The sequence below is a fragment of the Electrona antarctica genome (genome assembly GCF_951216825.1).
Source record: "Electrona antarctica genome assembly, chromosome: 19".
NCBI classification, from domain to species: domain Eukaryota; kingdom Metazoa; phylum Chordata; class Actinopteri; order Myctophiformes; family Myctophidae; genus Electrona; species Electrona antarctica.
This window is the reverse complement of record NC_136800.1, coordinates 14,734,091-14,796,730: the sequence shown is the minus strand read 5'-3', so window position 1 is coordinate 14,796,730 and position 62,640 is coordinate 14,734,091. Positions and strand designations below refer to the sequence as shown.

At 41.9% G+C, this 62,640-nt stretch overlaps 3 protein-coding genes and 1 long non-coding RNA gene across 12 annotated transcripts in view; 1 reads left to right on the top strand and 3 right to left on the bottom strand.

The window, feature by feature from the left end:
- dpydb (dihydropyrimidine dehydrogenase b) overlaps positions 1 to 6,437 on the bottom strand; it is a 21,885-nt gene extending 15,448 nt beyond the window's left edge. The window contains exons 1-3 of one of the 2 annotated variants that reach the window (XM_079530027.1): positions 6,328 to 6,437; positions 392 to 502; positions 34 to 116 (exon numbers count right to left, since the gene is read on the bottom strand). In XM_079530027.1, the coding sequence (XP_079386153.1) occupies positions 34 to 38 (5 nt within the window). In that variant the 5' untranslated portion in view covers positions 39 to 116; positions 392 to 502; positions 6,328 to 6,437. Of the gene's footprint in view, positions 1 to 33; positions 117 to 391; positions 503 to 5,542; positions 5,683 to 6,327 lie in introns of those variants that run through there. The other variant, XM_079530026.1, reaches the window with a different exon arrangement.
- Positions 6,438 to 13,227: 6,790 nt separating this feature from the next.
- On the bottom strand, positions 13,228 to 21,409 carry LOC306943401 (RWD domain-containing protein 3-like). 2 transcript variants are annotated; one of them, XM_079529704.1, is made up of 5 exons: positions 21,195 to 21,409; positions 17,783 to 18,018; positions 15,731 to 15,952; positions 14,847 to 14,965; positions 13,228 to 14,675 (listed from the first exon to the last, which is right to left on the bottom strand). In XM_079529704.1, the coding sequence occupies exons 1-5, from the start codon at positions 21,277 to 21,279 to the stop codon at positions 14,549 to 14,551; spliced, it is 789 nt and encodes a 262-aa protein (XP_079385830.1). In that variant the 5' UTR covers positions 21,280 to 21,409; the 3' UTR covers positions 13,228 to 14,548. The 2 variants fall into 2 exon arrangements, with proteins under 2 accessions (XP_079385830.1, XP_079385831.1); XM_079529705.1 differs by having other exon boundaries at positions 15,731 to 15,949.
- Positions 21,410 to 21,473: 64 nt separating this feature from the next.
- On the top strand, positions 21,474 to 23,114 carry LOC306943615. The gene is made up of 2 exons (XR_013792431.1): positions 21,474 to 22,145; positions 22,517 to 23,114. It is a non-coding gene; the product is annotated as an uncharacterized lncRNA (long non-coding RNA).
- A 485-nt stretch (positions 23,115 to 23,599) lies between these two features.
- On the bottom strand, positions 23,600 to 62,409 carry LOC306912510 (holocytochrome c-type synthase-like). 7 transcript variants are annotated; one of them, XM_079488789.1, is made up of 10 exons: positions 62,389 to 62,409; positions 62,150 to 62,261; positions 34,022 to 34,150; positions 31,709 to 31,807; positions 30,621 to 30,700; positions 29,787 to 29,897; positions 29,350 to 29,498; positions 28,367 to 28,486; positions 25,865 to 25,951; positions 23,600 to 25,499 (listed from the first exon to the last, which is right to left on the bottom strand). In XM_079488789.1, exons 4-10 carry the CDS (start codon positions 31,800 to 31,802, stop codon positions 25,298 to 25,300), a joined length of 843 nt encoding a protein of 280 aa, XP_079344915.1. In that variant the 5' UTR covers positions 31,803 to 31,807; positions 34,022 to 34,150; positions 62,150 to 62,261; positions 62,389 to 62,409; the 3' UTR covers positions 23,600 to 25,297. The 7 variants fall into 7 exon arrangements, with proteins under 7 accessions (XP_079344915.1, XP_079344918.1, XP_079344920.1 ...); XM_079488792.1 differs by having other exon boundaries at positions 34,027 to 34,150; XM_079488794.1 differs by lacking the exon at positions 34,022 to 34,150.
- Positions 62,410 to 62,640: the final 231 nt, after the last annotated feature.

The following is a 62,640-nucleotide window of genomic DNA, read 5'->3' as shown; positions in this document are numbered from 1 at the left end:
AATACCCATAATGCATCGTGTATTCTCTCTCACCTCATTGCCTCACGCAGCGCTCCCCGTTCACTCAGTGTTGTATGTTTGATGTCATCAAAGTTGTTCTCCAACTTCACACAGGCCTAAAGGAGAGAGAGGACAAGCATTCAGGAGAACATACCAGGAAAACAGAGAGGTAAATGAGATGTAGAGAAGTGGATTGATAGAAAGAGGGACCAGTGAAAAGATTGTACCCCTGTAAATATTTAGAGCGTTACGAGCATTAGATTCTCTCAGTTACAAATAGGTAAATACACTTAGGAATTTAGTATGTGTGTCACGTGTGTGTGTGTCACGTGTGTGTGTGTGTGTGTGTGTGTGTGTGTGTGTGTGTGTGTGTGTGTGTGTTTTGTCTCACATCAGAGCACTTCTCAATATTCCTCTTCCAGTGTTTCTTTTCTCTCTGCTTGGTTGTCGTTGAGAAGGCCTGGGCATGAGTCTTCACACGGGGATTCAGAGCCAGAATGCTCTGTGACAAGTGACAACACATGAGAACCCATCAAAACCACATCAGAGCACACAGTAAAATCTAGTATAAAGTTTGACCATCACACAGTATTATTCACATTACGTTCATTTCAAACCAACCCTAAGCTGTTGCTTCTGATTTATAACTGTTGGAGAGATTATATTGTTATGGACCTCAAGATAAAATAAATTGTAATAAGTCTTTAAGGCGGCTGATAGAATATGTTTTGTCACACTGATGTACCTCTACTACCTCTATTACAGACAGTCTCTGTTTGAATATTTGAGATATATTTAAGAAAGTGAGATTTCAGTTAGTTTTTTATAAAAGACTGCTGGGTCACCGTACCATGTAGTGAACATTCCAGAGTTATGTGAATGAGCTTTGATTTCTCAACAGTGAACTTGAGCAAGGCAAACATAACCTCAGTTGCTCCTGTGGAGCTAATCAGTGACTGTGGTCGCTCTAGCCAGCTCAAACGTGTGTCTGCAATAATGTCAGAGTAATTAAAAGAGTTTTAAAACATTAAACTCATGAATTTACAAAGAAATACATATTGCTATAGTGATTGAGTAACTTGCCTATCTCTTGCCTTATCTCTTGATTACACTATCACACACATACAGTACACACACACACACACACACACACACACACACACACGCACACACACGCACACGCACACGCACACGCACGCACATGCCGTTCTGCTGGCAAAAGGTGAAAGAACATTCTAGGAAAAGTGGTCATGTTTTTGGTTAGAGTGGAGATGATAAGATAATGATTTAGCTGACAGGTCAGTGAGCTAGGGGTTTATGATTTATTTACAAAGTATTACTAGAAAACTTAGTAACATCTTCAACTTTATTCATTAAAATTCACTTAAAAAACACTTCCAAGAAATGCTACTTACTGTAAGATGTTTTATATGAATTATAGTAGGAGCTAATGTAATGGTATTTGATGATCAAGGTTGGGCTCAGTTCAATTTCAACTCAATCCAAATTAGAAGGCTTAGAAGACAAGTTAATTGCATTTTGCACTGACTACAACAGATTTATTTAAAATGTTTTCATCCAACTACTGTATACAGAGTTTGTCAAAATTCTTAATTTCATCATATGCCAAACAATGTATATAATATAAAGCAAGACATCCTGTGTAGGCTATAGGCAACAGAAATGCAAGTTATACAATTTAGGCATTTAGACGCTCTTAGTTTGTCAAGCAAGGGGGCAAGCCTCAGAGCAGCAGAAAGAGCCCATAGTCCCTCCTGTCAACCGGAGGCGGGTGGAACATGAGGGCTGACCTAGACCGTCAGTTGAAGTTCCCACCAGAGTTCTCACCACCAGACTTGCTGGGCAGAAATGCCCAGCAAGTCTTCTCAGTTGTGCTTACATCCATACATTTAGCCTTTGCATACGCCTGTAAGGTCGCTGAGGCTAGGGCAAGTGCTACGGCAAATGCTACGGGCTAAGATGGAGTCTGAAGAGGTGGGTTTTCAGACAATGGCGGAAGATTGGGAGTGAGTCTACAGTTCTAATTTCAATGGGAAGTGCATTTTATAGTTTTGGAGCCAGAAGGGAGAAGAGTTTGGGACGTGTGGAGCATTGTCCCGACGTTTTTAGTGAAGGTACTTCCAGCTTCCCTGCGTTGGCTGATCTGAGCGCGACGGTAGGGTCCGATCAAACTTGCAAGATATGGTCGTGCCATACCTTTGGTTGCTTTGAAGGCCAGCATCAGTTTTGTACTGTGCGGGCAGCGACCGGGAGCCTCTGAAAATAAAACTGAACTGAACTGAACCATGGAGTGCGTAATAGTGCGTAAACAGCTAAACCAACCTATGTCATATAGATAACATGTTTTGGTCATTTGATCTGCAAACACGGACAGACAGTACAGGACATTGTCCATCACCCTGGCCTCCCTCAAAATACATTACACTTATTAACAAGGTTGATAACAAGCAAACCAAGACGTGGGCTGTCAGAGAAGGTCCTGGATGAAAAACAACTGACTGTTATTCATTGCTTTGGAAACTGTCTTTTTGGGGAAGACAAAATGCAGTATACCACTATACCAATCAATAAAATGCAAGGTAACCCGTTTTGCACTTGTTTTTGACATATATAACTATGGTGTTTTTTTCTTCCTTTTTTTAAAAAGATTTTGTTTTGGGGCTATGAAAGCCCCAAAACAAAATCCTTTTAAAAAAGAAAATAAAGGCATGAAGCCTTTATTTATAGGACCTCGGTAGACTGAAAGAAAATGGGGAGAGATGGGGAGTGACACGCATCGGGATCGGGATTCGAAGTTTCGAACCCGCGACACACTGTCAGGCCGGACAGCTACGCCCGCGGTCCGGGCCAAAACTATGGTGTGTTATGCTAAAAGAAAAATCACAATAAATGAAGAAAAGAAAAGGAGTAAACTTTGGCATTTATCAAATACAGTCCACAAGCATCTTGTATTTTTCAATATTATATATCAATATTTTCCCACACCTGGGCATCAAAGGATAAACTAGAAATGCACTCTGTCGAGGTGCCAACTTACACAAGTAGGCCATACATGGCCTAGCAGAGCGCGCAAGTACTGCTACTAACTAATGTCTATTACAACTGCTGTTCTAAATCCTTTAGACCCGTTATTGACCTATACCAACCTTGAAATCACCATTCTTACCCTGACATACAAACATGCATACAGGTACATACCCAGCTGATCACCAAACGTACCTTAGTTAGTCATCAAGAATGGTGGTCCCTTATTGGCTGGTGGACAACACCGACATACGGTGGACAACACTGACATACATACCCAGCCAGTCGCAGTACTTGCGTGCTCTGTTTGCGCAAGTAACACATGCAATTTCATATGCCTTTCAAACGCATGTACTGAAGACTACCAACATTATGAATCACTTACATTACATGTCTACAACCAACCCCTAACAGGTCCCCCCATCGGAACGATCATCAGAGCAGCCATCATGCTGGGTGAAGATGAAACTGAATTTCCGTCATGGGATTAACAAAGATCTCCCACTCCCCTCCACAGATGAGGGGAGGGGATAGTACAATAAAATAAAAAGTGTTGCTTGCCTTAAACCATAGACCAGGAGAATCAAGTAAGTTTGGCTTTGATTGATTGATTGAAAATGTTATTCACAGTATGTAGAATGGGTAATACAAAAACTGTTACGAGGATAAAACCAGAAAAAGCACCAAGACTTGTTTACATCAGGGTCCTCCATTTTCAATTCATCAGAACATTTAAAAACGTACAATTTGTATAACGTACAATGTGCCTGTCATTCACACTCAACTTACAGTACAATAATCATTCCTCAGGGTAGATTGTCTATTTTAGCCTATATCTGGTACTTACATCACAGGTCAGTCAGATCATGTAAATGATTTACAAAATGAATTGCTCTGCCAAATATTATCCCGATGGCCTTTAATGCATGTCACTCCCCCATTTCCTGTCAGCCTACTGTCTATCCCTCCATAAAAATATAAAATAAAGGTGAAAAACATAAACAAATAAAATAAATTATTTGAGACTACATTTTCTGTTAAGAAGGTTCACCATTATTTGACACCTGGTACTTGGTAGAACCTTTATTTTTATTAAGATATTTTTGGGGGCTTTGTTATGCCTTTATTGATAGGTACAGTAGTTTGACAGGAAATGGGGAGAGAGATAGGGGGTGACATGCAGCAAAGGTCGTCGGGATCGGGACTCGAACCTGCGACACCCGCGTCAGGCTGGGTGCACAGGCGGCAAAACCTGCTTTTAGAGCAGTGGTTCCCAAAAGATGTTTAGCCCATGACCCAAAACAGAAATTAGACATTCGCCCGGTGTGCAGATCTACAAGCTCACAACGCGACGCTTCATGTCGCGTTGTGAGCTTGTAGATTTTCAATACTTTTAAAATATTTGTTCTAATTCATTCTATTTTTTCTTCATGAAATTACTGAAAAATCATTGAATTTTGTTTTTAATTGATGAAAAATGCATGCTTTTTTGGAAATGTTTTGAAATAATTCAAAACAAAATGTAGGACCCATAAAAATGGGTCCGCACCCAGTGTTTGGGAAACACTACCCTATAGAGAAGTGGCTAATAATTCCACTCCAATGGAGCCAGATTGCTGGTTCTAGCTTACATTTTTGAGCCAAATGCGAACAAAAATAAAAGCCTGTGTACCTAAGCTAATTCTAGCTGTGTGTAGACTTGGACAAAATGTTGACCCTGCAACACATCATGAATAGTAATTAGCTGGTAGAATAGAGAAGTGGAACTATAGACAGAGCAGGGGTAAAGGTATTGCACATGGTTTTATGTTTTATATTTTCTGCCATGGAACAGTACACTAAATGATCTGGCTCATCAATAGTCAGTAGTGGGAAGTCGGAGGTCAAGAAATTCCAGAGAAAAGAACTTAAAAGGGGGAAAAAAGGGAAAAAAAGCTCTGGACCACTAGCATATTTCTGATAATGCTTGGGCTGGGCTTGCTATAATTAATTAAATCAAGTCCTTAACAGTCATTATTTAATTTCAAACTTTTTCTTCCACACCACGCCTATTCATTCAAATATTTTCTTACATGGATTTATGAAAATGTTTAACATATCTTACAATTAACAAAATAATTAAATGTATTTGCATTTTAAAACATGTTTTCCCATGGACCACCTGCAGGCCTAATTATGCCATGGACTTACAGGGATACGATATTTCACTTTCATTTCAAACATGTTTGAAATATCCCTTTAACATCTCCAAGCAACATGAACATGTCAGAGTAGGTAGATTAAAGCGATGCTGGGCGTTGGTAGAAACTTGGATTCTATCTACTTCGTCAAATTAGGTTTACTCAGTCTACATCAACATACACTGTATTATTTATTATCTTTATATGTTGTCATCATCATGCCACATTTGGAATGCGCAACAAAGTGTTTGATGTGCACACTTTATTAAACTATATAGACATTTATCAGTATTATTAGAAAATAGACACAATTTTACCTCGATGTCAGCAAGGTCTTTACTCAGCATGGTGGTGGTCGGTTCTGATTAAAGTTCCAAAGGACCGTAAACTTCAGTGGCGCAGAAAATTCAGGATTTATAGAGGTCCGAATCACTGTCCGGGACTACTCTGTTCCAGGAAGGGCAAAGGACTGGTCCTTATTAACGATGCAAGACTCGAGGATTAGGAAAACTTTCACATGCATCCAGCCGGAGGTCAGACCGAGCTGATAAGAGTGTTAAGGGGTCGAAGTTCCCTTGGTGGGGGTGTGCAGTCAGGCACATTCCACCGTCCACGTGTAGTGGCAGAAAACAAGGCAGTGTGGTGATAGACTCGTGTAGCCTGACAGGTCACAAGTTTTAATCACGGGAATTACAGACAAATTCAGGGGCGTATAGCTCTGGTCCAGTCCAGTGGTCCATAGCCCTAAATTCCCCTAATTAGTCCATGGGCCAGACCAGAAGTGAGGGACATTTTTGGTGGCAAAATCTCTTTGCTACCATTTTGTTCGTTGGGTCCATAAAAGTACTTTGAGACATGATGGCATTTTCAAAAGAGTAGCTTTAATACTTTTTTGGGACAATCATTGTTTCCCCATTAACTCCCATTATATGCAGAGTAGGATTTTGTGCAGTTTACTGTAGGTGGTATCTATATATACAAGTGAGAAGTTGTACCCAACCCAGGAAAAGTGACCCAAAGTCACACACTGCATACATCACTGACACGTCACTGACACACTGCAACACACTACACTCACACGGCAGTCACGTCACACACTTACCCTCCGCGTCGCTCGGCCGCTATCTCCTCATATCGCGCCGAACGCCGACCCTCCACACCACCCGCGGAACATCACTCATTGCACTGACACCAACGTTGCCTCCCTTCCACACCCACGCCGGCATTGTATCTCTTCACAACAAACAATATCTCCCCAAGCACCCACACCCCCGCACGCACACACTCACATGTTGCCAGGTCTATGAAAACAAGCCCAGAAAAAATGCCATTCAACACGCTACTTACAACTCGCTTACAATTCGCGGACCTGGCAACACTGCATCCCGTGATTCCCCTCTTTTCATTGGCTGCACCGCCAACATTGTTGCCACGTCTATGTAACTCACATGTTGCCAGGTCTATGAAAACAAGCCCAGAAAAAATGCCATTCAACACGCTACTTACAACTCGCTTACAATTCGCGGACCTGGCAACACTGCATCCCGTCATTCCCCTCTTTTCATTGGCTGCACCGCCAACATTGTTGCCACGTCTATGTAAACAAGACCGCAAACCCTGATTTCCTACAGCCTACAGCCTATACTTACACACACTACCACTCGCTTACAATACGTGGACCTGGCAACACTACATCACCCCTTCCCAATGGCTCACAACCCCACCACGTGACCCAGTGGCGGCCGGTCCATAGGGGGCGCTGGTGCGCCGCACCACCATGCACAACCCCTGAATAAAACATGAATAAGAATGACGGAGAAACGACATCTGCAGCCTGTAATTTATTTACAATTAGCAATCCAGAAACGTAAATATTATATAATATAAGGAACCACTAACCAAAGGCAGTGATTAAAAGTTGTATTATGCTGCCACGTTGTATTATGCTGCCATGAAATGTCACATGTTGTTTACGTTGTGTGACGTTTCTGATTGGTTACTGAGTGTCACATGTTGCTGCGCGTTCATGTAGCCCTTGACTCTCAGCACTGAAGAGTAATGCCTTGCGGTCCACATGTCTTCAATACAAACGATAGGAAGCCACTGGGTCGCAAAATGTGTGCGATCAATGTTATTCACACCACAAACCACTTGGGGGCAGCATAAACATCACAACACAGTTTGACATATAGTTTAACACACAGTCAACACAGACGCTAGAAATACATGAATGATGAGCCACATGGAGCCAGGTAAAGATAATAATTCATTTTCATAATGGAACAACAAGACAATGACAAAAAAAAAAATGTAGCCTCAATCTACATGGAAAATGCAGTGACATTAGCCATGTTTGGCAATGCCATGTTTATTTTGTATTTTTAAAAGCCTTCCATTGAATGTGATGATACCTATAGTGCATGTTTTCTTGATATTTTTTATAGCGCCCTCTCTAGGACAAAAGTCACCAGCCGTGATACCTTTCACACTTCCGGAAACACTACCGGAACTTACACAGTACACACACACACACACACACACACGCGTGCACACACACACAGTGTACAGCCTGCCGGAAACCAAACGTAGAAGAAGAAGAACAACAACACAGGTTCTACACTGATTCTAACTTGGACGGAGAGCACCGCGATTACATACACAGTTACAATAATGCAAACACGACCGCGTCGACACCTGGCGTCGTACAATCAGGACGAACCGAGGCGCATATATGGATAAGAACAACAACACTACACGCACGCGCGCGCGCGCACGCGCTGCAGCACAAAATAGCTACATACAACGCGTGTCACTGTGGACTTCTGTATCTGTGGACTTCTGTATCGCAACGCGGGGCAACGCAACTCTGGGATGAGCGGGCCGAAGGCCCGCGAAATTCTAGTATGTTACAATTATGTTTGATTCACACTTATAATTACACACACACACACACACACACACACACACACACAAATGCTATGACATATAAGAGTATGTTATAAAAGTATATAAACATGTAGGCCTATAATAGTAATAAATTAGCATAATTAGCTAATTAATATTAATATTGAGAAGGATCTTACAGTCTAAGTCTGTTTTGATGTCCATAAAATAATGTCTTGTCATAATTAAGTTATGTAACCTTGATGACTTTAATCCTGGGGCAAGCCTTGAAGGAATCAAGCATGTCTGGTCTGGCTACTTTCAAGTCTTCATGCGCAAAACTGAAGCTGAGGATGTCCTGGTCGTGGACACCATGTCAACAGATGACCTGTCACCCTCTTGGGGTTCCTAGCAAGATGTCCCTGAGGGCTTAGCAGTCACTACTTATTGAAATGACCAGTTGCCCTCTGAAAGATCTGAGGAAACAACAGTCCGACCTCCACCACACCCGGATATCCCTATCTGGTCAGCATATAACTCAATCCTGGCATCCGAGAAGCCTTTGACAGAGGTCTTCGTGCTTTGCATTTGAGATGAGATAAGACGAGATGGGATTCAATGTATTGTCAATGTACAGTACAGTACAGCACAGCGAAAAGTATTTTTGCATCTCACCAAAAATACTTTTCGCTGTACTGTACTGTACTGTACTACCTTATGAATGGCAAACACTGATAACAGTCTTGAAGCAGACACAACGGATGTACTGCATGATCACTGGAATACCGATAAGCTTGGACCCAACACCATAGATAGAAGATAGTTGGCTTGATGGAGCCTGGAAATAGGCAAATACAGTATACAGTATATGGCCCTACCACAACAAGGCATACTAGAAGAAAAGAACAAGAATAGTGCTGTAGAAGCACACATGAAAACAGTCCTATTTCCCAACCAGAACGGTTCATGTGCAGAGTCAGTGCAGCTGGTTGAGACTTGAGAGCATGAGCAGCAGGCCATGCTACTACAATAAAATTCTGGAGGAAGATCCCGAAATTGGGGAACTTTACCTTTCTTTTCTCAATGTGCTATGAAACTACGTCCCCTCTGATTCCCCTCTATAAGACAAGAATTCATCAATGTACATTTCATGTTCAATAAGAATCAGATCCCTGTGCCATTGGATGAATAATGCACTTCACATCACAAAGGTCACTGTAGGCCTTGTGGACATAGGAGGAGAGAGCAAGGTCATACTCAAAATGCTGTCCAACCAGAAGAGGACCATATGACTCGTGACACATCACACCACCATATATGGCCATCAGTCCATCACGCCTTGTGACACGATCCATATATGGCCGTCTCAATATATGAAGATCACGACACTGCCCTCATCAAACCCTGGATAGCCATACATGGAGAAGACTGGATCATCACCTAGATCTGCATATGGAGCTTCAAAACTGGAGCTGACCTGTTCTGACATTCCATATGTTGATCCATCCCCACCCGTCCATTTAAACTCTAGACGGGCCTGCCGCAAAGGTATTAGTGCAGCCGCACCCAGCAGCCGGCGAAAACTATAGTTCTCAACAGGCCCGAAAATGAAGGCCCGGCCCTACCTGGGCTCTCATCAAACCCTGTATACACTGCCCCCGCTCACCATTAGATCTCCACATATGGAGCTGACCTGTTCTGACATTCCATATGTTGATCTGTCCTCATAAAACCCTGTACACTCAAGATACGCTCCATATATGGCCAGACCTCACCAAACCCTGTAGACTCAAGACACTGCCCCCGCTGCCACCCTTAGATCTCCATATATGGAGCTGACCCATTCAGATCTGACCTAATGAAGACATTTGGGCTCCTAACTCTTATGGATGACATCTCTTATTCTTATAGGTATGCTGATTTTAGATGTGTGCGTGGGGTGGGGGGGCACCAGCACAAATGGCTGTGCTGGAACTTATGGCCTGCAAGTGTGTACGGACCTGCAAGCTTTCAGATTGCTCCTGCCTTACCAACAAATTAAAGTGCACAGAAATGTGCAAGCTACAAACCTGAAGTGAAACTGATTGATTATGTGATAATGAAGAATATGACGAATACTGAAGAATTGATATTGATATGACAGTGATGATTATGATGATGTTCATTGGTTAAAGTGAGTGAAAGACAGATAATTCTTCATTTTTCCCTCTGTATGACATGTATTATTCAAAAAACAGTTAGGCGATTTTTCATTCTGTGAAAATATGGTTGGTGTCTTTGAAGGCTGATAACTGCAACTAAGCTACCACTTGGGAACTGCTATCATGTTGAAATATTATCTAGGGATATAGACCTTTTAAAAAAAACATGATAGCATTTGCCACCTTGAATGTCCCTCACTAGTAAAAATCCTGGTCTGAGCCCATGGACTAAATTCCCTTGCTGCCTATTCGGTCTGGGCATGCATTGTAAAGTATCGAGCGGTCAGGCCAGAAAAACCCCAGTCCTTCCCTCTTGTCTATTGAGAAAGCAATAAAATACAATGTCAATATTCGACTATAATGAATGTATGTTTTGCATTAGCCTTCACAATGACAACAGGTAGTAGGCCTATAGCCTTTTTTGTACAACATATCAGCTGATAATCACATTACATGAACTAAACAATAGACCAATGCAAATTTTCTTCCTGTTCTGAGCATTTGACATTCCTAAACAAAGTGGGCAAAGTTAGGTATTTTGTTTGTGAATATTACTGAGGCAGCATTGCAGGCATGGGTGCATGCAAACATGTCCTCCTGCACAATACACCAAATAGATCAACCCAGGAGAGAACTCTGTCACATTCTGACCGAGTGTGGGTAGTGTTTGCCAAAAGGCACTGGTTGAATATAGCCTGACACTGGGTTCCCTGTGAGGGGAACCCAGTGTACTCTCTGCTGCCCCATCTGGCGGAGTCAGGTAGGGTTGAATAGACAAAAAACTGGAATATTACTGAAAATTGCCAGAGTCCTTGCTGCAGAGATGACGTACGGTTTAACTTTTTTATTCACCTTGTTACAGAGTGCAGTGATCAAAATTAAACAAAAGCATTTACAAGACTAACTGGATTTGCCGTTGGGTCTCTCCACCTCAACAGTGCTTCCTTTACTGCATGGCAGTGGCACTGTGGCAGTCTCTCTACGTTTAAAGGCTAAGCCCCTCCCACTGGACCATACCAAACCTGAATTGATTCCACAATTGAACCAGTTCATTCTCAATGTCCAGAGACAATATAATTCATAATACACATTTAAAGTCTCACATTTTGTAATATAAACATATTTACATAATTAGAGTACTCAATTTGACATACACAAAACCAATGTTGGTATCTTCCATAATCCCTACACTGGAGCCAACAATCAGTCAATCATCAATTAACACCAACAATCACAATATATAAAGTCAAACGAATATCACTTTGCAACATAAATAATAATTCAAACTTTAACCCTGTGTGTTAAATTCAGTGTCAGGTTGAACTGCCACAAACTTATACAAGATGATAAATAACTGAAATTGGAAGTGAACAGACAAAAATTGGAACCAGAACATCATAAGCTAATTAATTAGAGCGACAGAGAGAGAGAAGTGTGTGTGTGTATGTGTGTGCTTCAATTTAACAAAGGTGCAGACGATCAGAAATCAGCAAAGTGTGATCGATGTTTGCGCTACTGTATGCCATATTGAAGTGGACTTGGCCCCAAACTTTTTTTTCTCCCTGGAAATAAAAACATCTGGGTTGCAACTCGGACGGCGCTGAGTGGGATCAAGCAAACTTGAGCCATGAGAGACATCACTATTAAGCAAGTTAAATCGAGCGAGATGTCGTGTTGAATGTTGCGAAGACGGATGTCACTCACTGGTGAAAGTAAGGGAAAGAAACTTCACAGAAAGGAACTGGTTGGAATAATGTTCCGTGCCCTACATCCTTCCGGGGAAACTCCCCCGCCAGGTGATCAATAAGAAGGGGATAATAATTTAAATAATTAAAACAAATAAAAACAATAACAAACAAACAATATGTCTTAGTATAGTGCATACAAACAAAAACAAAAACACTCATAACAGACACATCATGTATAACATCAACTCACGGTCCAGGACCAAATCATAGAAACAACATTGTGCATGTGATACACATTAGCCTGCCCTATGCACATTCCTTTCCTTGGCGCCGAGCCAAAATACAAAGTAGTAGGCTACAACGTCTAATAGAAAAAGGGGGCCACAACTCACTGAATTTACTTCATTAACGTAACAACGTTTTGAGTCTTCTTCGTCACATGATCGAACCTTGTTACACCAGCGGCCAAGGGGTTTTTCGGGCCAAGGACCTCTTAGTTGAGAGATTCAACCATTTCATAGATAGCGTCATGTTTTACCATTTGTTTACACATGTTAAAGTGTGTATATTCAGGCACTTAAGCACTAAAACCCTGCATACGTAGTAAACTTGACTCTTGGATCTGTACTGTCTGCTCTTTTGTCCCTCCACCAAATCTCTTCACCGACAATAGCAGATCTACAAGTTCACATGTCACACCGAGTGTTGTTAAATTTAACATTAAACAACATGTCATGTCATGTCAGGTTGTTGTCAGTTAGTGAAGACAGGATCTGTTGCTGGACATCAGGCATGTTGAGTTCCTGGAAGACTGCTTCCAACTCTGACAATGACTGGTAGTCTTTCACTATGAAACCTGATGGACTGACAGAGAGGCAGAAAGAGATACATTAAAAACTCCAGTGTTGTTGTACCGTGATTCTGATGTGGATTATATGGCATTTGGAGGTGGCGATTTTCAGTTCTGATTAGTGTTTCAGAATATGAACTGTATCACAGCCACAGCAGACAAAATATATATATAATAATACACACCCATGTCTATAGGGGGAGAAGGAGGGGCTTTCACAGAGAACCTTCATCATCCTCTCCTTACACTTCTTTCCTGAAGAATCTACATCCACCTTCACTGTCTTCAAGAGGTGGCAAAACTCCTATACAGAGACATAGCAGTTAAATTGGGATGAATTCCCATTAATACTAATTTAAAAGTACCACTTGTGCAGTATAATCAACATTCACAACAGCCATGTTTTTAATAATTAAAATTAAAACAAAAGGAAAATGCACAGTCTGTGCACTCAAAATGCCACAATGATAGTTTTTTGTTTGTTTTTCCAGTGCATTCAGGACAAACATGTTTTGACCAAAAACAATGGATTCTTCCTGCAAACTAATGTCTGTATAATGTTTTGAAAGGCACTCCAAAGTCTTCTGTCAAGAGCAAAACAAAACAAATGCATGGCATGTACCAGTAAACAATCAGTATGACACATTGACACTGAAATTACTCAATGCAGTATTTTTTTCATTAATTGGGTCATGTAATTGCATTGCCATTCTAATGTTGCTGTACATGATTCTGCAAACCAATATATACATAATATCACCCGTGAAGTATTTTCAGATTTTGACCACAGTTTGTGCACTACTGGTCAAAGGCACACTAAGCGCCCTATTTTCGCCAGTGCCTTACCCCTTAGCCCTAAACTTCTTTGCCTTTATAAAAAACATTTTAAAATTGTTCAACTAGATGTCTGATCTACAGTACATCGACACATTGTGAGCTTGTAGGTCGTGTTGAATGTTGCGAAGACGGATGTCACTCACTGGTGAAAGTAAGGGAAAGAAACTTCACAGAAAGGAACTGGTTGGAATAATGTTCCGTGCCCTACATCCTTCCGGGGAAACTCCCCCGCCAGGTGATCAATAAGAAGGGGATAATAATTTAAATAATTAAAACAAATAAAAACAATAACAAACAAACAATATGTCTTAGTATAGTGCATACAAACAAAAACAAAAACACTCATAACAGACACATCATGTATAACATCAACTCACGGTCCAGGACCAAATCATAGAAACAACATTGTGCATGTGATACACATTAGCCTGCCCTATGCACATTCCTTTCCTTGGCGCCGAGCCAAAATACAAAGTAGTAGGCTACAACGTCTAATAGAAAAAGGGGGCCACAACTCACTGAATTTACTTCATTAACGTAACAACGTTTTGAGTCTTCTTCGTCACATGATCGAACCTTGTTACACCAGCGGCCAAGGGGTTTTTCGGGCCAAGGACCTCTTAGTTGAGAGATTCAACCATTTCATAGATAGCGTCATGTTTTACCATTTGTTTACACATGTTAAAGTGTGTATATTCAGGCACTTAAGCACTAAAACCCTGCATACGTAGTAAACTTGACTCTTGGATCTGTACTGTCTGCTCTTTTGTCCCTCCACCAAATCTCTTCACCGACAATAGCAGATCTACAAGTTCACATGTCACACCGAGTGTTGTTAAATTTAACATTAAACAACATGTCATGTCATGTCAGGTTGTTGTCAGTTAGTGAAGACAGGATCTGTTGCTGGACATCAGGCATGTTGAGTTCCTGGAAGACTGCTTCCAACTCTGACAATGACTGGTAGTCTTTCACTATGAAACCTGATGGACTGACAGAGAGGCAGAAAGAGATACATTAAAAACTCCAGTGTTGTTGTACCGTGATTCTGATGTGGATTATATGGCATTTGGAGGTGGCGATTTTCAGTTCTGATTAGTGTTTCAGAATATGAACTGTATCACAGCCACAGCAGACAAAATATATATATAATAATACACACCCATGTCTATAGGGGGAGAAGGAGGGGCTTTCACAGAGAACCTTCATCATCCTCTCCTTACACTTCTTTCCTGAAGAATCTACATCCACCTTCACTGTCTTCAAGAGGTGGCAAAACTCCTATACAGAGACATAGCAGTTAAATTGGGATGAATTCCCATTAATACTAATTTAAAAGTACCACTTGTGCAGTATAATCAACATTCACAACAGCCATGTTTTTAATAATTAAAATTAAAACAAAAGGAAAATGCACAGTCTGTGCACTCAAAATGCCACAATGATAGTTTTTTGTTTGTTTTTCCAGTGCATTCAGGACAAACATGTTTTGACCAAAAACAATGGATTCTTCCTGCAAACTAATGTCTGTATAATGTTTTGAAAGGCACTCCAAAGTCTTCTGTCAAGAGCAAAACAAAACAAATGCATGGCATGTACCAGTAAACAATCAGTATGACACATTGACACTGAAATTACTCAATGCAGTATTTTTTTCATTAATTGGGTCATGTAATTGCATTGCCATTCTAATGTTGCTGTACATGATTCTGCAAACCAATATATACATAATATCACCCGTGAAGTATTTTCAGATTTTGACCACAGTTTGTGCACTACTGGTCAAAGGCACACTAAGCGCCCTATTTTCGCCAGTGCCTTACCCCTTAGCCCTAAACTTCTTTGCCTTTATAAAAAACATTTTAAAATTGTTCAACTAGATGTCTGATCTACAGTACATCGACACATTGTGAGCTTGTAGGTCGGCTATTTGAACTATTCAAAAATGTTTTTCAAAATAGTAAAAAAATAGTTAAAGATAAGGGGTAAGGCTCTGACGAACATAGGGACCTATAAATGCCCACCCGGTCTACAGTACCACTGTACCTTGATGTCAGGCCTGGTTCCCTGTAGTATGATAAGTATATGTCGTCCGAGCAGCAACCTCCCAGTCAGCTGCAGCTGTTGACTCCAGCGTTCCAGCAGTTTGACGTAGCGTCCTCTAGAGCGCATGTGGTCCAGGGACAATACTGTTGTCCACTCCTCGCCTCTTCTCTCCTCTATACGCTCCTCCTCCTCTACGCATCCCTCTGTCACCTCCCCAGACTGCTGTAAAAGAGTTTAAATGGTAAATGGTGCATTTATATAGCGGCTTTATCCAAGGCGCTTTACATAGATTGTGCATTACATTCACACACACATTCATACACCGATGGCAGCAGAAACCATGCAAGGTACCAACCAGCACATCAGGAGCAATTAGGGGTTCAGTGTCTTGCTCAAGGACACGTCGACACTAACTCTGGAGAAGCCCGGGTTCGAACTGGCAACCTTGCGGTTACCATCCGGCCACTCTATCCCTGAGCCACCGCCGCCCGTTTACACGCAGACCACCTCGTTTAATTATTATTCTAGGCCTCGACCACTAATCCCGCCTGACATCCTGTTGCGGGTTCGACTCTCGATCCCGACAACCTTTGCTGCGTGTCACTCCCCATCTCTCTCTCCCCATTTCCTGTCAGCTTACTGTACCTATCAAATAAAGGCAGAAAAAGCCCGAAAAAGGCTTTCATGCTTTATTGAATAGTACAGTAAATTGACCAGAAAGAGATGGTAAAGATTTGATACACTTGCGTGCACGTGTATTTACTGGTAGAGCCACCAGGGTGCGCTGAAAGACTGTTTTTCAAAGTTTGTTTTCCCAATATGTGAGGAAATGTTTGACTTGTGTTGTAGTGTTGTTGACCTAATAATAATAATAATAACATAACATTCAACAACATTCCCAAACACATGTTAGGCTCTCTACCTGTGCTCAAATGAGCATGAGGGCACAATCAAAATAAAAAACAAAGATCAGACAGAGTCTGCTCCCTCCATTGGCTCCCGGTCTCTGCCCGCACAGAGTACAAAACTCTGATGCTGGCATTCAAAACAACCAAGGTATGGTACCACCATATCTTGCAAGTATGATCGCACGCTACAAACCTTCTTGAGCGCTCAGATCAGCAGACGCAGGGAAGCTGGAAGTACCTTTGCTAAAAACGCCAGGACAACACTCCACACTTCCCAAACTCTTCTCCCTTCTGGCTCCAAAACTATGGAATGCACTTCCCATTACAATCAGAACTGCAGATTCACTCCCAATCTTCCGCCGCAGTCTGAAAACGCACTTCTTCAGTTCAGACTCCATCTTAGCCCACAGCAATTGCCGTAGTACTTGCCCTGGCCTCGACCTCCTACAGGCGGATGCACAGGCTCAATTTATGTAACTTAAATAGCACTTTATGTAGACATAGCACTCTATACTGTATACACATAGTTTCCTTAGATAGATATTCGACTGTTAGGTTCTTAAGCTTACGTAGGATGACTTTTTTATGTTTTGATGTATTACCATGTTTTTTTGTTCTTGCTTATTGTAAATCGCTCTGGATTAAGAGCGTCTGCTAAATGCCTAAATTGTAAATTGGAATTGTCTGACAGAGCAAAGTTGACAGTGGCTCACGCACGCATGCACAGTCGCACGCACGCACACACACACTGCCAGTTGAGGGGACTAAGCCACAGAATAATAACAGAATGTCTGTCAAACCAAGTCCAGGATAGTAACACTAGCAGAAAGGTTGTCATTTTGAGAGAGAAATGTCCAGCAAATTAATATGAATACATTGTATTGGGGTGGTGGTCTGGTCAGGTGGTTCATGTTGCACTGTCCAAAACATAATGTGACGCGCTGCACATGCCCACCCAAAAAAACAGACATACAAGCAATCAACGCACTGCGTCATGGCTGTCGACAGCTTGTAGATCTGTTCTTTTGGGCACATAGAAGACATGCTTTTCCAGTTTTAACGGGTTAAGGTTAACTGCATCTGGGCAAGTAGATGAAGTATAATAAGTTGTCACTGTAACATTAATGATAGATAGTTATTTTACCTGTAACCAGTCAACCAGCTGATGGATCATTGGTTCCTCAGGTAAGGTGGCGGCTTGTTCCAGAAGTTTCTGTCTGACGTGTTGACAGCGCCCCCTGGATAGGAGTGGAGAGGACACTGAGATGTCAGGAGGGCAGGAAGGGTAGTGGGGGGGCATGCGGAACACCAGGCTCAACTCCACTTCTCTCTCTGCTGCTCCAACTGTTGTATTGATCTGTATCACCAGCCCGTCCTCAGCTAGAAGAAACAAAGCACAACAGTCAATAAGTCCTATTAAACGTCCCATTCAGGCGTGCGCCTCACACCTAGACTTTCAGGCAATTCTGCTAGTTTTGTGTTTGTTTCATGACATCACTTCCAATTTCACTGTTTGTACTGTATCTTGTATGAGCTCTCTCGTCATTGGACTGGTATCCCGACTTGAAAATATAATATATAATTTCTGTTTTGCTAGAGTGACAGGGAGACCTTACTACAAACACTATACTATTACTAAGCAATGATTATTATCCCCCTTTAATCAACAAATTAAAGGGCGTTGACGTTGATTTATGATGATCCACTGCCTTTACTAAAACAAAAAATAAATGTATTGTTTATAAAGCCCACCATGGGTGGGCACCACCCTACAATTGTGAGCTGCTTTCATCCATCCATCCATCCATCCATCTTCAACCGCTTATCCGTAGTCGGGTCGTGGGGGCAACAGCTCCACCAGAGAGCTCCAGACTTCCCGCTCCAGAGCAACATTAGCGACTTCCTCCTGGGGGATCCCGAGACGTTCCAAGGCCAGTGAGTCGATGTAATCCCTCCATCTGCGCCTTGGTCTGCCCCTGGGTCTCCTCCCAGTGGGACGTGCATCGAGGACCTCCCTAGGGAAACGCTCGAGAGGCATCCTAACTAGATGCCCGAACCACCTAAGTTGGCTCCTTTCCAGGCGAAGAAGCAGCGGCTCTACTCCGAGTCTCTCCCGCGTGGCTGAACTTCTCACCCTATCTCTAAGGGAGATGTCAGACACCCGTCGGAGAAAACTCATTTTGGCCACTTGTATTCGCGACCTTATTCTTTCGGTCATGACCCACACTTCATGAGAGTAGGAACGAAGATTGCTCGGTAGACAGAGAGCTTTGCCTTCTGGCTCAACTCTCTTTTCGTCACAGCGACTGCAATACCGCCCCTGCCGCTCCGATTCTCCGGCTGATCTCCTTCTCCGTCCTCCCCTCACTCGTGAACAAGACCCTGAGATACTTAGGGGCGATTCACACTATGGTCCCGGGTGCGCATTCGGGACAACTTGGCAGATGTTGTGGTAATGTGAATGATGCGTACCGTTCCCGGGAGCGGATCGCCTAACCGTCCCCGAGACCGCATGGGGGGGCGGTTCTCTGGACCGTTGAAGTGTATTCAGATACGGATCGTTCCAATGTGAATGCATGCGTACCTAAAGAAGGAAGTGGACTGTTTTTTTTTAAGAACGTGACATGATCTCTAGTCGACGAGCCAAGCGTCAACAAAAAAAAACACAGACGCTGCACGACGCGTAACACCAGCTCATTTCTCAACGCCGCCCGTCTCCTGTTGAATCTGCTATACGCGCAGCACCGCAGTACGCGCTGATCTTGGACTACACGTGGCTCTTGGGCTTTGCTTGGCATAGTTTCCAAAGTAAAACAAAATAATAATAATGCTAAAGTAGAATCTATTAAACTAATATCAAACACGACACTGGAGCACAGAACTGACTGACACAGTGAATAGCAGGCAGGCGCAGGCTGACAGTGAAGTAGTATAACGGCAAAGAGCCAAAAGAGGCAATGCAATGCAGTGTGTCTGGATTTATTGGAGACAATGTCGCAGAGTTGATGGTCAGTGTCCGTGTGCACCAGCCATCAAGCACACCGCCATCTGGAGGATCAAAGTGTGTTATGCAAGTGTACCCGGGTGCGCTGTTGAATCTCAGGCAATGTGAATCATGCCCATCAGGGACCAGGCAACCGTATTCGGAAACGGTTCCAATGAAACGGATTCAGTCCCTCTCAGTGTGAATTGCCTATTAAACTCCTTCACCTGGGGTAATGCCTCATTCCCTACTTGGACTCATAGAGTATATATATAATAGAGACTGAACTGGCGCGAAGCTCCGCCCCCCCAGCTATTCATGTCAGTGGAAGTTGCTCAGTGGCGTTTTGAAGCACCCGGAAGACTGCCGGAAGTCCCTCCCAGGACCTCAACTTTGAGGTCCTGAGTGACGTAGGGCAACTGAGCGCTCAACGTTAAAGCCCAGCTGCACGGGGTTTCCCGGTCATGAATCCACGGGTCCGCCTGTAGTCCCTCCTCCTACCACTAGGACCTAGAGCTTCAACGTTGGAAAGTCTGCCTGCCCCCTTGCTTGGACTGCACAATACACCAGTTTCCTGCTGAGAACCATGTGAGCTGCTTCCTCCTCCGGATAACACTAGGGGCTCCATTTTCGTCACCGCTAAACCCCTTAACCCTAAACTTCTTTGCCTTTTGAATAGTTAAAATGGCCAGTCTACAAGCTCACAATGTGTCAATGTAGATTGGCTAGTTGAACTATTCAAAAATGTTTTTCAAAATAGTAAAAAAAAGGCAAAGAAGTTTAGGGATAATGGGTTTAGCGGTGACAAAAATGGAGCCCTTGGTCACTTACAGTAGGTCAACAGATCAGGGGCTCCTCAAGGTTCCACGCACCAAGCTAAAGTTAAAAGGTGACCGAGCCTTTTCGGTCGCCGCTCCAAATCTGTGGAACAATTCCTACCCTTAATTATTAGGGCTGCATCCTCATTGGACACTTTTAAAAGCAGACTGAAAACACACCTGTTCTGAGTGTTCTCCCAGGCCTTTTAAATCTTACATTGGGGAAATGTTGGACACTGTTTAATGTTTACCAGAAGCCTTTATTTTATTGTATTTGATGCCGTTATTTTATTGTATTTGTTGCCCTTTTTTGTACCTTATGTGTTGTGTAATATGTGATGTTTTTGCATAATGTGTTTATTTTGTGCAATGTGTAGATATTTAGTTTTTTCCATTGTTGAACAGCACTTGGCCGTTGGCTGTTTTTAAATGTGCTTTAAATAAAATTGACTTGACTGAAAATGTATAAATTGTGTTACTGGTAAGGTTATTTAGATTTAGGGTATGAATATATTTGTTTTGGGGTATTTGCTTTTCAGTTTTCATCCTAATTTGTACCATACCAGAGAGATCTGTGAACAACTAGAAAAATAGTGTTGAAAAATAATAATAATAACATAGTTGCACACTTGCACTTAAGAGAGCGAGTGTGTGTGTGTGTGCGCGTGTGTGTGATCACAAATAATCATGCAAACACGTGTTTGTTTACATGAGTGTTTGTGTCAACACTGATGATAATCTGCATAAGTCCTCACCGGACTGTTGTAAGAGCTGGTACTCCCCCTCTCCGCAGTAAATGGAGGCTAAAACTGAGGCTTCTTCTAAGGCCGCTTCAGACATTATCAAACAACTATCCGTTATGTGGAAGAATTTAAAACGTTATATGTATTACGATACGGCCAAGTAGCACACTCTGGTAGCTACCATTTTCCACTCGTGCACCGTCTTTAAATTCCGACAAGGGACGCGAACGGAAATATTTGTTCCGCTGTCCCACCTCTTCCTCTCAATAAGTCTCGTCTCGCGAGACTTACTGGTTCTGAGATCCTATTTATGTACATACATTTCGACCAGAGACTCAGTCAGTACTAGACGTAGCCGTATCAACAGCACGTGTTGTCGACTTCTCGGCCTACTAACTCTGTCTTTGTAGCAGTCAAAGTACCGTTGAAGTGTTTGATCAACTTTTATTTCGAGCGTTTCTTTTTTACTTTATTATTCAGCTCATAACAGCCATTGCTTTTGGTAACAACAATGGCCGAACATATTGATGAAGAATTAGATTTTCCAGAAGAGTTTGAATATGGTAGCGCGCCGTATATGTTCGAACCCGAGTATACAGATGAGGAATTACGTGAAATGGATGAACGCCGGGCACAACAACAAGAAGCTGATGGCGACACAGTTGACGAAACACCCCAGAGAATTCATGATGAAAATCTCGACTGGTGTCGTTGTGGTAAAAAATGCACTAGAATGCCACTAAACGACGAATGCGTTTGCTGCACAGAGTTTTCTTTATGGCGCCCAGAGCAGGATTCAGACTCGGAGGTAGATGAAGATGACCAAATCTCACCCTGTATTACAAACGCTGAGGATTTTGCACCTATGATCAACAGAGGTGTCCTACAAACTTTTTTTCACGCAAAAATAACCAATTGTCCTGAACCAGAGCCTGCTGGACCGGATGGGCATTTATCGAACGAGTAAGTATATATAATCAATGATTGAATATAATCGCTTATTACAATTGGCTCAAATGCTATGCAAACTTCAAATATTTACATAGTTATATTCCACTGTAAGTAGCAAATGTATATAATTTTTGTAACTATAATACTAACACTATTTGTAGTATTACTGTTAGAAACAATAAGAATACATTCTATTTCATACAGTTCATTTTATAGGCCTAATGTATGGTCTGTATTTCATTGACTATATAAATGTAGCCCTGGTCCAGTGCTTACAGCGAGTAGAGCGAGTCTCTCTCTGACTCGCTGTAAGCACTGGACCAGGGCTAATATAAATGCATCTTCTAAAACGCTAGTTTGTTGTCCTTTTCTTTTCTCTACAGCCAATGTCGACTCGCGGCCTATGAGTTCTGCTTGGAGTGGCTTTTGCGTGGTGAAAGCGTAGCGAAAGGAACAATCCTCCCCTCATGCATGGTTGCTGCAATCCGGAGAGCCTATCCCTCAGAAGACGGACAATAGCGTGGATTTTTAGACTAAGCTGGGGATCTTTCCGATGATAAAAAGGACAGTTGACTATTTCGATGCACCCCTCCATCCCCAAGCAATTCCACTACAGACTGATATTTGTTTGCATAATCAAAAACTACTATTTGTATCCTTGACTAATTCCAGAATAGTAAAGAATACTCATTTGATTATTTGACTGAAGGCTTAATTGTCTCCGACTATCCTGTGAGCTGACATTTCAACTTCAACCTTGTGTATATTTTCGCAAAATAAAAATGCAATACTACTTTGATGTTACTTCTGAATACATAACACTGCTCAATATACAAAATAGCATTAATCAAATGTCATTCAATTTCAGAATCTGATTTCAGTCTAAGATAAATGCATCAATTATTTGTTTTAGCCAAAAGATGTACTAGAATAATCTGTTATGTTCAAGTGAAACAAATATAAACAGTTTGACATTTTGAACTACATTTATTATCTTTCATTTATAGAGATTTGCACTAAGGCACACGCATGAAATATCGGATTTAGCAGATTTTTTAGTTACCGGTATGTTAAAATTAAAAGGCCATTTTGGCTGCACATTTTTAATACAGAAGATCGTATCGGCCATAATAGCAATTAATTATATTGGCTATCAATATCCGCCAAATTGTCTCATCGGTACATCCCTAAAATAAACAAATCATACATTACTAAATGCATGGCCAGGGACCACATGCAATACCTCCACGGACCACCTGAAAACCCCTAAAGGGTCTTCTCACTACTTCTGAAGGCAAGGCTGTCTGAGGCTGAGCTCAGCAGTGAACCTAGGTTTGACATGGCTGGGAATCGGGATATTAAGTACAACAGTGCAGGCAAAGCAGGCTTGAAGTTCATCCTTGAACTCTGGTCAATTTCTAGACTTTAGTTACTGAGCATTAGGTCGGGAAAATATACCAGAGGCATGAAAATAAATATGTTTTAATAGCAGAAATATCACAACACTAGCATTTGCATAATAGCAGCAATGGCAAATTTGTACAGTAATGAACATTCTGAATCTACAAGGTCATCTCTCAACCTGAGGAACCCCATAAACTAAATTGAGCGATCTGAATCCTTCAGTTCGATTTTTTGGATATACTTGTTTTGTTTCCACTTGTGCAAGTAATACTCATGTATTACCATGGAAACAAAACAACCTGTCATATTCAAACTATACCGAACAATACTAAGAATGAACAAACAGATGAATCACAGGTTCTGTTTACATGTGGATTCAATTTATCATGAATACACTTTAGGCCTGGTTAAAGGCTGGGTAGGAATACGACTCAAATGAGAACGGGTCCATGTAGCAGTTTCTATTTACATTTTGGAATTGAAAGAGAACTGACAGTGTTGAGATACAAATCCTCAAGCTGCTTCACTAATGACAAAAAGAAGAGTGACTTTGTAGACAATAGAGCAGAAAATAAAAGTTATGGGTAAAGAAATGATGCGTACCTTTTATGAATTGCAACCGTTCCACCTAAACCGTGCCAACCCTGTGTCTAAGCCAGTGGTTCTCAACCTTTTTAAGCCGCGACCTCCCAAAAGAATCATATTTGAACTGGGGACCCCCACCCTGACAAGCACTTGTAATTGTAGGACTTGAGGCATTGTTAAGTTAGGTTCCACAGTGGGCTGAGCGGTCCAGGCACCTAGGCCGGTAATCAGGGCCGGATTAACACCTCTGAGGGCCCCTGGGCACTGAAGCTCGAAGGCCCCCCCCCCTTCACACGCGCGCAACATTTTTGCTGTTTCGGGGCCGTTTTGGGGCAGTTTTATGCCGTTATATTGGCCTATTTCCGGTCGCCTACCCCCCCAGAGTGACAGCCAATCTAGCGCATTGTTGCTGCTTTACACACAATTGCACTTTTCAGCTGCCCTTCTCACCAACAATAAAACAGTAATCTTTTTAGACACCATTTATTTAATTCGGATTATCAGGGAAATTTTCCGTGGAGCTAAAAAAAAAAGGTAATCCAACCTGATGGCGTGCCGCAGGTTCAAGTCCCGAGCCTGTCTGCCATTGCCGCATGTCTTCCCCCCATCTCTCTCCCCCTTTCCTGTCACATTACTGTACCCTATCAAATTAAGGCAAAAAAGCCATACAAATATTGTTAAAAAAAAGAAATAAATATAAATATTATGAAAATAGCCGATCTACAAGCTTCCAAAACAGGAACTTGTAGATCTGCCATTTTCACAATATTATCAATCAATAATGTTTGCCTTTCTTATAATTTGGCCAATGTTTGACAATTTTTTATAGATCGTTTGATGATCTTACTGTTGACGCAGTAAGGCATTGAAACAGTCATAAGTTTTTATATTGTCACTTCACTGTCATCCGACAGGTTGAGAACCACTGGACTAAGCAAGGGATCAGCCAGGGGTATGATTTGGGATGAGGGGGACCAAGGCGATAAAGGATTTATTTTTTATTCTCTTTTTTCTCTCAAGCCTATTTTTGTAGTTGCTTCCATCGTGCCAATCCATTATGATAAAAAATGTATCACTTCTTTGAGCGTAAAGCTTCACATACCAGAGAGATCTGGGAACAACTAGAAAAATAGTGTTGAGAAAAAAGCCAGACTTATATCGTTTAAAGTTAAGCATCAATGTGTCCACCTCCACCATGTCACCCTCATACGGTCCCAGACGGCATTGAGGGAGTCCAGAGCGGGCCTGACATCCAGAATGGTTTTGGTCTGCTGCATTTGGTCTATGGAGCCGGCATCATAATAGTCAATGACGTACCGCACCTCTGTACCGCAGCGATCCACAACCCAGTCATGCCTGTCAAACGGTAGGTCATAGCTACTCTCACACACACACACACACACACACACACACACACACACACACACACACACACACACACACACACACACACACACACACACACACACACACACACACACACACACACACACACACACACACACACACACACACACACACACACACACACACACACAGTTTTAGCTACTTTAGCTTTAGCTTAGAATCCACATCAAATTCATTGTAGGCAGGATTCTGAACTGTCTATAGCCCTCCAATGAGATGCAGAGCGATTAGACTTATAATGAGCATCAAGTGAGGCCCAATTAAGAGACATTTTTGATAAAATGTTTGCGATTAGTCATGACACACGCACACACCCGCACACACACAATACTGACCCCATAAAATTTCTGATCCTGGCTCTGGGAGTAAGGTCTTTAGCTTTACCTCCAAAACGCACCAGAGATGGACCACATGGACATTCCCTGCACATGAACACAGAGGGGGAAAAAAGGCTAAATACAGACGCATTATGGCCCTCATTGTCTCTACACCAGCATATGTATGACGTCTGTCTGTCTGTCTGTCTGTCTGTCTGTCTGTCTGTCTGTCTGTCTGTCTGTCTGTCTGTCTGTCTGTCTGTCTGTCTGTCTGTCTGTCTGTCTGTCTGTCTGTCTGTCTGTGTGTGTGTGTGTGTGTGTGTGTGTACACTGTACAGCTAATCTCCAGCACCGTTAACCTGGTCGATGCCAAATTTTGCACACACTCTCCCTGGATGCCAACGATGAACCTCTGCCCCAAATGTTCCAGAACGGCCTGTTATAGCACCACCATGAGGCAGCTTTTCAATTTGTTTTTACCTATAACTGCACTAATCTGCATGAAACGTTGCAGGCACACTCCCTAGAGGCCAAGGACAAACCTTTGACCTGCATTTTTGACACCTGCCTTTTATAGCGCCACCAGGCCGACTTTTGTAAAACATATTTTTTTAATATTACTCCTCTATTACTCCTCCTATTTGATTGGCTGAGCACCCCATAGTGGTGATTTGATTAGCTGAGCAATGTACGCATTAAGGATAAAAAGTGAGGACAGAAAAGTGAGGACGCCAAAAGTGATTGGCCGGTATGTGATGTATGATGATAAGAGCGCACCACACTTCACACAGGTGTGATTTTTTTTTGTTTACAACTGAATGGGTGAGTTATACACCTTTACACCCTTACTTATAAATAAATAATACATTTGGAAAACACCCTGTAATCTTAAACAGCATAATGTTAACACTGGATGCTGACACTGTAACATGCCACACATTCTGATTGCAGAACGCAGGCAGATTAAAGCACATACAAAGACGGCTTTGTATGGTTCTGTGTAAAAAGCCGTAACGCTGGCATTAAAATGTATGTCCTCTTTGTTATTCCAATATTTCAGGATATCTGTATAAAATTGGCTACTTTATCACCCTATATCAGCTTCTGTGAAGACAATATCCCCAGCAGGGCCCAAATTAAATACAAAACTGACACTGTAGTTCACCGCCAAGGAGGAGGCCCACAGAAGTGGACCAGTGACCAAGTCAATTTAAAGCAGTCAAAAGAAACTAGTCTGAAAAGCTGAAAATCAAGTTATTCTAAGGCTAAGCCAACGACAAAGAACACTGACTCTTTGTCCGTGCAGGACATCACTAACTACTACTAGTAACTACAGGAGGACATCCCCCATACAATGGAGGCCTACTGGCTGATTTACATTCTAATTCAGGTTTGAGAAGACCAGGGCCACCCTTTGTTTGCCCCAATCCACACCCTGCATAAATAACAATGGCTGGGTTTCCCAAATGACATTATGCGTAGGGAGTATGCATGTGGTTCTTCTCAACAACACCCCCTTTCATTGTGAACATAGATAACATAGATGTGCCATGCAATGGTAGGCCTGAGGCCTGGTATGGTATGCCTGAGGCCTACCATTGCGTGGCACATCTATGCACGGAATATCTATGTTCACAGTGAAAGGGGGTGTTGTTGAGAAGAACCACACGCATACTCCCTACGCATAATGTCATTTGGGAAACCCAGCCAATGCCTGCCACCTCCACCGTTCTCATTCTCACCTTGCAAAGCCAATGCCCCATCCATTCCTCAAACATACCCTGCCTGCATTCAAGGTCCATGAACAGCATGTCAGGCAAAAGGTCATGGGCCTGTATCTGGGTAAACCGGAATGTCCCCCCCACCCCCAGTCTCGATACTCGGGTTCTGGTGGCCAGAAATACCTGGTGCGTCCGCCCGTTCTGAGGTCACCGGATTTGTGGGTCTGACTGTTCCGAGATTTGACTGGGGCGAGTCGACTTTGGTGGCCAGACATACAGTAGAAGGGTCTGACCGTTCCGACGTTCCACGGTTGTGGAGCGACCGTTCTTGTATTCTGGTAAACCATACAAAGCCATGCTGATGGATGTATGTAAATAATAGATATGCATAATACCTACATTCGAGAGAGGGCTCAAAATATCAGTTGGCCTTTCAACTCAACCAAACTAAACAGCCTTTGTTTCTTTTGTTGGCCTATTTCTTAAAAAGCAAGGCTTTTGCACACCTACAGGCGACAGGTGCGTAGGAGAGGGTACGGTGGCCAAAATTGAAAAAGGAACAAACACCCGCACACTGTCTTCAAATGCAGTGACCAACTTTTATTTAGGGAAACAGCAACGTTTCGGCCTATGCCGCCTTCATCAGGCTATCTTTATGGCTAAAGATAGCCTGATGAAGGCCGCAAAGGCCGACTGTCGGATACAGACACTCCTCGATGGCCCGATTTCCCAACAACTATGTGTGTACTTTGTGTTTGCAATTGTTTGTGTGTAATGCGACTGTGCATGTGTTATGTACTTTTTGTGCAGAGCTTCCCATCTTAATATTTCCTGCCAGGCAGCATCATTGTTGTGGTTGTGGATTTGGATGATGTTGTTCATGTCTTTCTGATTCAGGTCTCCCTCATTCCACCGCCACCTAGATACACACACACACACAAATGAGAGCGTGCATGTACACACACACGCGCGCACACACACACACACACACACACACACACACACACACACACACACACACACACACACACACACACACACACACACACACACACACACACACACACACACACACACACACACACACACACACACACACACACACACACACACACACACACACACACACACACACACACACACACACACACACACACACACACACACACACACACACACACAGAGAAACAGTTATGACAGATGTTCATTTGACAATGACATCTGGGCTGATACCAAAGACAGGAGAAAAGACAAGATTATGTATGGTGGCGGTGGTGGCTCAGGGGTAGTGTGGCTGATTGGTAACCGCAAGGTTGCTAGTTCGAACCCGGGCTCCCCCAGAGTTAGTGTCGAAGTGTCCTTGAGCAAGACACTGAACCCCTAATTGCTCCTGATGTGCAGTTGGTGCCTTGCATGGTTTCCGCCGGCCGCCGCCATCAGTGTATGAATGGGTGAATGTAATGCACCTTAATTGTAAAGCGCCTTGGATAAAGGCGCTATATAAATGCACCATTTACCATTTGTATACCAACAGCTGTCAATGGAATGTGTAGCCTATGTATGCATTGTCTTGCTTTCCTCAACTGCCTTTGGCTGATGCCCAATCCTTTCATCAGCACAAAGTACTGCAACAGATACATACATGTCAATAGACAGACAGATACATACGTGCCTGCATACATAGTGTAGGTAGACAGAGACCGTTCCTTTTTCCTTCAGCAACACATAAGCCGTGGTCTATGAGTAAAACAGTCACACAGACAGTTATGTTGTCTTCCTCACCCTTTCTTCAACATGGCATTCCAGAACATCTGTTCCGAGGGATACACCCATTTCTGTTCGGAGCCAGCTCTTGGTATGGCAGACTCCTGTCTGTCCCGTGACAGGGAGAAGGGCTGGCCTGGAGACGGCAGCTGATTGGGAGGAGGCATCTGGAGGGACAGAACAATAACAATTAGCCAATGGCTGTGTGTGTTACTTTAGCATTTATTAACTCTGGTTTGACTCTGAGGAAGAGGAAAGTCAAAACGTCAGTCACCCCTGCAAAACAATACAAACATGCTCCAATCCAGTGCACCATTATATTTCATTTGGGTAGAGTGTGTGTGTGTGTGTGTGTGTGTGTGTGTGTGTGTGTGTGTGTGTGTGTGTGTGTGTGTGTGTGTGTGTGTGTGTGTGTGTCATCATCGAAATCGATGGACAGCCATAAGCAAAAGTACCATATTGTCAGGGTTGATGTCTGTTGGGATGTACTTGTCTCTGTTGGCAGCCTTCATGGGACATTCAACAAATTCATAAGCTCTCTCCTGGTGGGCAGGGACGGATGGAGTCTAGAATCAAGGCAAAATATTATAGTAAAAGACAACAGACTATTCTAGTACATCAATTTCCAATGGTCATAATAAATATGAGGCAGGCAAGAGACTGAAATAAATACAGTATGACTGTACGTAGACTTTAACAGTGCTATGAAGCAAATGCCTGGAGATTTTCATCTCAAGTGAAAATGAAAGATTAATTCATGGTCTATCTATGCCATAGACACTCTATGGAACCAGAATATGGTTTGTTAACTGTTGTCCTTTACTGTGCAGGAGGATGCTAAACGCACACCAGTCTTAGTAGTGGTGCCAGCTCACGGCAGAAACATCTAAAGAGTTAAGTCTTAAAAAGACAAAAGAGTGGCTGCACACACTGATAGCCATAGTGCAGATTATTTATTAGTTAGGATGCAGAGTAAGGACCAAACATTCTTTTGTCTTTTTAAGACTTAACTGTTGTCCTTTAAACAGGAAGGAACAGTCAGTTTCAGTTATCTTATCACTCAGTTTAATCACGGCCGTCGATCTGTGTCCTGACTGAGAAGACCCAAAAGTTGAGAAACACTGTCTAAATATGTTGTGAAATGTTACCACAGGGTTGTGGACAAACACCAACGCAAACAATTTCATATCAACTCATTGGTTAGAGAAAGTACTGTTCAAGTGCTTTGGTCACACATCTGAGAAACTTGTCTCAACCTTCTACAACATAAAGAGCTTGAAAGTACTTACAGTGGGGGGGGTGTTTGACTGGTGCATGGGGCATTCCGTTGCTTTTGATTGATGCATAGGGCATTCAGAAGGAGGGGTGCCTGGCAGGTCAGAAATAAAAAACAGGTCAGTTCAGTAGAACTTTCTTAAGTCTGATCTATAATATAAGGTACAGTGTGTTTTTCACTTGCAGTTGTTTTCATTGTGCAGCAAGTTAGAAACACATGAATTTGCCTTTACACAAGGCAGATCTTTACACTGAGGTAAGGCGCAGAAGAAGCAAGTTCTTAGGCCAGTTCTTTGTGCTTGCAGCCATCACACTCAACTACCATTAACATCAATTAATCATTGAGCAGACACTTGTACATCACTCTGGAGAGCATCTGCTATTTGTATTTTTCCAGTTTTTCATGTGCTTATGAGGTGAAAGTACTTCATTAGATTAGACCCCATGGTCTGGTTGTTATGTGCAATGATGTCTTCCCTTTGTAGGGTTTCTTCCTGGAGGCTGAAACCTTGACCGTCAAACGTGCCAATGAAAAAAACAGTGATATACTGAGTACTGACATCACAATATCATCCCCTCCCCCTTTATCATACAACAACAGCTGTATTGCCGAATTTCGTAAAGCTTACGAAACTGCTAAAATGGCGGAATGTTTACGGAAACAATAAGGGGTCTATACCCTTTGGGCTTGACCCCTAAATAGGTGACAAGAATGGTTACAAAAATGAGTGCTAGGGGGTGTGGTGGAAATCTACAAGACCTCAGGTGGAGTCAGAAAACAATACAGATATTTAGTGCCAGAATCAAAACTTGCTTTATTTACTTATTTTTTCTTTCTTTCAATCTTGGTTTGTTTTTGACCCTTGGCCTTACAATCACCTGTGTGCCTCGCCTGTGTTTCTATCTTACGCCGTTTCTGTTATGACACCTGAATTTTCCTTCAGTTATCAACGATTGTTTATCTCTAATCTCCTTATCTTATTGGAGAAGTGCCAGGAAATCATAAAACTACATTTTTAAATGACTTTGAAATCTTTATACTTTTGCCTAATTACTTGGTTAGTTGGCTGGTAATATTATGAAAGAGAGAGATTAGCCATACTTGTGTGTTTAGACTCCTGGTGCGTGATGGGACATCCCTGAGTTGGAGTCATGAGGCTATCCGCTGCTACGGTGGGGTGGACTGAGGCTGCCATGCTGCCTGGGGAAAATACATTAGTAGAAGAAAGCTGTGGTCATTCAGATATACAGCACGACACAATTATGTTTTACTTGACGATTAATTGTCATACAAATAATTGTGATTAGTGATTTTAAAAAGTGCCCATTGCACAGGGCAATGGGCTGGGCACATATGAAACATAACTTAATTAAAACATACAAGGAAATTACATGTTTTTTGGGGTCCCCAGATGATTAGCTTAATGACTGTCCAACATTGTTTTCTCACTCAACAATAAACAAACCAAAATACAGTATAAGTGTATACACAGTATCTTCTGCACTTTTCTAAAGTTACAATTTAATGCCGTTTTAATAACAAATTGGCCAAATTGTCAAATATTATGTAAGAAAGAGGCAAACAAGCCTCTTTCCCCCACCCTGACAAGCACTCTGCCTACAGAGTGCTTGTCAGGGTGGGGGTCCCCTACAGAGTGCTTGTCAGGGTGGGGGTCCCCTACAGAGTGCTTGTCAGGGTGGGGGTCCCCAGTGCCTACAGAGTGCTTGTCAGGGTGGGGGTCCCCAGTGCCTACAGAGTGCTTGTCAGGGTGGGGGTCTCCAGTGCCTACAGAGTGCTTGTCAGGGTGGGGGTCCCCTACAGAGTGCTTGTCAGGGTGGGGGTCCCCAGTGCCTACAGAGTGCTTGTCAGGGTGGGGGTCCCCAGTGCCTACAGAGTGCTTGTCAGGGTGGGGGTCCCCAGTGCCTACAGAGTGCTTGTCAGGGTGGGGGTCTCCAGTGCCTACAGAGTGCTTGTCAGGGTGCCGGTCCCCTACAGAGTGCTTGTCAGGGTGGGGGTCCCCAGTTCAAATAGGATTATTTTTGGGGGTTGGATGAAACGTTTGGGAACCCTTTAGAGACCAGCTATGTCTGTGGCCCCTTTTCCGCCAAAAGAGCTTTGGTTAGATTCTTGGAACCTTGGTGCTTTCACGGAACCGGCAGCCATTTTTTGGTTCCGGTTCCGAACAAACTTTTAGGGTTCTGAGCGGCTTCATTTTCAGTTGAAATGCTCTGAACTGGTTCAATATTAGGCGGGAAAAAATAACTGATCCGGCTCAACCCCGGTGGAAAAGGAGCCTGTATGTTCCATCACTAATCCGCTACAGCAGTGGTTCCCAAAGTGGGGTCCGGGGACCCCCAGAGGTCCTTGAGGGAGTTCCAGGCGGTCCCCAGCTAAATGATAGTTTGGAACCAAATGGACCCTTATGTGTCTGTAACTCTGAGTGTACAAATGGAACCAAATGGACCCTAACATGCAGTGATGTAAATAGGTTTTCAATGTAATGGGTCCCGATACCCAGGGGTTGTCTTTGGTCCCAGGGACATTTTATGAGTCCTAGTTCTGGTACAATATAAATTGGGGGTCTCAGAGATAGAAACGCCATTCAATAGGGGTCCGTAGACTAATGCATGTCAAACTGGACGGGTTGAGAATCACTGCTAGAGCCGTAAAAGAAAATTCTCTTATGGGGGTCCCTGGCATATCTTTTCAAATGGGGGTCTGCAGGCTAATAAGTGTCAATTTGGGGGTCCTTGACATGAAAAAGTTTGGGAACCACTGCGCTACAGACTGTGACAACAGTCACACTCGCACCTACATGTGATGTGCCCTTGAGCACTGACTGTGAATCAGGGTATGTGTTGCTGAAAAAATGGCAGAGTGCAGTTTTAGGCAATGAGCTGAGAGACAATTGACTTAATGACTGCTCAACAAGAACCTTTGACTGCACTGTACTGTATAAAGATTAAGAGGTGAAATATTATAACTGTCTATAACAGCAGATGACATGATATTCTGCATGAACTTATCATTATAGAGTCAGGCAGACAGGAAAAAAATAGGTCATTTCACTTGAGCATATATAGCCCTAGAATGTCTGTGATCTTATACATTCTAGGGATAGAGCATATTGAGGCAGAAAGCTAATAATACGTGCTCCAATTAAGTCTGCATTAAATAGCAATTTAATGAGTAAGCAAATAAAAACCGCATGTGTATGTATTGCTGTCCACTTGTCCATTATTTTGCTGGGAGTCATTTCGGGTCGTGGGGGGCATCTGCCATTGACATTCATGGCACATTAATTACCATCACTCATCATCTATTCTATTGGCTATTCTGACATTACATTCTAGTATTTGTTATGTTGACAACATGTATTGTAAGTATTACTTTCAGTAATTTCGCCAGTCTTACCAGGCCAGCTGTATCTGCAGTCAGTCCGGACTCCAATGTCGTGCTGTTAGAAACACCGCTTACCCACAATTCACTGCGAACGGTGACGTCAGTCACGTCAGCGAAGAAATAAAGGGAGAAATCAGTATCCTACGAATAAATAAATAAAATAAGAAAGAAATATATAACACCGATCATGTCTGTTGGTGTAAAAAAAATAATTAAAAAAAACACACAGTTGTGTAAAAACCATAGATAGGAGAAGTAAAACAGAAAGGAAAGAAATGCATCAAACGGCTGTTTGTTTTAATAACAGTCTCCAGTAGGGGTCAGTAAACGGAGCATAAATACCGGTAGTGTTTGGGTTTTCTGCACTCTGACTGGTTCCCAGAGGAATGAATACTCTTCCGGTTGAAGTAGTGCGCCACCCACACACACACTCACTACACATTAGTAGAGACTGAGAGTGAGACTCTTCGAGAGTTATAAAACAAAGCGAGAGAGAAGAAAGTGAAAGCTCAGAGCTGACGATTCTTCGAAGAGATATAAACAAAGCGAGAGAGAAGAAGAAAGCTGACGACGATTGAACGCGTGAGTCAGGAAAAAAAATCGCATCCAAGTTTACACACCCGCCATATTTATCGACTAATAATAATAACAACAATCTTTCGTATATTATACAATACGGAACTTATTGCGAGTCGTCGAATATGGCTCTCACGGCGGAGATGCTGGGCATAACGCGTCCGACCGAGGAGGAGACCGACAAAGGGAAGGAGGACTATGTGGCGTGCGGCGACGAGGAGTCCGCGTCGCGGCTGAAGAAGAAAGCCAAGATCAAAGTGACCCTGGAGGCGAAGTGCGGCTGCACCATCACCGTCAATCTTATCGTGGACTCGGGCTCAGGGGCCTCCATTCTCCCCGTGGCCATGTACAAGAGACATTTCAGTCACGTGACTCTCGACGCGCCCAGCGCGACTCTGTACACCTACACCCATAGCACCAGGATCCCCATAGCAGTCCTGGGCTGCTTGGAACTGAAGGTGATTTTTAACTCAACCTCTGCCACCAAGCCCGTCCACGTTGTGCCAGTGGGACCACCCATCCTAGGTTTGGATATCCTCAAAGCCCTGCGTCTGGATGTCGATGGTGATGGTGAACTCGTTGCCCCTAAACCCTCTAGGGTGATGAGTCTATTAAAGTCACTCATTGTGGAGAGACCCATGGCCATGCCAAAGCAGACTATACACGGATGTTTTGTCCACAGGTGCGAATTAAAAGAAGGTGAAATTCCGTTACGGCAAGGTTTGTGCCGTTTCCAGGCAAGTCTCCGTTCTGCGGTCTCCCGGGAACTACGGAAACTAGAGGAGGAGGGCATCATTGAACGCATCGATTCGTCACCGTGGGTTTCGCCCCTGTTTGCCGTGCGACACAAGTCAGGCCGGGTTAGGCTGCGTGCAGACCTGAGAGAAACCAACAGGTCTTTGGTACTAAGCCCCGCCCCGATGCCAAGTCTCGAGGAAGTTTTCCAGGAGCTCAAAGGAGCAGGGTGGTTCTCTACTATAGACCTCCAGAACCTCTACCTCCAGATACCGTTGCATCCAGACAGCAGAAACCTCACTGCATTCATCACCCACGATGGTCTCTTCCAGTACACCAAGGTCCCCTATGGTCTCGCCTCTGCACCAGCTGCATTCCAGACAATAGTGGCGCAGGCGATGTGCACTCTGGACGGTGTTCTGTGTTACCTGAATTACATTATTGTGCATTCAGACAACTTTGATCTCCACCTGACGCGCCTTGATTCTGTGCTCCGCCGCCTGGGCGACTGTGGTCTTAAGTTGAGCACAGGAACGTGCCAGTTAGTGAGGAAGCAGCTCAACCTCCTGGGCCATGTGTTTTCGGCGTCGGGTGTCCGCCCAGACCCTGAAAACACCGCTGCCCTCTCAGAAGCTCCTCCCCCCCGCAATGCTGTGGCTCTGCAATCATTCTTGAGTGCCTCTGGGATGTACAAAAAATACTTCCCCAACTACGCTTCTCATATTGAACCACTCTCTGCTCTGCTGAAGAAAAACCAGCCTTTTCAGTGGAATGACACTGCGCAAGAGGCCTATAGTTGGGTTAAAGAGCTGATGGCTGGATGCCCAGATCTGTCCATTTTTGACCCTACTCTCCAGACCTTTGTCACTACAGACACTTCTGATTATGGCATAGGCGCAGTACTGACACAGGTGCATCGTGGCAAAGAGAAGCCTGTCGCATTTGCGTCCTGCAGCCTGAGTGCATATGAGAAAAAGTTCACAGTGACAGAAAGGAGTGTCTACGCTTGTGTGTTGGCGACTGAGAAATGGTACGATAACCTGTGGGGTATACACTTCACCTTGCGCACAAACCACATGCCACTCATAACCATGCTCTCCTCTACCGAGGGTCTTGCCAGAGGAGGCATCCTTGCAATGTGGTCTACATGTCTCATGAGCCATCACTATACTATGATGTATAATCCTGGCCCTTACGGTGCGATAGCGGAATGTCTTGCACGCATACCCTTACCCTTCACTGGCTCTCTCACTAAGACAGCACTAGTAGGACAAGAGAGATACACACCCGTAAAAAGTTAATGAACCATCACCAGAAGGCGAAGACCTGGTTACCACACTGCTCCGGGCAGCGCACCCCTCGCGCCTCCGCCTCCCAGTTCTTCAGCATGTGTGTAGTGTCAACACACGCAGAGATGACAGATCAGAATCACACACTTGTGCGCACGCAACACAGTTTTGGTATGGAATGAACATATATAATAATTAGGCTTTCATCGCTTTGCCTAAAACACTGAATTATGAAAAGGACCGCAATTGGAAAAAAGCCCGCCACTGGCTCACATTTGTTGAAGAGAGATCTATACATTTTCAAATTATATTGTTATGCTTAAATTATCGCTTTGGCTAAAACGCTGAATCCTGCGGATAAAGTAGGCTATGTACATATAACTACAGGCATTCGTAACTACAGACATTAATATAGCCTACATTTAACCAACAAGCTTGATTGACATTTGTAAATAGGTCAATACAAAAACCAGAAAAACACTAAGACTTGTTTACATCAGGTATAAAATAAAACGTGACAACCATATGGGAAAAGGGGCAGAACAACTGAGAGGCGGGGGTGCGCTCCGCTGTCCGGAGCACTGTGCTAAGTGGTAACCAGGTCTTCCCCACCAGAAGAACGACTCATTGCTCATTTCAGTTTATTTTGTATTACTTTAATTATTAGTATTACTATACTATATGGAGTAGCAAGATATTTGACAGTATGATTTAAGAATGTCAGAATAATGCCAATGCCTCCTCATGCTTAGTTGTGTTAACAGTTGACCAAATGCAGACTAAAAGACATTTTCAGTATTTTGTTTAACCCTTTCTGACCCGAGGAAGATTCTACAAATGCCTTCTAAATCAGTAGTTATCAAATGTTTTCGTAGTTTAAAATGACGAAAACATTAAAAACACTTTGGGCTCCATCTTGCGCCACCCCTTATCCCTAAACTTATTTGCCATTTTTTACTATTTAAAAAAATAGTTCAACTAGCCAATCTACATCGACACATTGTTAGCTTGTAGATCGGCTATTTGTACTATTTTAAAATAGTTCAGGGATAAGGGGTAAGGGGTGGCGCAAGATCTAGGGCTTTATTTTTATTATTTTCATTTTCTCCAACACTTAGTTTTAATTTCTTAGTTTAGTCATTGGTAACTAACCTAGCATTGAACCTGGTTGTTCTCAGCACGTGATTCCCACAGATCTTTAGAAAAACTGGTAACCCCCTGCAGCCCTGCCCCATGACACTCCAGGGTCATTGTCGGGACCAAAGACTAATAACTCGTAGTTGGTGGTGTAACTATGAGAATTTAGGATGGCGTTTATGGACTAGTAAAAGTTGGATGGGTCAACGCAAATTATTTGTTTGTTTTAGTTCCGACATACTATTGGTATGACTGTCATTAGACCGACACCCTACCCAAAACCCTAACCGCAAGCACGGCGCAACGCATGTCGGACCAATGCAATATCGGGAGCGGCGGGTGATTTCCACATGTCGGACCTTTGACGTGTCGGATCTGTGTGTGTATCCTGTTTGGATGTATGACAGTATGATCAGGTGTTGACACTAGTAAAGCAAAGTAAACGCATGCGTGTTAAAATGAACAGTAATTTCAATTTGACCTATCACAATTTACTTTTCGGGCAAGTGGGCATGGACTTTGGGCAAGTAGAACATGACCTGTACTTGCTCAACGGGCAAGTGCCTCTGAAACCTTTGTGTCAACGCCTGAATGATTACCGATAAATCTAAAATGGTAATCCTGATACATTTGATTATTTGACTGATTATTGTACTCACAATTATTGATGATGCTTCTTATGATCAAATAGTGTGTCAATGTCTTAATGGTTTTATTGTTCTCAAGAGTCCCGGGAGTTGTGAATGGTTATGGTTAATCTTTGTGTAATGGTGAGGGCAAGGTGCAAATGCTGACAAATACCTTATACCTATACTTTTGCTGCATTTTGTAATTAAATCCTGAGTGTACTTTTTTAAATGCCTTACCAGTGACAGACATTTTAATTTGACACACAGGGGTGCCTGTGTGTTATATTATTATTATAGACACGCCATTTTTGTATTCCTTGCTTTTAAAAGGTGCCCAATGAACTTTGTACTGCTTAAAACTTTAACTTTAATAAATGTATGTCCTGCATTCCAGGAGCTTGCACCCCCCCTCCTACCAGAGAACCAAAAATGTAAACAAAAATGCAAACTATTGGAGGAGAATATTCCAGATTGAATTTGTCCAAATGACGTATGATGTAAATACTCACTGACGGCTTACTTGTAGATTCCTGGAGGTGGCAGTATAGCATTAAGTGAAGGAAGGCCTTGAAATGACCAATGAATAATGAGTGACCCTAACCCTACAGCAGGGGTGCCCACACTTTTTGACTTGAGAGCTACTTTCAAAATGACCAGCTCGGCAAGATCTACCCACCAAATCAATTATTATGCCATTGCTGAAAATAGTTTAAATATGTACCTGAGGGGGCTTCGGAATAGTAGAGTTTGTGTTACATTCTGTACAGTATAAGACAAATGCACTTGGAATGGGAAAAAGGGGAGAAATGTTTTTTTTCTTTTTCAATATATTTAAATGAAATACTCTTTAGGGGCATGTCATGTGATCTACCTGCACAGCCTTTGTGATCTACTGGTAGATCGCGATTTACCTTTTGGGCACCCCTGCCCTACAGTCTACACACTGAGTTCGCCATTTTTATTTCCTACATAGCCTACATAACCATATCCCCAAAGGACATTTTACCTACCCGTTCAACTGCTGGCCCCAAGTCTCTAAGATCTGATCAGCATATTAGTGATTTTCTTCAACATCTATCCCTAAAATGTTTACCATGCCACCACAGGGTGGTGCTTCTAGCTGGTCAGTGTGTCACCACAGGGTGGTGCTTCTAGCTGGTCAGTGTGCCACCACAGGGTGGTGCTTCTAGCTGGTCAGTGTGCCACCACAGGGTGGTGCTTCTAGCTGGTCAGTGTGCCACCACAGGGTGGTGCTTCTAGCTGATCAGTGTGCCGCCACCACAGGGTGGTGCTTCTAGCTGGTTGGTGTACAAAGGTTGCTAGTGAGATATTCTACACTGTAGAATCTACAGGAATGGAAAAATAAATGACATTTTAGATTTTAGCATTCTATAATGAATATTCAGTACAGTGGTTCGGGGGGTCCCCAGCTAAATCATTGATAGTTAGGAACCAAGTGGACCCTTACATGGACTTATGGGTCCATTTGTACACCTTCAGAGTTATGGGAGTGGTATTATAGGTACGGTCGCCCCTAAACCATCTTGCCCCTCGATTGTTTTTCCGCCGTTCTTGTATTTTTGTTTTACTGAGAATAAGGTCAGAAATAAGTTTAGGGTTAGGCATAGTTTTACTGAGGTTAAGTTTAGGTATAGGGTTAGGTTTAGGCATAGTTTTACTGAGGTTAAGCTTAAGAATAGATAGATAGATAGATAGAATACTTTATTGGCAGTTTAAGAAAATTACAGAAAATGACATCATTTTAAAAAACGCCAAATGGACTTAGACACAAAAAAGCCTTCGCTTGTTTCCATTGTGGTCCACTTTGAAACATGAAACTATACACAAACATACTGTACAAACAAAAACAACCATGGAACATATAATAAATAATCCTTATATATAAGGCTGGGAGCTATATACATAGGACAAGAGGTACCCTGAGAGAATAGTCCAGAGCATGGGAGATGGGCTATCCAGGGTCGGAAGCTAACTATGACCAGTTAGTGTGGTTAGTTAATAAGGTTAGGTTTAACCGTTTAAGAATAATTTACTTACGTTACTTTAGGAATACCAGGCCGTGCATAATGCTGGGGCCTGGGGGTCAATGGAGAATTCTGGTCACAGTTTCTTACCCCTCTTTGTATTGAGACAAAATGTTGGGTTTATTGTGTAGCAGATGGATCAAGTGGAATATGCTTCCTAACAGTCTGAGGGGGGAGATAAACATTGGACCACATTGTGTTAGATATTTGGAGCATATGTGGTGTTTGGCTTGGAACTGAGAGGGTTACTGGAGCATGAAGCTGTTGTAAACATCCTGAGTGCCTGTGGAGATATATTCTGCAGTGAACTCCTTCACTGCAGCAGGGCAGAACCAGCCAGCTACACCTTAGGAGCCAAGACAACACAGCAAAGAAATAAGTATTAAGATAAATTGACATACAGGCTACGGGTCCACTTGTTCATTTGTGTCTAAATTATATTCCATGAATCTTGAAAATGAGCAAAATTGTTTTCATCTGTGTTTAATAAAGGTTTCGTTTTTAGTCACTTCCACTAAAGATGGAGCTGTACACAACACAAAAGATATGTTGTCAAACTTGTCAGTATGGCTAGGTCGTCTACATTTCATATACATGAACTACATGCTTTCATAGTCAGGTGGTTTCACTATCTGAATAGACCAATCAATCGGTGCCTATAAACCTAAAGCCCGAGTCAACGTTTGTGTTGTGTCTAACAGTCAGATTAATGGGAAGTGTTGAAAGAGACGAAATTAAACTTTTTGCGAACAATTCTCGTCTTCTTGCCTGGAGAAACCAGTCCAAGGCTCCCTCTTGTGGCAGCCATTTGTTACTACATGTCCCCTTTCTCCCACGTATTACTCTCCTGTAAACCTTTTTTCATTTAAGTAATATTTATATGAATTAATTTAGATGTAGGCCTTTAAACAAAATACATTTCTGACAATGTGTTTTGCCTCAAAAGGCAATAAAAATCCCCCATTTGCTCAGGACACATTGCTGAAACAGTGAGTACAGTATAGAAATACCCTACTCGTTACATATAGAACAGGGCAAGATCCAGTCCAGACCAAACTTTGACGCTGTCCTAGAAAAATGGAAATGTGAAACATGTAGTCTACAACATTTACTGTACTAGAGACTTTTAACTTGTTGGCTTTAATTGCAAATGTTCCATAATAGGCTAATACTCATTTTTGTTTGGACACTGGTTAAACAGGGAATTATATCCTTTTTCATCATCTTTTTGTTTTAACAGGTCCTTTTCCATCATCTGTCTGTGTGTAACGTTAGCAGAGAAGAGGAGACACTGAGGCAGGATGCAACTTAATGCCATATCAGAATGAAAACACAATACTGTAAGTTTGTTTAAGTGTAGGCCTAAAGTAAGCAGTTATTGGCAATCCCTCTCTGCACCAGACTGTGTAAATTGTAGTTAAGACTCATTGGAACGGAATTCATGTTGGCCTAAAGGGTTGTTGATTCTGGAGCCGTTGTGGTTAGATTGCAACAGAATGTTGGTGGCTTGTGTTTTTAGTTAATTCTTGATTGAAGAGTGATGGGTATAACAACAATGTAGCTACTGATTGTGAACCAGGGACCACCACCCTGACTAGTAAGAATCAACCAGCGGACCACTGTTGTGAACCAGGGACCACCACCCTGACTAGTAAGAATCAACCAGCGGACCACTGTTGTGATATGGGCTAAGATCCTTTTCCCTCCTCGAGTTCCATAGGCTGCACTACTTGGCTATAATGGTGGACAGGGACCTTCTTGTGTCATTTTCCTAATCAACCTAATCCTGTACTTGTTCTTCAGGTATGTCAGGAGAAAAACACTCACAGAGATACAGTAGTAAAAGTTGCAAAAGTAACACTTTTACAGTTGCAAAAGTATCACTTTGCTTTTACTGTTAGCTCTGAGAATTCTGCCTGACAATTCATTCAGGGGTTGTGTTTCATTCACGTGACGTCTTGACAGAGTAGTAGACCAAGTGGACATTTCAGTGAGCTGATCCTCTTCTGTTAAGTTTAAAGTACTTTTGGAATTGAAGCACACACCTCCTCATATGACCACTGACAATTATGGATTTGCTTTTACGCCCGGATACCCTCTCCAGGACAGGCTTCAGATGCGCCTCCTCAGGAGACTTGGCTCAGATCTGAACCCATTTGATTTGGCGTTAGGAACCCGTTGCGACCGCATGCCCTTGATGATGTCTTTATTTCCACTGTCCTCATGCAGTGGTGGAAAACGCACTCACATGTTATACTTAATTAAAAGTATCAATACCGCAATTTAGAAATACTCTGTCACAAGTAAAAGTCCGAAATTCAAAATCTACTTGAATACAAGTACACAATCAATGGTATAAAAATGTACTTAAAGTACCAAAAGTAGAAAGTACTAGTATTATGCAGAATGTCACATTTCACAAGTTTTCAAATGTATAATCTTTTGAAAATAGCAGATCTACAAGCTCACGATGCATCGCATTGTGAGCTATTTTGAAATGGCCAAAATGTATAGGACTGAAGTGGTTTATGTATGTTGTTAATGTTTGTAATAATAATCAAAAACTTCAAATAATTGTAGTGGAGTAAAAGTGACAGTTCCCATAAACAAAGATTACATTCTCACATAATGGCTATTACTACAGGATTTATCAATATGACCTATATTTTCCTGTATGGAAATGTTTTAAAGTAGTGCACATACAGTACATATGAAAGAAAATAAAACTGCTTTTGAATGAATAATTGGCCACTCAGATTGCTCAGTTGAAGATACCACCCCATTCGACTGGTATCATGTATATAATCGTAAGTAAGGTTTAATACAACCAGTTGGAGGATTACTGCAACAGGACATAAGTTTCTCCTGCAATGAACCCTAGGGGGGCATTAGTTGTATGGAAAACACATGCTGAACACATGTTTATTTTGGGGATGGGAGATGTAATACTGTTTTATCAGGAAGGAAATACAGCCTACTAATAATGGTCCAGATGGAGAATAATGATGAGGATATTGGGAGTCTGTCTGTCTGGGTCAATATCAGGGTTGTATGATTCAGACGGTTTGGGTGGGGTCATTTTCGTATGACAGTGTGAAGTTAAGTATACATTTAGGATTCAGACCTGGACAAAGAATGGTCAAAGAAACTATATAGTCTGACTGATAAATCAAAAAGGACCCACCCTCATCAGGAACAGCTAGGGTTTCAGTGTTTCATTCGTCTTGCTCATGGAAACGGGAAGCCCCAGCCTCCACTCACTGTCGGCTACTGTAGGCCTACTATACTGGATCAGAGACAGCTAGAATGATGAGCATGTTTTTATCTGGGTTATATGGAGGTTAGTGACAGATCGACTTGCCCAGGGCCAGGATAATGTGAAGAATGTTAAGTGAACTGTATGGGCCATACTGAGCAGTTTGTCAGGCGTGTGCCTTATTCGTTCCAAATACAACAGTTCTATTCTATCTTGGCAGCCCAGTCACACAGTGTCAATTTCTCTGACAAAACACTGAGAGAACGCTGGAGCCGGTGAGGTAGAGTACACGCATGCATGAGTGAGATCACATCAGCTTCATGGTGTCATGAGATGGTTTCTAATTTCTCTCTCTATTGCTCTTTCCTCTCACACTCTTTCCTTCTTATTCACTCAGAACACGACTGAATGGAACACACACACACACACACACACACACACACACACACACACACACACACACACACACACACACACACACACACACACACACACACACACACACACACACACAATGCAATAAAATCTATAGATAATAGATCAACAAAATTTAATTAACGTGTTTGTTTCCAAATACGAGTAGACACAAAGTCACACTTTCTTGGTTAATGCCTGCATCATGTTCAGAGAGCCTGGGAAGTCTGGGAAGCCATACAGCATGATGTAATCATCAATATGGCAGATTATTCTTCCTATCCTTACCATTATTGACTAGCGTTGGATGTCAGTGCATTTGTGTGTCATCATGCATAACCTTTATTTCAACTCAGAGTACAGTTGAGGGGCAGGCCCTCAACTGTGTGTGTGTGTGTGTGTGTGTGTGTGTGTGTGTGTGTGTGTGTGTGTGTGTGTGTGTGTGTGTGTGTGTGTGTGTGTGTGTGTGTGTGTGTGTGTGTGTGTGTGTGTGTGTGTGTGTGTGTGTGTGTGTGTGTGTGTGTGTGTGTGTGTGTGTGTGTGTGTGTGTGTGTGTGTGTGTGTGTGTCACTGAGGGAAAAGTCAGGACCCCGAGTGTCAGATTGAAAATCTGTTTCCGCGATAGTGGTTGTCATGGATGTCACAGGCCTGTCACTTCCTATTAGTGTCCTGTCCTTGGAGTTGGAGGTCTAGACGCCGGGATCCCGGCTGGCTAACAACATGCCCGACGGGAGCTTTCATCACTACAGGAAAAGGGTACAAATCAGTTATGTCTGATGATTTACTAATTTACTCTATTGGTCTATTAGTGTGTGCGGTATATGTAGGAGTATATGAGGTCACAGAGACATTGGAGGGAGGAGGAGAAATAGATTACACATGATGAGACGGCAACGACTGTAATTCTGTTCCATTAACATGTACAACTGTACAGAAAATCCCTTGAGTAAGTACTGAAGCATAATTAAAAAAAGAAACGCCTGACTCCTTTATGAAATATGTGTGAAGGGCAAAAGGCATCAAGTGTTTGGGTGGGGTGGTTACTTGACTTTCAGCTAACACTTGGGTCATTTAATAAGCCACATCCCTTTGGACAAGAACCGAGTCTGTCCTAGACTCCTAGTATACCACACTGAAAAAAGGGGTCAGAGGAAGAGCTTTGAAGCTCAAAACGTCACAGCTTTTTTGTGGTGCAATAAAGCGTCTGTCACATTGGAGCCCTCTGTGCGAGCGTTTATTTATCTTTCTCTGCCTAGTATACTACACTCCCAGGAAGGAATCTAACATTCCTAACATGATTATACTTTTCAGCACCTCAAGATAGAGGGTGAAATATGTTCATAATTATTCAAGTCAGGTCTGAGTTTCTCCAGGCTCTCTCTTTCTCTCTCACGCTTCCTGGAATTTAACCATCCATTACATAACAGTCCCAGCTGAGGCAGTAGGGGCCCTGTGGTCACACACACTCTTTGTTCCAATCCCACTGAGTAGTGATGCTTCCACTTAGCACAGCATCAGTAATAAGTTGCGCAACTTTATGTATCCTAAACTGTTTTATCTCTGTACTCTGCAAATAAATTGACCTGATCAACATCTCCTATCTGCCTGCCTGCTTCTCAAAACATCTGTACCATTTTAGCCTAGAATCTCTCAGAGCCTCTTGTACAGGAGAACTTGTGAAAATATACCACATATGTTTTTTATGTTTTCCCCACGGTTTTCATTTATACGAGATGTTTCCAAACAAAGTACTTGTACGCTAAGTTGTACGACCATACTACCATACCTATTGCTCTATATATAATTTGTCAGTTGATGATAAGACTAATACAATTTTATTTCTGTATAGTTTGTCTGTTGTGAGTATATGGTATGTAACAGCAAACTAATTGCTATTACTCCTGCTTGTTCTGATACAATGGCAAATAATTACAACATAACATTTGTTCCAATCTAGATAATTGCATGTGTAAAAAATTACTCATGCACAAACTTGGACACATCATCTGTGTTGTAATTTGGAATCATTGGATGTTTCTGGGTCTTGCAACAGACACCCTCCTCCAGGCAACTCGACTAAGGCTGAGCAGACCCCACCCTGTGCCCAAGTGGCATGCTACAGCCCCCACTGTCTCTTGTGAGACTGTCAAGTAATCTAGAACTCTATTCTGAGAGTGGAGGCAGTGATGTTCACTGTAGGTAGGCTACCACAGTAGCCTACAGACTCACTAGCGTTTATAAAATGACCATAATGCTATGGTTGTTAACAATATGATGCTGACGTTTTCACAATTCATATAAACAATAACACAGTTATACCATTGGAATTTCCAAGTCCTCAATAGCTCCTAATACTATAATCTAATCTGATTATTATGGCTTTAACAAACAAAAATAAAAACTAGACGACGTAAAGCGCGTGTTTTATTTTGTTGTTTCCTTTGTAAAGCAATTTGTAACCGGTTTTGAAAGGTGCTATATAAATAAAGTAAGCTCTCCGTCTATGGAACCAGATGTGTGAATTCCAGGGATCACAGTTTGGTCTGCATTTGACCTTTAACCTATAGTGTGTAGGTCTTCTCTTCGAACTCAATCCAACAGCATTTACTGATCCCTTGTGGGTGTTCAGCCCAAACAACTTGGTTACAAACATGACGTCCACTGTTTCTTACTGTGATGTGATGTTAATTAAAAACATATGTTGTCTTAATGAGCTTCCCCTCTAACACTGCTATCCTTCGAGCTTTTATCCCCACCCTCCCTGCCACGGTATCGGGAACAATGACTCATTCCCCTCTTATATTTAAGGGTGTATACAGTACAAAAGTGCTTAAGTAAGCTTAGCATGCTTAGATAGCAATGCTAATTTACAAATGTGTGCAAGTTTATTAAAAAAAAATTGTTAGACAAGAAAATGTTAGAAAATGTGTCATCTTCCATTTGGGAATGGGGATGATTGTTTTTTTATGCTCTTTTTGAATACCATACTATTTAATTGTGTGTGCACAGTGTGTATTTTACTGTTATAAAGCTCTGACAGATATAAAGCGTTGATTGTCTTGAGCACTTTCTATCCGGGAGGGCATTGGGTTATATTTTCCTGCCCAGGCCACTAAAGGTGTAAAACAGCAATTTGCGAAAACCTGCTATTTAACATCTCTCCTTGTTTTTATACTATCTTTGCACATTGTCCCAGTTCAAATAAAGACATTAAAATTAATATCAGCTGGTTTGCAGGTTGAAACTTTGAAAAGATTTAGGGAACAGCGAGTGAAAACATTTGCCATATGACCTCAAGATTAATCGCACTCAATAGTCTGACGATATAGTACTGTGTAATTGTGATTTAAGAAACAATATGAAAGATAGCTGCGGCCTGTGGGCTACATTTTCCTTCTCCCTTGATGCCTTTTGATAATATACTGTACTTTTTATGTAACGGTCGGCAGAGTTTTGATGGGAACACAATGGAGAACAGTTTTCCAACAGCTGTGAGGTTCCTAGCTGGTCCCAAACAGCTGTCCTATTTAATGTACTCTAATGTTGTGGTCACACGGGCAGATGCAAAAGATACAAAGATGCAAAGCTACACAGCGTACTTGTAGCTTTGCATCTGTGTAGTTGAAGTTGAAACTAGCTCAACATTTTTGTAACTTTTACAGCAGCTACAAACGTCGGATACATCTTTTCATCTTCATGTCGCTGGCTTCCATTGACAATGAATGGTGGACTGTATCTTTGCATCTGTGAACCATAATTACCATAAGTTACAAAATGATCAGCTTTTGGATACTGTGAGACAAATGTAGTGTATTTTCCAGTTAGGAATCGAGCTCAGCACTCAACAACATGCTACAGCTTCAGCTTCACTGACTCCAAATGTTGTTTATAAGCGTGCAGTAAAGTCTGGGTTGGATTCCTCACTGATGTGAAGCAGCTGCCAGTGAGGTTTTGTGATGCTTTGTGTGGGGACACAATGACAATGTAAAATCCACTCGTATTACTCAAATGATCAAGACTGAGTGATTTTCCCTTTAAGGACATGACCAACTAGTCGAGCCGTTGGCACATAACTATAGTGTGTGAATCCCATGGCCTGTTATAGCGCCACTGATTTGGTAATTTTCAAGTGGCATATTTCTTCCTCTGCCTAGTGGGAATGTGCATGCAAGATTTCACAGAAATGTCACGCTGTGTTCATGATTTGAGGCATTTTGTTCAAAAGGGAGCATTCCTGCAAACTTTGGAAGCCAATCTTAGCCAATCAAAATGGAATATGGATAATGACTATTGTGCATTGCATGATGTTTGGACAAAATCTGTAGAAGTACTGTTAAAAAATGTGTTGTGCATAAATCGGCCGTCTCGTGGCGCTATAACAGGCCAATGTGAAAAATGTGGGGCAGAGGTTCTGCTCTGGCATCCAGGTAGTGTGTGTGCACAGTTTCGCTGGCATCATGCCAACGGTGCCGGAGATTAGCTGTCCACATACGGACACACACACAGACGGACACACGGATTCTAAACCCTTTTTAATTTCAAGGACCCCCAGGTTGCTATGCATGAGGCCACACACTCAGATTGGATACCATTTACCAGGTAGTTACTAGCCTTGCATAGTCATACTGGCGATGTGAGGCTAACACCTTTACACCATGGCTTTTAATTCCGTTTATGTGGTTTTGTTTGGTTTCGCTGTTATGTGTTCTTTTTTACTGTGTGGTTCTTGCTGTTGTTTCTACTGTATGTTTTAGCTTTACAGTGCATTTAGCTTTTTAACTTTCTGTACAGCACTTTGTAAACATTGAGTTGTGAAATGTGCTATTATAAATAAAGTGGATTGATTTGGATACAGCTAGTGTAGATAGTACATTATTCCAGTTGTAAATACCAACAGGAATGTTAACGTATACAGTGAGCTCAGTACTCAACAGCCTAGAGTATTTTGTTTCAGCCTGAGAGTCCTAATATTTAGAAAGTAAAACCACACAATGACCTTCAGGTCAAAATATACGTAAAAAGGGGGAATTTCCTTACAGTACATTTCAGTATGTCAGGTTATGTGTTACGTTTATTTAACAGACATTCTTACTCTGCAAAGAAATATAGAATTATAGATGTCCAAAACTCACAATAGCCTATACTGGTATATTTCATTCCTCTATTTCAGTCCTTTTTTAAATTCATCATTAGATCTCTGTGACACAACTTTCCTCTAAAGTCTATAGTATTGTTCGAGGGGTATCTTGGAATAATTTTGGTTGAACAAGAACAGCTCATCAGTGTCCCTCTCTCATGAAGCAGTGTCACTGGCAAAATTTACTGCATTCATGTGAAGCAGCTGCCATTTCTTTTTTATTGATTGAGTGCATGGTTGCATGGATAGGTACAGTACAAAACAAGGTCTGCTAAAAGGATGAAACCAAAGTGAGTGGCTGATAACAATCCCCAATAAATGAATCAGCCGCAACATAGTCAACAAAATGTATCACTCCCATCTAACCCTACCTCATGGTCAAGGCTTCACTCACACCTTTCGATCTAGCATACAACATTGATGCATGCTAGATGTAATCAAAGGGTAAGTGTCATGGCCGCCCCAATGCATTTCCAATGGAAGTCACATGGTTTGACACAACATTTTTGTTGTGCGGCTTTCGGCTGTGTTTCGACTGCCCCCCTCCCCCTCATACAACAAAAATGTTGTGTCAAACCATGTGACTCCCATTGGAAATGAATTGCGAGCTTGCATCAGTAAACAAGTCTCATGCATCAGATATACATCAATCTGTTGTGCACGTGTGAGTCAGGCCTTAGGCTTCACTCACACGGTAATAGTAAAAAATGGCAAATACTGTAGATTTAGGGATAAGGGTAGGGTCCAAATCAGCTCGTGCCAGACAGTTTTTAAGTTGCTTGATTCAGTAGTTAGATATTAGATATACTGTTTGTTTTGGTAGACAGGGCAGGGGTGTTTTTGGACTACCAAAACACAGAAATACATCGATAGGGCAAATGATGGGTAGAACATTAATGTATTTATATGCCTTTAATTCCTTAAAATGTAACTTGCATTGGGATCTACAGAGAGACATACGTAGACATAATAAACTCATGATTGGAAGTTATTTATATATAATTTTGTTGAACGTTTATTTACATTGTCCTTTTATGCATCTAGCATCTTCTACATGTAGCCGACCCAACCGGCCAATACAAACCCAGGGCTAGTTTTCTGAGATAGTAAAAAAGGAAACTATGTGGTCATTATATGTTTTTCCCCAGATGAAAGGGAGAATAACTTTCAGCTGGCATAGGTCTCCAATGAGGGAATTGCTGTTCCTTCCTAAATGTATCATTTCAGCAGTGATCTAACGAAGGGAATGAATGTTGCCTTGTTGCGTGTGACCTTTTGGCTTTTCCCAATATTCTTAAAATCATGAACTTCATGACTGTCATGACACTAGTCTATGCTTTATCTTTCGTCGTTTGAAACTCAAAGTATATAGTTAATGGCAATGTGGTCTACTTATTTAATCAAATCCAAATGACTGAATGGACCACCAAAATAAATAACAATTTATATTCACACAATCGTGTGTGTGTGTGTGTGTGTGTGTGTGTGTGTGTGTGTGTGTGTGTGTGTGTGTGTGTAAGCGTGCGCGTGCACATGGATTTGTGTTTGTGTGTGCGCGCGCGTGCACACGTGCGTGCACGTACGTACATACATACATACGTATGTACGTGCGTGCGTGCGTGCGTGCGTGCGTGTGTGTGTGTGTATGGATTTAGTGAGTCAAACCTGGCCCCTATGTGCACCAAAGTGCACTTCTCAGATTGTTTATCATTTCTGCCTGAATGTTTTCTGAGATGTTCCCACAGCTCAGCTACGATTGAACTGTTTTCCTCGTGTTTAGCGTCAGAAAAATAAATGAAAAAAAAAGAAAGAAAGAAAAACTATTGACATATGACTGGTATGATCCTGTGAGAGTTCTGAATGCCTTTTCTGGGATTCTGATACGTTGTGAAGTTGTACCAGGGAGATTCCTTCTACCCCGTTTCCTGGCCCCTCTCCCTTCTCCCCATGACTCTAGGGACAGACAGAGAGCAAAGCTGCTAATGTCATCATGTTGCATTGCAACACACTAGTCCTGAAAAAAGATCATGATGTCCAACTAAATGTTATAACTAAATGTTATGATAATTGAAAATACATGACTTTTTATAAAAGAGCAGTGGTATTAACCCCCATAACCCCCAAAACCATCAACAAAAGTATTAGAAACGCAGCTATACAAAATCTTTAGCTATCCCAGGGGAGTGGACCCACAGTGGTTCCCAAACCTTTTCCTTGCAATTTGAAACTGGCCCTCGTAAAATCTGAATCCCCTATACAGTATGTTTCTTTTCCCTTTTTACCTCCTTATATGATTTCCTGTTTTTGAGGGGCACTAGCCCCTCCTATATACAGGTTTAATGTTTGTCTTTAGTTCAATGTTTGTTTTGTAAACGCCATTGACAATGAAGGGAAATTTTACGTCACACCTCGTGACATCACGTCTTCATATATGGCCTTCTCCATATATGATGATCACGACACTGACTTCATCAAACCCTGGATACATGGAGAAGACTCACAGGCTCATCACCTAGATCTGCATATATGGATCAGGCCAGCAACTCTACATCTGACCTCAAACCTCAAACCCTTAGATCTCCTTATATGGAGCTGTCCTGTTCTGACATTTCATATGTTGATCCTTCCCGCTCCCGTCCTTCCTCTTCGATGTCTTCCTTTTGACTGATACCTAGGTGTCCATTCAACAGGCCACTCAAGACACTGCCCCCGCTGCCACCCTTAGATCTCCATATATGGAGTTGACCTGCGCTCCTTCCATATGATGATCTGACCTCATCAAACCCTGTACACTCAAGATACGCTCCATATGTCCAGACCTCATCAAACCCTGTACACTCAAGACACTGCCCCCGCTGCCACCCTTAGATCTCCATATATGGAGCTGACCTGTTCCAACATTTTGATCTGACCTCATCAAACCCTGTACACTCAAGACATGCTCCATATATGGCCAGTAGCCCAGTACAGAATTCATTCCATATTTTGAATTCCCCCCCCCCCCCGCGCCAAATGCTGCTTCTCGCCCTCAGGACGTCTTACTGGTGTTATTAAGATCTTGTTTTCTTATTAAGGCCTATATGTACAGTATTATGTGACATTTCTTGTCACATATATACGCTCCCTCCTTTTTAATTAATTTATTCATTTTGTATTCAATCTTATATTTTGTTGTGTTGTAATATTTATTTTTTGTTGTATATTTTGTTGCTTTGCTGTAGATTAGATTAGATTAGATTTAGATAATTTCTGTTTTGCCTCACAGTTTAATCAAATATTCACTTGAATGCAAGTTCAAGGTTCAAGGTTTAAGGTTCACTTTATTTGTCGTTTCACATGTTTGCACATATAAAACGAAAATCGTACCCAGGACCAGCAGTGTAACAGTGCATTAAAACTGAGCATTACGAAATATTATAAGCGGCTAAAGTGCATTTTATTGTTACGTTCTTAGTTTACGCATGATTCATGACAACTACTTTTTATATATGTGATGTATGCCATGCTTTTGTTATTGCTTAATGTAAGTCGCTCTGGATTAAGAGCGTCTGCTAAATGCCTAAATTGTAAATTGTAAAATTGTTCTTATTAAGGCCTATACAGTATTATGTGACATTTCAGACAACAGATTAGTACATGTGGATTTAAAATATGAATAGCCTATACGGTAATAATGGAAAAAGCTTTAGTAGCCTACAATCAATAATGTTCACATTATATTCTATTGGGATTATATTGACTGGATGACATTGACATAGTGACTGTTATTTATTGTATTTAGACCTGATTGCTTATTGCCAACACAATTATGGTTCCCATGCCACAAATAAGAAGTCAGTCTCCAAACACCTAGGTTCCAGTCATTTGTTCAGGCTTGTTATTTCATAAAGAATATTGCTCAAATAGAGTATATGTCCCCTCTTATCCTTCCATTAGTTTGAACAAATCATCCATTTATGTTTTATTTTATTTTATTTTATTTTATTTTATTTTATTTTATTTTATTTTATTTTTGTGAAGTAGGTAGGCTACCTACTTAATTTAGGCTAATCATTTACTTATACTTCTTTTTTGTTACTTGTATACTTCTAACAAAACTGAAGTCTGTGATGATTGATTCTTCATTTAAATGTCATGCTTCCGAAGAAGTCTGTGCTGTTGTATCTGTATTACTGTTAAATAGGCTACATTTCCTGGGTGAGTCTATCTATTAACCTATTCCCTACTTTTTGCCATATGGCCTCTTTTTTTCTAGTAATAGGCATGTGTCATCATTATCAGACATATTCTAGCTGTGACTTTCATAATCTCAGATACGTGTAGACCGCTATTGCTCATGTTTTACTCATTCCAGAAATCCAGGTGTTGCCGCCAGCCGGCGCATCCATCCGGATGACCATGTATGGACAACACTATGTCAGCATAATGAAACCTGATTCACTGTTTGTGAGATAGCATACAGCTCCATAGTTTCCTGTTCTCGGGAAAAAAGAAAACATTTATCTTTCACTCCCTGGTTGGTTTCAAACTATAAACAGACTAGGTTATTAGGTTTCCACATTTGCGTGGATTATGTAGAATATCAAACGAACTTCGCCGCTGTGTGTGCGCTAGACGCTTGTGTAAATTGTGTGTATATAGTCTGCTGCAAATGGCAGAAAACGCAAGCGGATCATAGAAAGATACAATAGAAACTTGCAGCTGCGATTCCAAGAAAACAAACGTACAAATCACGACGTAGTAAAACATAATAAGCCTGACAACCTAAATAAGGTTGGAAAATCAATCGCAAAAATGAACATGTTTCATTGTAGTGAAAAGCATATGCGTTGGCCGGGAATCGAACCCGGGTCAACTGCTTGGAAGGCAGCTATGCTCACCACTATACCACCAACGCTGACGTTCTATTTCACACCGACACATAACAACCTTTTCGGGTGGAAGAAGAAAAGTTACAGGGTTGATTCTCCGTTTTATATGATCAGACTGGACCCATCACTGGTCATTCCGTCAGTCAGTCATGGTATCAAACTGAACAAATCTTTGTACAGTTGTCACGATGAAGTCAGTAGGCGGGGCGGGGGACCACATGAGGAGGAGAAACTCCCTGGTCCCATGCTCCCATCACCCCACATTCCAACCGTCTCTTCTCAGGTTGTATTCGAACTTTGTAGGACAATCCACAACTTTCATCTGCAGTACAATCTCTCCGACCATTCCATAGAAATCCACACTAAACTACAAGACCATCGCGGAAGGAATACTTTTGGTAGAAACAGAAGAATACAAGTTCTTTCACCTGCGAAGTACAACGCATCGATCCGGTTTTTTTACGCAGTTGTTAGACTCGGAGCAGATATGGATTTCCTCAAGACTGTGATTTATCTTGGAACCTTGATGACGACAACTGCAGGTAGGATACATAATATCATACAGGCTACTTAATTACTATAGTCTATAACAATGTGATAGTAATCTACACTACACACGGTATCAGATAGATCGACAGGTCGACATGCAGATAGACAGATATCATGGTTAAATTGTATTTAGTAGGCTAATACACTTTCATTGGATCTTTTTTGTCCAAGGCAGTATGCAGAAGCAGTTTATTAACAAGTTGAACAAGGAAAAAGCCCATTTGAAATGATGTGAATACATTACTGTTACGATGATGTGTTATTACAACAGAAAGAAGAAAAGGAATAGGCCCACTATGGTCCTGTCTGTGTGGAGATTGGATGTGAACAGTTTGAAGGTCTTTGTTTGGAAGTGGTTTTCATTCATTTGCAGTGACTGTACATGAAGTTTGATCTGCAAATGACTGTAGCAGAATATATTCTGTATTCTGCTACAGACTGTAGCAGAATATATATATGGGCTATTTGGATAGTAGGCCTGTAGTGTTATCAGTCTGGCCTGCAGCTGTTGCCCATGCCCAGTGTGAGGTTCATGTAAGGAATGTGCTTTGCCCCCCCAAACCACTTCTGAGCACTACAAGCACAATGTGAACCATTCACTGCTCAGTGAACTGAAAAACCAGCTCCCCACCAAATTAATGAGGCTTTCGCTGCGGTTAACTACACAATATAAAGTACCCTACTTTCATCTTACTTTCCATGTACTACCATTATGCCATTAGGCAGGCATGGCAACTTACTGAATGTTGTATACATTTCTTCAAACTCACTGCTCTTACATAAATAAATAAAAATCACACCCATGTGAAGTGAGTGGTGCTCACTTCACATGGGTGAGTGGGGGTTCCCGGGGGGGGGGGGGGGGGGGGGGGGGGAGTTCCAGACCCACAGGAACGTACCCAGGGTGCCGGCCCGGTTCCGGCGAGCCGCCCCGCGTCCGAAACGGCAGAGAAATGACAGAGTTACCATGTGGGGGTCCCCGGGGGTGGGGGGGAGCTCCAGACCCCCAGGAACGCGCCCAGGGGGCCGGGACGGTTCCGGCGTGCCGCCCCACGTCCGAAACGGTTGAGAAATGACAGTTACCGTGTGCCGGTCCCTCTACTGTACCCTCTACTGTACTGTACTGTACTGTACTGTACTGTACTGTACTGTACTGTACTGTACTGTACTGTACTGTACTGTACTGTACTGTACTGTACTGGCACACCCGAAATCATCATAATATATACAGTTAATGTGTGTGTTAGGTTGCGCACAGGTGGTGAAAAACAACCATGCTGTTTTCGTGCTCATACCCAGCCAGCCAGGCAGGCAGCCACCCACACACATAACTCCGTAAGGGCACCACTCAAAAAGAAAGAAAATTTAGGTCAGTTAGGTTGATCCAGAAGATGGATGATGACTTAAACATAATATGGACAGACTGATGTAGGCCTATTCCAATACACATTCCTCTACCAGAGAGCTTGTTACAATTTCATTAGAGAATTTGTCTGGAGTTTGAAAACCTCGAGGGAGAAAACAGTCAAATGAATGTGTAATTATTAGATTTGTAGCCTATGCCTTAGCCTTCCCAGCTATAAAATGCAAGCCTACTTTTTGTGCAGTTCAGATGAGATTTGTTGTTGTATAAAGATGATTCTGCCCCCTCTTGGACACAAATGGAATGTATCCTGATGCTCTCAGTGAAGAGAAATCCCAGGGTGATCACAAAGATTAAAATAAACCCCTTTCACTATTAATTTGATTATACATGTGGTGTGAAATAGACTCCTCCCAATTATATTTGACAATATGATTTTGCAAGAGTGGCATACTATTGACATTGTTTTGAAGAACTCTTATGTAATATTAGCAATTAAAAACCGTACCTACCTACCTACCCAGTGCCCACCCATCAGTTTAAGAGTGTCCTGAAGTTTGTTCCATTTGTTTGTTCACTGTTCTTACGTGTTATATCTATGTGTGACTGTGAACGTGTTGAATGTTCAGTGACTTTTGGATCTAAAAGCTAGGATAAATACAAAGGAAGCTTACCACACACAAGGCCAGAATGGCCAATCCACTTTTTCATATTAAATGCAACGATGGGTGAGATAGCCATCACCAGTAATAAATCACAGAGCACTGTGGTACACTGCTTCAAGAGGCTTCAGCGTGGAGAGAAGCATGCACAGCACATCACATCACATCACCATAATCAAAGACAGACATTACAGATTGAACAATAGTCTTTCTTTCTATACTAGCAAGAGAAAAACAAGACTTATTTCTGTAGAGAAAACCAATCTGTCTCAGGGGTATCAAATTACATGAGAAAGAAATCTTTGTTAGCCGTGCACCCGGTAAACTATATACAGACTAGATTCGACTGAGTGCTTGTTTCTTTGAGTGGTGCAACCACTCCCTTACGGAGCTATGTGTGTGGGTGGGTGGCTGGGTGGGTGCGTCTGAGCACGAAAACAGCATGGTTGTTTTTCACCACGTGTGCAACCTAACACACTGTATATATGGTGATTTCGGGTGTGACAGTACAGTACAGTGACAGTCCTGTACAGTACAGGGTACAGTAGAGGGACCCCCACACGGTAACTCTTTCATTTCTCAACCGTTTCGGACGCGGGGCTGCTTGCCGGAATCGGGCCGGCACCCTGGGTGCGTTCCTGTGGGCCTGGAACTTCCGCCCCCACCCTGGGACACGGAGTTGCACCACTCACATCCCACGGGTGTGATTTTTCTCTTCTATTGGGATCAAATTCCATTACCTAATTTGCCAGATGAATTGTGACAATTTCTATACAGTATTTTATTCATGGTGTACAGTCTGAAGCCAAATGTACAGGGGATTTGTCAAAGATTAGATAGCCTGTTTTTCTACAATCAATCGATTTAGCTTGACTCACAATTATCTTAACCAACTTTACTATACTTCTCAGAAACTCTAGGGAAAAACCCTCTTTTCCCAGAAATGTTTCACATGTGGTATGTAACTGTTATTTCCTACATTGCACCTGGGAGTGCGTTTGGCATTTTTGTAACACATTGACAAAGATGATAGGAACATCAATCCCACTACACCCCAAATTTAGCCTTCTAGGCATTTTTAGTTACCCAAATAAACAAATATTTGTCAAATAATATTGAATTGATTTGACAGATGTTGCCCTTGCTGTAGTGAGAACATATTTTGTACTGACATAGAAATCTGATTTAACCCTTCTCAATGACAAAAACAGAAATGTTGCATGTGCCTGTAGTGCTTTTAAACCAGAGAATATCAGCACTCACAGAACCGTCCTTTAAGGCACTTTATTGTTTCATTATAGGTAGGTATGGTATGCTGCTAACAGACAGCATAACAACGAACGCGTTTCGGTGCCTGTGCCTGTAGTGAAAATAACATTCTTTGACAGATATGACAGCCTTTCTTAGTAAGTTGGAAACAGACTCCAACACAGAATACTTATTGGTGCTTTTATGGGATATTAACAAGATATCAGACCAAGGCTACAGGTATTATAACTAGGCCTGGCCTACTATACAGTCGTTATAATACTTGTACTGTGTTAAATGTACTGTGGTATAATTGTAGGATAAATACTGTAGTTATCTTTGTAAATTAACTATTTGACCTGGCCCAGTGTGAGTTGGCAAACAGCTCTACTTCATATACTTTACATATACACTACAGTGCAGTGAGACAGAGACTCAGGGAGACAATGAGTCAGGCAGCAAACAGCTGGATCTAATCATGCCAGTGGCACCCATGCATGGGTCATGTATAAAAACAGTACATGCCCTGACAAAGTACTAAAGTGAATACTGTTGGTTTGGAATGCTGAGAATGTTGCTGAAGAGAAAACATATTTTGTAGTAGATAAAGGCCTCATTTAATGAGTCAGGTTGCAGAGAAGTACATGAAGTAGTGTTACAAAACGGAGTAATGCGCTATTCTCCTGAGCTGTGTTTAATTTGTGTTCATTTGGCAGCATGACTAGATATAATGAATCAGTAGTAAGACTCATCACTACAACTGAAAAGATATAATCTATAATAGATACAGTATGCCTACATCCAGTAGGTTTTGTAAGATAAAAATGTATTTTAAATTGTTTTATCCAAGGTGAGGACTTTGATGTCAGAGCAGAGAATGTGCAGTGGGTCTCTCACAACTTTAAGACTCTCCTCACCTGGACTACGTCATCAAGTGACTACACATACACTGTCCAGTACACTAAGTGAGTACACAGCATGCATGCACATGAATGCACAGACATGCACGAACAAGCACACATACAAACTATGGCAGTCACGATCACTAAATATTAGTTGATTAATTGTCGTGTAAATAATTGCTATTAACAATTTCATTGATTATTTGGCTTTGAACATTGTAATATGTCAAATAACAATTACATTTATTTTTACTTTTAGGCTTGGTAAACAAAAATTGCACAAGGCAGATATGACAATTAACTTGCATATACACAGAAAGGACTGACAGTGACCGGTACCTGTCCCATAATCAAAATAGGCCAGAACAGGCTATACATTAAATCATTTTATAACTTTTTGAATAATAGTAAAAATACCAAATCTGCAAGTGTAGATCTGCTATTTGTCAATTACATTACACATGAATGAAAACGATTGATGATTATGCAAAAATAATTGCAATTATGCAAAATAATTGCAATTATGCAAAATAATTGCGATTAGGCAATGATGTAATAATCTTATTGTGTTACTAACTGTACTGTGTGATGTTGTAGGGAGGATGATGATTGGATGCAGACACACTGTATCACAACATCAGAGACAGAATGTGATATGACCAACCACCTTTTACCACTAGACAGGTAGGAGCCTATACATGTTCTATTATATTCTATTATATTATATTCTATTCTATGAAGAATATTCACACCCCTGTGGCTACTGGCCTGTATCCAGGCTCTAAAATGAACTCTGCTCTTGTGCCTCACACACTTGGAACAAATTGCAAAATTGAAACGTTGCCATTGAGGCAACTTCAGAATGTGATTTTCAATGCTATAGCATTGAACTGCAATTTTACGCAAATCTTGTTGTTTTCCTGAAAATCAGCTGTGCTGAAAATAAGGGGCTTTCTTGTTCAATGCATTCCCGTGGTTTAACTACAGTTTGAATGATCGTATCTGATAACCAGATACAGCTGTAAAAGCACTTCTTTGTTTATGTGTGTGGCTGTGGCATGCACTTTATTTGGGCAAGGCTTAGAGGAGAGGCTAGAAAGCCTTATTAGTTCATCACTTGGCCGACTGAAAGAAGTGCCTCATTGTTACATGGAACAGGAAAATGTTTTTTTCTTTGTTTAGTTGTCTTTTGCCAGGTTGTTACTGATGTTTATCCCTTCAGCTGAGGTAATAAGGAAATGTTTCCATTTCATACAAATCACATGATTGTGAAAGTGTGATTGTCTTCCAGTCAAAGTCTCAATTAAATTAACACCGATGATTTTACTTAGCAGAGAAGTGTGTGACTTTTTGCTGGTCTTACCATTGTTTCTTAGACAGTTGTTTTTTACTCCCACTTTTCTGAATAGGCAAATATCGAAATAGATCATGCTAGAGGTAGAAGAAAATCTGATTTGTTAACTGCATTTGAGGATATTTGACATCTGGGTATTATCATACTGTATTCCTATTGGACAGGGCCTGGACTGCTGACATCCTATCAGAATCCTCTGATAGCTATGATGAGGATCTTCCTCACACCACGTCTGAAGAGTTCAACCCTTATAAAGAAAGTAGGTCCACACACACGTCATGCACACACACACTTGTAAAGGCACACGCGGCGCACACACACTTATCAATTTGTGCCTGCCTGTGTGTGTGTGTCAGGTCAGATCACTGCGGTGTCATTCAATGCGGAGCCTATAGAAAACAGCGTGATTCTGAACATCAGCGACCCCATCACAAGCCTCACCAACAACCACGGGCAGCCGCTCACCATCAGAGATGTCCTCAAGCAGGATCTCAAGTACAAGATCAACTACAACAAGGCTGGAAGTACTGGAAAGGTATTATACTCTACACACAATTCATGCCGATCCATAACCCAAGTATAATCAGACTATTTAATACATTGGCTCGTTATGTCTAGGGGCCTTAAGGGGATTATGAATTGGCTATGCGATCTGCGATGTATGTTGCAACCATAGACTGTAAAAGTGAGCCCCATTGGTTTCTACACTATAGACCATGTTGAAGCCACCTTTTGGACTAAGTAAAATTCTCAGTGTTCATTTAACTCTGAAAGTGTACAAATAGAAGCAAATTGACCCAAATTGAGGACTATTAAAGGTCCATTTTGTTCCATTGGTACACTCTCACTGTTACAGACCTGTAACGCTAAAGTTTCTTCCTAACTTACAATAATAATTTACCATGTTGTTTTACAGAGAGAGTACATATCAGACAGCAGTGTTGCAGTGGTGCCTAACTTAGACGCAGGACAGGGTTACTGTTTCACCGTGGCAGCATACATCCCGTCCAGACCCAAACATTCCCAGCTGGGAGCATTGAGCACGCAGCAGTGCACATCTACAGACAGCTTGGGAGGTAGACTGTGCTTTCTGTTATTGATGTATACATCCATCCATCCATCTTCAACCGCTTATCCGTAGTCGGGTCGCGGGGGCAACAGCTCCACCAGAGTGTTCCAGACTTCCCTCTCCAGAGCAACTTTAGCGACTTCCTCCTGGGGGATCCTGAGACGTTCCAAGGCCAGTGAGTCCATGTGCTTCCTCAAGTTCCTCCAACTGTGCCTTGGTCTGCCCCGGGGTCTCCTCCGAGTGGGCTGGCTGGCTCCTTTCCAGGCGAAGAAGCAGCGACTCTACTCCGAGTCTCTCCCGCGTGACTGAACTTCTTACACTATCTCTAAGGGAGATGCCAGCCACCCGTCGAAGAAAACTCATTTCGGCCGATTGTATTCGCGCCCTTATTCTTTCGGTCATGACCCACACTTACATTATACTATATACTGACTATACATTCTAAAAATTATATTAAAACAGCCCACACACACACTAACTAACAGGAGACCTGCTCCCTTTGTAGCACGCACGCACGCACGCACACTCACACACACAATGCATGTTATTGAGTTTGTAGATTGGCACGGGACACAATTATACTTAAAAAATATAAATCAGGCTTGACAGATTTCCAAGTGAAAATGCGATGCGACATGTTCGTCTTTACACTGACATTCGAGCACCGTGAAAACTATAACAATTGAATCAATTAATCACTTTCAATAGTTCAAATCACCAAGATATTATAATTCAGTGATGCAATAACTCAATTAATTTCAATATAAAGGCAAATACTCCAGCAAAATGCACCATAACCAAATGTACCATAAACCAAAACAAAATACCATAAACAAAATAACATAATTAGATCCCAAAGTAAATTATGAATGAAAACCCAAACAAACAATAAACAATCCTGTACCTCGCTCCGCTAATCAAGGGTGCTAATGGAAAAGCCACCTTGAACCTCAGGTACATCAAAGAGTCACGGCATAGCAGGCACTGCAGGGTAGGCTACACCAAACGAACAGGCACTGTGGATATAATAAACAACTTCACTCAACTGTCCACTTAAACTGCAAACATCTTACAGGTTTCAACATTACTTAAATAATTGAGTATAACATGAATGTTGCAAATAAACTATCAAACATTTCGTACTGTGTAGCGCTGTGAAGCAAACACATGCTGGTGTGTAATCTCTCCACCTCAGCAATGAGTGAGTGAAGCTAGCTGCTTCAGCTATGTGTGTATTCAGGTGCAGTAACAGGAAGTTTCAAAATAAAGTAAACCCAAATATACAGGAAGTTTCAAAATATAGTATACCAAAATAAGCAACGTAAAAATAAACTAACCTTAACTAAAGAAATGATGAAAAAATCAAGTGTCACAGACACTTACACTGACTCTGTT

Bases quoted from the DNA above. Each gene is read 5' to 3' on its own strand.
- LOC306912510 (XM_079488789.1), bottom strand. From the start codon at position 31,802: ATGGCAGCCTCAGTCCACCCCACCGTAGCAGCGGATAGCCTCATGACT. The intron at 30,701-31,708 runs GTATGGCTAATC...CTGACCTGCCAG, and splicing joins CCAGGAGTCTAAACACACAA to GCACCCCTCCTTCTGAATGC. The intron at 25,500-25,864 runs GTCAGTATTGTG...GTGTGAGAGTAG, and splicing joins AGGATCAGAAATTTTATGGG to CTATGACCTACCGTTTGACA.
- LOC306943401 (XM_079529704.1), bottom strand. From the start codon at position 21,279: ATGTCTGAAGCGGCCTTAGAAGAAGCCTCAGTTTTAGCCTCCATTTAC. The intron at 14,966-15,730 runs GTACAGTGGTAC...GTCTCTGTATAG, and splicing joins GAACCAGGCCTGACATCAAG to GAGTTTTGCCACCTCTTGAA. The intron at 14,676-14,846 runs GTGTGTATTATT...CCTCTCTGTCAG, and splicing joins TTCTCCCCCTATAGACATGG to TCCATCAGGTTTCATAGTGA.